General features: G+C 41.7%; 2 protein-coding genes across 8 annotated transcripts in view; both read right to left on the reverse strand.

Annotated features, from left to right (window-relative positions):
* Nucleotides 1-10081, reverse strand: part of LOC129777880 (latrophilin Cirl) — a 134088-nt gene extending 124007 nt beyond the window's left edge. For all 6 annotated transcript variants that reach the window (XR_008743312.1, XR_008743313.1, XR_008743311.1 and 3 more), the window contains exon 1: nucleotides 9418-10081. The gene's annotated coding sequence lies outside the window, so the exon portion shown is untranslated. The remainder of the gene's footprint in view (nucleotides 1-9417) is intronic.
* A 22474-nt stretch (nucleotides 10082-32555) lies between these two features.
* On the reverse strand, nucleotides 32556-54184 carry LOC129777651 (conserved oligomeric Golgi complex subunit 3). Of its 2 annotated transcripts, none has more exons than XM_055784050.1 (8): nucleotides 54069-54184; nucleotides 53835-54011; nucleotides 52964-53776; nucleotides 52738-52901; nucleotides 34168-34307; nucleotides 33407-34101; nucleotides 33000-33347; nucleotides 32556-32945 (listed from the first exon to the last, which is right to left on the reverse strand). In XM_055784050.1, exons 2-8 carry the CDS (start codon nucleotides 53994-53996, stop codon nucleotides 32610-32612), a joined length of 2658 nt encoding a protein of 885 aa, XP_055640025.1. In that variant the 5' UTR covers nucleotides 53997-54011; nucleotides 54069-54184; the 3' UTR covers nucleotides 32556-32609. The 2 variants fall into 2 exon arrangements, with proteins under 2 accessions (XP_055640025.1, XP_055640026.1); XM_055784051.1 differs by having other exon boundaries at nucleotides 53835-53998; nucleotides 54061-54129.
* Between the last annotated feature and the right edge of the window lie 6764 nt (nucleotides 54185-60948).

Here is a 60948-nt window from a genome sequence, read left to right on the forward strand (position 1 = left end):
CTCGAGTCAATCCAAGTTTCTCCGCACTTGAAGCATCAACTTTCTGAGCAGCACTTCGATATATCCATTAGCTGTAATTATTCCATTAATATAGGCCAAATTACATACTAAACTACAGCCAATACAACATTACACAATGTTGTTGCCACTCTCTCGGACGGCTATCTCGAACAAGTGATCAGATTCGAACAGGTAAAATTTGCCTACGTCAGGGAAGTGTTTAATCGTCTCGTATTTGATCGCTAAAATGTACTGTTACCCGACTTTAGAACGATCTAATTCTGATTTCTCTAGTTGTGATATTTTAACCATTGTTTATCTTTCCGTCGATTTCTTTTTAAGAAAGTAAGCACCACTGCTAGGAAGACGACCCCACGAAAAGTTACTCTAGCTATCAAAACCGTCAATACATAAATCGATTCAAAATCGATACGAGACGGAGAATCAACTATTTCAGCTGATTCCCAGGCCCAGTTCATTGGGGTCCCTAAATCACACAACACAGACACCGTGTACACAAAAAAATCCTCAATATCAATACATAACGGAAACGAATCGCCGATAGGGATCTCGAATTATAATTCAACGGGGAATTATATTAAACAGTGTTAATGAAGACGAGTAATGGTTCTCGAGTATGGAAATCTCAAGCGGAAGGTTTATTATAATTCTTATAGTTAATACTGGAAACTGCCAAAAATTGGACAATAAAGTTGAAGTAGCAAACGAACTATGTATCGGAATCTACCAGATGTGCAAGTTCAAATTGTCCGGTTGATGATTACACTGGAGTCGCTTTTTTTTTCCAAAATATATATTTTTATCAAGGCTCATATGGCGTTAGCCTGACGGGGCCGGAGTTCAATATTTTGACAGTTTTTCTTATTGTCTATGTTAGTAATATGTAACCGATTACTCGCGGTCGGCTCGAGGTTAGTAATACAAGTGTTCTCGTAATTGGGATGTTGCTGTCTCCAATGCTCTGTACGTGTGCCCGACACGGGATACTTCCTATTGGGATGCAGCTGACCATTAATCAGCAACGCCCCCCTAGTATGTACCCCATATCTAGCGTGGTGCGTCTTCTCGACTCGAGGAATCCAGGATAGAATGGTCACTAACCGGCGCAATCATCAGCTCGTGTAGAGTTGTCATGAGCGGTACAACCTTTGGCTCTTGTTGAATGATCAGTGGACTGCACAACCTTCGGCCCGTGCATCTGTAAAGAGTGTGTGTATGTATTGCCGCGACTAAGTAAAAGTTTATCGTTTGGATAGGAGGGATATGAAACGGGGACAAAACGAAGGAAACATCATTAAACGTTGACATCGGCGTTTCTGAGGAACAGGTATAGATGAAGCAGAAGATCAGGATCACGGCTACCCAAGATATCCCGGACGGGGATATCCGATTGTCTGCCTTGTGCCCTCAGTGCTCTAGAGAGCTGAGAGCGAGCAGCATGGAACCGGATACACGACCAGACAACATGCTCGATGTCGTGGTAGCCATCGCCACAATCACAAATATTGTTTGCTGCGAGCCCAATGCGATAAAGATGCGCGTTTAGGTTGTAGTGATTGGACATAAGCCGAGATATCACGCGAATGAAATCACGACCTACATTCAATCCCTTGAACCATGCACTCGTCGAGACCTTAGGGATAATCGTGTGTAACCAACGACCGAACTCATCACCACTCCACATGCGCTGCCAACTTACGAGCGTATACTGACGAGGAATGTGGAAAAATTCATTATAAGCAATTTGCCTTTCAAAAAGTGTGCCTTCTGAAGCGCCCACCTTAGCTAGCGAGTCCGCTTTCTCATTCCCCGGAATCGAGCAATGAGAGGGAACCCATGCTAAGGTAATCTTGAATAATTTTTCGACCAAAACACTCAATAGTTGTCTTATTCTTGTTAGGAAATAAGATGAGCGTTTATCAACTTTCATTGAGCGGATTGCCTTTATTGAGCTGAGACTGTCTGAAAAAATAAAATAGTGGTCGATGGGCAATGTTTCAATGATCCCTAATGCGTAATATATCGCACCCAGTTCAGCGACATACACGGAACAAGGATCTTTGAGTTTGAAAGAGGCACTGGAATTTTCATTGAAGATGCCGAAGCCAGTGGACCCGTTTATGTATGAACCGTCAGTTCATACATACATTTTATCAAATCCAACTTTCCCATATTTTTCCGAAAATATCAACGGAATAACATTGGAGCGTAGGTGATCTGGTATTCCATGGATTTTTTGTCGCATGGACAGATCAAAAATGACAGAGGAATTGCAAAAGTATGGGAAGCAAACTTGGTTGGAGATGCCTGGTGAAGGGTGCACGTCGTGGGTAAGGTACTCACGGTATAAAGACATAAAACTTGACTGAGGAGTCAGTTGGAGTAGATTTTCGAAGTTATCAATCACCAATGGATTCATGATCTTGCAACGGATGAGAAATCTGTAGGATAATTCTGTGAACCGGAGAGTAAGTAAAACTTCGAGACTCATCGTATGTGTCGAATGTAAACACCCCATGGCTATACGCAAGCAACGATATTGTATCCTCCCCAGCTTGAGAATATGAATCCTGGCAGCTGATCGGAAGCAAAAACTGCCATATTCTAACACTGACAATATCGTTGTTTTGTACAACTGAATGAGGTCTCCTGGATGGGCACCCTTTTTCGCTTTTTACGCGGGGGATATGTGCCGCGTAAAAGAAAACCGCGTAAATTCCGAAATCCGCGTAAATTCCAAAATCCGCGTAAAAATAAACCGGGTAAATTTCAAAATCAGAATAAAAATCTAACAAACAGTGAATCATTAATTAAAAATGCAACCCATGTTCTAACAATTGATTAACTTTTTTTTTTGTATGCTGTTATCATGATATCTGTATCTTCTTTTATTTCTCAGCTACTAATCAGTGATACAATACCAAGTTATTTCGTGAAAAGTCATACCAATAAGCACATTGAATTTGTTGGCGGATACGTGCTGCGTAAAAAAAAACCGCGTAAATTTCGAAATCCGCGTAAAAAAACCACGTAAATTCCGAAATCCGCGTAAAAATAAACCGCGTAAATTCCAAAAACCGCGTAAAAAAAGCCGCGTAAAATAAAACCGCGTAAAAAGCGACTTCAGTGTATATGTTTTCAGCATGGTTGTATGTGTTCCATGCATACTTTTCGGCGCAGTGCTCCGTACAGCGGTAGCACTTCAACGGAGGACACTGCCGTCTGAGCCATAAAAATATTACACATATTTCAACCAAAAATATTCCACCATGACAATTGAAAATTTTCGGAAAACTTTGAAGGAGAAAGGGAAAATTCGGAAAATTAAATTCCCATATGTTCTTCAATTACATAGTGACAAGTGTTGTTAGTCCATTTGATGTTTGCGCTAGCGAAATTGATCTTTGTTCGAAACTGGAAATGGAATTTAATGTGATGAAACGCACTCCTATATCTTCTTCTATCTACACCAAAAAAAAAACGATCGCCGGATGTGTTGATAAGAGCAGAACTCGAGGAAGAAATTGTCCGATTTAGGGCTGTCTTTATTCTATCATATTTTCTGTATAAAACATTTATTCCATGTAACGGAGAAACATGTTATTTGCAAGTGGTCGAAAAATCTTGAACGAGAATTATGTCTGAAAATAATCTGATATTATAATGATGAGTTTCGTTAGCAATACTAGGAATTATATAGTAAAAGGTAAATTTAACGGGGTCGAATAGAAGATCAATTTATGAACAGTTTTGCGATTGGACCCATGAACTATGAGAGTAAGAAAACGTGAATGTTTGAAGGTATTGATAACAAAAAACAAATTTTGGGCGGGACGAAGTTTACCGGGTCAGCTAGTTCATTATAAATGCTTTTATGATCAGCAGCACCAAGCGATACTGCGGCGTAAAAGTCGTCATGTACCTCAATGTTGCTTTGTTCAAATGTAAGAAATTTCACACACTGAAAAAACTGTATCAATCTGTACTTTTTGACGAAAATCTGTACTCTGTATCGTACAGAATCTGTACATTTCCAGATAAATCTGTACGTGTGGCAACACTGCTTGTATCCAGTTTAAAAAATACCTGTCGAGCAATTTTACAAGATATATAGTTTAGACAGGACAATTTGATCTCATATTTAATAGTTTCCAAAAAAAACCATCCCCAACGCATTATCATCGATCATCAAAATGAGCTATCGGTTCATCAGTTAGCTCTCTTGCTCTCAATCCAAAGCAGAACACTTTTCTGAATGGATAAGAATGGTGTATTCAACTATCTGGCCAATATTTGCTATCCGGCTGGATACCGAATATTAGAAAAATTCAATAATTTCTCATTAACACAAAGTAAATCATAAATTTTTAAATAAAACAAAACTGAATTAAATTTCAAATCAATTTTATCTCCTTCAAAATATGATCCATCTGAAGCACACACATGTGCCCAGTCCTCCATGCATCCCTGGCAGGGCGACGAAGGAATGACCTTTAGTTCTTTCGTCGCATTCTCTTTGATCTCCTCGATCGACTGAAATTTCTTTCCAGGAAGTGGCAACTTCAACGGGGCCATATCAGGTGAATACGGTAGTGAAATATAAACTCTAGCCTCACCAATTGGTGGTACTGCTTAGAGCTTAATGACCACCAAATGTAGGAATCGTGATTGCGAAAGATTTGAATTTTTTCACATAACTGTTGATTTCTTCAGCAATGGGATTTTTCCCCAACGCGACTCTGACTTTTATTTTCATTTGCCACTTAGTTGAAACAGTCCTAAAAGGTGTATTGAGCTTCGCGTGTAACGTTTGATTCAGATGCATCTCTTTTGATTCGTTGAACAGATGTTGAAGACGACGATGAGCTGCTACTCTCGGAAGATTCGTCGTGAGATATTATTATATAAACAAAAAAGGATTTTTGTCTGGCTATTTTCATCTCGAGAACTCCTGAATAATCTGGCTTAAAACTCGGGTTCAAAAATGTTACATTTAGGTAACTTGGATCTTCCCCTAAGTAGTCAGTGTTGAAAAAAAATTATCTTCGCTAAGTTCAAATGCATCGATTTTCAGGATAATTTGCATCGAAAACCTATATATTCCAAAACGAAAATCAAAATGACAGATCCAGACAACCAGTGAATATGAGCAAATGAACTTTTGTTCTCCAATATGTTTTGAAGATTATTTTTCCACCCAGTGTCATTTTCAGTTGTTGTTTACTTTTAACCTGAGACAGCCGTGTGCGGTTGATTTTTATTTATGCCGTTGTTATCTTCTCGCCAAACAAAATCATGCAAGATTTCTTGCAAAGTACGTTTCATCGAACTATGACGTTTTTGTTCTATAAAATCATATTCGTTACTCATGAATATTTGTTGATATTCTAAGACACTGGTCTAAATAGTTGAAATGACTTCCTAAATCAGGGAATAAATGTGCTCTCATGCAAGGTAGGTTCGATGTTCTATGTACAGTTTTATTTAAATACTTTTTTATGCAGCAACATGAGAAATTATCTTGGATATACAGGAGAAGTCAGAACTTGTAATGTTTGTTATTTCTTCAAACGGTTTCAGAAGCCTAACGCAATGCTCCATAAAGCACCACGTTTGTGTCCTTGAATTAGTGAGTATGTAGCCGCATACGATACTTTGTAGTGATGTATGTAAACCCTCTCTCAGATTATCATCCATAAAGATACTTCTAAGTTTTTTAATCTTAAATGAAAATAATTGTTTTTTGACGTAGGAAAAGACGTATGAAAGACGTATCATTTCTATACCGGGGTGTAAAATCAAAGTTTCGAAAACGAAAGCGTTACGCCGGAGACCGAGATTTTGAGCCTTAATAGCTCCTAAACAACCGAGCGAAATAGTACGATAAACACTTCGTTCGAAAGATAAAATGTCTACACGTTATATACTTGTTACTTTTTCATCCAAAAACTTGTTTCAATAGCCTTAAAATTTGGTTTATTGGAAATGGAATACAAATCATATCACAATACAAGCAACGTATTATGTATTATACAACTTTCGTGTCAATGTGAACTTTTGATGAATACTGTGCCTTCAACGTAACGCTCTCGTTTTCGAAGTCTCCCAAATATTCATTTATTCATTCATTCAGAATTGATTCAGATGCAACTAAAAACAAATGATCACTAAATCAACGATAGGCCTACGTCACCCTTGCGGTTCTACCACAGATATAACCCACTTCCTGTATTTTATCCAAAAAAATATATTTTTAATGAGGCTCATATGGCGTCAGCCTGACGGGGCCGAGAGTTCAATATTTCGACAATGTTTGCCTTGCAACTGTGTTAGTAATATGTAACCGATTACTCGCGGTTGGCTCGAGTTTAGTATGTATATGTTCTCATGATTAAGATGTTGCAGTCGGCAATGCTCTGTACGTGTGCCCGACACGGGATTCCTATTGGGATGCAACTGACCATTAATCAGCAACGCCCCCCTAATTTGTACCCTATATCTAGCGTGGTGCGCCTTTCTCGACTCGAGGAATCCAGGATAGAACGGTCACTAGCCGGCAGAATCATCAGCTCGTGTAGAGTTGCCATGAGCAGTACAATCCTCAGTTCTTGGTGAATGATGCACCAACCTTCGGCCCGTGTTTCTGTAAAGAGTATGTGTATGTATTGCCGCGACTAAGTTAAAGTTTATCGATCGGATAGGAGGGATATGATACAGGGATACAACGGAGGAAACATCATTTTACGTCGACATCGGCGTTTCTGAGGAACAGGTATAGATGGAGCAGAAGATCAGAATCACGGCTACCTAAGATATCCCAGACGGGGATATCCGATTGTCTGCCTTGTGCCCTCAATGCTCTGGAGAGCTGAGAGTGGGAATCATGGAACCGGATATACGACCAGACAACATGCTCGATGTCGTGGTAGCCATCGCCATCATATGCAATATTAACACTTTGACGGCCATGAGTGCCGTACTGCACTCAAAAATTATTCCGCTGGGGCCATGAGTGCAGCACTGCACACGCGAAATCTTCCAAAATTTCAAACGTGAGCGCTACAGCACACTTTTTACGTTTTTTTTTTTATTATTTTCGCTTATTTTTCGTCGGCCTATTTCCGCCACTTCAGTGCCATTCATCGACATCAGGGAGGCGACTCCACCTATTCCTACCTATCAAACTCAACAACTCATGAGCCGGGCCAACTTCTTTTACTTCCCCTCCGAAGGAAGACGTAACCAGAGATTTTTCGCGTCAGAAAAATCCCAACGACGCCAGCTGAGTTTGAACCCACGCCGATCGGATTGTGAGGCTATTACGCTAACCACAGAACCACTGGCGCTGTCCACTTTTTACGTTAAAACTAATGTGTTTTTCGTTTTCTACTGGCCTTAATACATAGAAGGACACTTCGATCTCATAGTTTGGCATAACTGCTTGTATTATTCTACCAATTACAATTTATCACTGCCCGAAATGCTCCGAAAAGTTTTTATGTCTGGATTATTTGAATAGAAGACATTTTACGAGTTTGAAATAATGTTATAAAAAATGTAATTTAGAAAAAGCAAATTTTATAATGATTTTCATCGATATTTTAGACGGCGCCAGTGGTTGTATGGTTAGCGTAACAGCCTCACAATCCGATCGGCCTGGGTTCAATCCCAGCTGGCGTCGTTGGGATTTTCTGAGGCGAAAAATCTCTGGTTACGTCTTCCTTCGGAGCGGAAGTAAAAAGAAGTTGGCCCGGCTCATGAGTTGTTGAGTCTGATAGGTAGGAACAGGTGGAGTCGCCTCCCTGATGTCGGTGATTGGCACTAAAGTGGCGGAAATAGGCCGACGAAAAATAAGCGAAGATAAAAAAAAAAAAAAAAATCGATATTTTACTCGTTTACCGGGTTTTTACTCTTATATGGCAGGCGGGGAACAAATTTTATACCAGATGGGTTCCTGCACCATCTAGTAGAAGAAAGAACTTATGGACCCTCCAGGTTTTTACGAACTTTTTGGCCAAAACACCATGGCCGTCAAAGTGTTAATTGATGTTCTTTGCTAATTTGAATTCCTAGTACCTATTTTTTCGATAATCATTCAAATTATTTCAATATATCCATAAAAATCTCACTATTGTAATACAAAATATTTATCAGAAATAATCAGAATCAGAAGTTTATTTCTTCCTAAAATGTAATCCTTTATTTGTTACATGCAGTTTCGTATTCACAAATAAAGAGCTGAATATCTGGCCCTCTGGCCTAGAACCATACCGGATATCCTGTATCCAGTATCCAGCCAATCTGCTATCCGTTTCAACACTAATTGTAAGTCACGAGGGTCTGGTATACGGATTGCGAGAAAAAAAAAATTCTTATGTATCTCGTTAAAATTATCAGAAGCTGAAATAAGGGACTAAAAAGAGGTTCAAACACGTAAAAAAGATATTCCAGCATAAAAACAATACAGAAATCATTAAACTATCCATCTAAAAAGTCGTGTACACCAGTGGCCAAAAAGTAAAAAAAACAAAAACAAAAATGACCAAAACAAAAGACAACGGGCCTACCACTCACTAACAAATTCCTGGAAGATCTATTGGTTTACTATGGAACTCGCTGTCGCTTGTAATCCGCACCGCACCGCGATAATTGGGGTTATACTGTATTTGTGAATTGAATGGACGACACGAAAGAACTTGAAGAACCGGTTAGCTGTCTATAAACAAAATATTTATCAAATTATTTATTATAAGGCGATACAATATTTTTATAGGAATGGAAACAAGAGTATCGAACCATGTAATTGTTTTATGTTGTAAATTATTTATAGTATTAGATATAAGCTGGTAGGACAGTTTCGAGAATCCAAACAATATTGCAGAAAGTGCTGTGAATTGTTGTGTCTGTAACTTTTTTTTCGGAAATGTTTATGTCAATAAAACAAAACTAAAAACAACAAGAATGAGAGGCAAATTACTGAACACTGAGAATGTAAGCTCTTATATTGAGAAAAAAATGTTTCGCCTATCTCCATCCGATTGCAGAGAGTAACATGACTTTTGTTAATGAAATAGAAATGTACCAGTAGAATTTTTCGTGTATATTGTGATCGAATATGCAGATAAACTGCAGACTATTTAAATGTTCGAACAGATGCCCTAATTAAATCTTATTGTATAGTGGAAATATTGACATCATGTCCAATAAAATATTCTGAGTCGGTACAGGAATCAACCAAGGACCCTATGCTCTAATCCTCCAAATTCAATCTGAATCATAACTTTACAGATAACTGTATTCGAAATGTTGTTACAGACGTATTATTTTTTTACAATTTAATCCTAAATCGCCAGAATATCAGTAGACGCTATTTGCTCAAGAAAAAAATATACAAACCTGTTTCGGTGTTGGCCAAACGTATCCACTCCTTTCAGGCCTTCCCGCATATAAAATCCTCAATACGTAAACTCAACAATCAATTTCCAGCGAATTCATTCCGACAGCAGGCAACACTTCTTATTGTAAAAGGACACACAACCGTGCCGTAATAACATGCACGCAAACATTCGCTTATTCGGTCGTTCCGATTGCACAAACACTTCAGCTTGTAATGGGAACTCGCGAGAGAATCATCGAAACGAGCTCCGGTTGCATACACATTACACACCATGGCCGGAGCGCAGCATAGCAGCCAGCATCGACTAAAGGGAGACACACACCGCACACAAGAAATAAAGGTGATGTGGTGAGCGACTTTTGCTTTTTATTCTTCTTCTTCGGCTTCCTCCCTACAACGGCGACGGCGACGACTTCGGGAATAATGGTCGCAAAGATTGAGACCGACCAAACAAAGGGTACACTTTTCAAAATCACTTTTCTAGCACTTGCGTATCACTAATCCGATTGATTTCGGGTGAAAGTGAGAAATGGCTTCCGAACGTACAAATTTCCGACGCACTCGATGGTGAAAGTTACACTTTCGGGCGGAATTTTTCGATTCGAAATTTACATCACGGCGGAGCACGAAATCGCGACCGTCAGCTCTGGCTAGTGGATGGCTTTAGTTTTGCCTGTTCTCTCCGCAACCGTTCGCTGGCCTAATCGGTCATACAGAAAGGTACGAGGGAACTCACTCTCCCCCACCGTTCCACTCACGCTCTTACCTGTGCACTGTCTTACAATGTTGAGTGGTGTCAAATCTACTGGAAGATACGATATGTGAGTGACGAGTGGGCAACGAAACCGCATTTGGCCCAAACATTCCTCTCCGACTCCCTGTGGGTGAACAACTTTGTGATTGAATATTATTTTGAATCGTATGAATATTTCTAATATAAATTTATAATTTTAATTCCAATCGTTGTGATAGGTCTATGACCATTTTCTCCATATCCAGTCGTCAAAATAGTTCTAAGCTTTTGTAACATAGCTCCTTAAAAATAAAAGTATTTCGCGGACTTTGAGCAAATATTTAAAAAATACTTATGAGAAAGTTATTTAATCGTTGTATAGCAAGAAGGGTGCACCCGTGGCCGAGTGGTTAGCGTCTCACATTATCATGCCGGGTGTGCGGGTTCGATTCCCGTTCTGGCCGGAGGATTTTTCGTCAAATAAATTTCCTCAGACTTGCACTGTGGTCACGCGTATTCTAGAGCTTGCCCCTCGGAATACATTCAAGGCGTGTTATTTGGCTTAAGAAATCTCAACTAAGTATTAATGAATGACGCTAGTTAATGCATATGTTGAGACGGCAAAAGTTCCACAGGGAACGTTAACGCCATACATAGACGCGTGTCACAGCCTGCAGACACGCTTTTGAAAGATACTAACATACAGAAATCTCGATTGTTTCTACTTTATGGAAAAGTTTTGCAGATAGTAGGGTGGCACAAAAATTAATACATAACTTAATACTATTACTAACGACGCAAGTAATACTACTGTAAATGATTTTGGTTTGTCAACTTTTTTGGTTGCTCTAGTTCAGCTCACCTGTGTCAAATTTGGTATTCAAATGTTTCCAAACATATGAATGAAATTGTCGTTTTTCATGATTTACAGTAGTTTTATAGATTTTTTTACGGATTCACATGTATTAAAGGTTTATAAAGTCCACCACACCACCACATGTATTAAAGGTTTATATGTCCATTGGTGTCAATGTACCTCTCATTTGAGCTAACTTTTAATCAACCACCAGATGATTATTTAGTACGTATTCAAACCTTTTCTGGATTATAATACTTACAAATATTGTAAACATCATGCTTGCACACCATTTGTATCAGATTTATATATTTAAATCATGTAATTAATGCATCTCGATGACCTCAATTCTGATCATGGTCTGTTCGATGCACTGATGTTGGTTTGTCTACATGATTACTATGGCAGCCGCAGTAAGAAATGCAACATCTACCTGAAAATTCAATGTTTTTCATTCAAAAATGGGGATTTCCAGAACCGGACAAACCATGATCATAATTTCTCTTTGAAGAAAATTGTTAACAAACTCAAAAATTCGGATGGTTTGAACACTTTTTGGTGTTATTGGCAACTAGAAACTTGGCGAACTGCTGCAGCCTTGTTCGACTACAACAGTCGCAGCGATATCATTCTTCGATATTTATTCATTTGTGTTCAATCTTTGATGATATCATACAGACTTATCTTAACCTATATTACATATTTGAGTCTACAAATGAAAAATTGTCTGGTAAATGTGCGAAATGTGCAGAAACAAAGAAGGAGGCATCTTGACGAACGAACGCGAGGTGCACGAAAGGCGGATTCAGCACCACGATGAATACCTAAACAGCGCACAGAGGAGACCAAAACAGCGTCGAAGAGGAGAAAACTACACCGGTGCAATGAACAACGAAGACGTAAAAGTAAGGAAGCTATTAACCAGCTGAAGAACCGCAAGACAGCTGGTAAGGATGGCCTCAAAGCCGAGCTCTTTTAGGAAAGTCCGAGAAAACTTATACAGTGTATGCACCGGCTGATAGTCAGGATCTGAGAAACAGAACAGCTACCGGAGGAGTGGAAAAAGGGGTGTAACGAGAACTCATTTTTCTTTTATTGTTTCCGTTTTAATTTTCTAAACTCGCAAGATGGAGCTTTAGATTATCCGCCATCATGCTAAAAGTGACCGTTGCCACAGTAGTCACACACCTGCCCAGTTCCATCCGTGGAGCTTGCTGATTGCCTGTGGCAGCGTTCTTTGTTATCATCCTTCATCTGATAAACGGAAATCTTTTTCTCTTCTCGATCTATTCCTCCAGCTTCATGTAACACCTCGTGGTGGATCTTTTTGCTGAATCCTGCACGGCCTCCTCGAGACTGCTTGAGAACATGCCACTCCGCTCTACGACGCCACATTTTCGTATGAATTGCGCCACTTGCCGTTTCAGTACTTTTGGCCCTTTCCAGCACCGTGTACAAAAGAAAATTACCGCACTAGCAAACCAATTACGTTAGAAAAAAACGTTTTCTTTTAATTTTCTGCTCTCAACAGAGAATCAAACACGTTGCCCAAAACGCTAAACCATGCTTCTATTTTTTTCTTATATGAACCCACTTCCGACATCCAACGCCAGCGAATTACACCACCAGAAATGTGATCCAATATCTCCGGGATGCTTTCGAAACCACACTATAATGAAATTATCCCGATACATACGACCGCACTTTTCCGTATTTGATTATTCGCGTCTTTGAGATTTTTTCCACAAGAAAGTGCCCCACGATCTAATGGTCGCCGATCTTGCAAGCAGCTAATTCTGACCAACAGTTGCGAAGCTCAGTTGTCTACCAAGGTTTTCTGCTAACGTTGCTTAAGTTACGACGACGGCGCGGAACATATGAGCGAATAATTTCGTTCAGGTTTTTGTGAAACGGGAGTACATTTGCTTTAATATACTGCATAGCTGCATAGCTAAGGAACCGAGCCTTAAGTTTTGTGAGCAATACAAAATAAATCTAGTTTCAAGAGCATGACGATTCATACTTATTTGGTTATTATTAACCAGAGTGCCCATTTCAACGCAAAAACGCCAAAGACCTCTCCAGTCGAATGCATCGCATTCACATTAACACATACACACACACACACACACACACACACACAAACACACACACACTAACAAGAAAAGCTTTCAGCAATCTTTAGAAATAAGAATTCATTCATTCATTGAGAATTGATTCAGATGCAATTTCAAACAAATGATTACAGAGCCAGCGGTAGTCCTACGTCTATCTTGCGGTTATTTCACAGATATAACCCAAGGCGCCTAGAAGTATATCCTAAGGTGGGCCAACTTGCTAAAACCAAGGCGCTTGTATAAATGTATGACTAATGTATGTATATATAGAGGCGCCTTGGCTAAAACCATTCTTCAGCCATCTTGGAAGTCTACTGTGTTTTGTTTGTAAACAAAACACAATACGCTAGTGCCGAAGCTCGCTCCTGATCAGTCTGTCTCTTTCACGTGTAACAGGATCACTGGACCACCTACAACCCGATACACATGCCCTTATGGCAACAAAATTCTAGCAAGTGCGTCACGCTGTGCAACCAAAATAAACATGCGAACCATGTCGTAAATTCAGGCCAAGGTTCCGATGGTTATTTATTGCATAATATGACGCGCTGACCATTAACTTCCTTTGTTTACTTTTGCACTTCTTCGCTAGCTTCGCTAGCGTGAATTTAATGACAAACACATGCTTGCGCAAATGCGCAAACGTTTCCTATTTATGCTTTCGATTCCGGTTGACATCTTTTCGGACACATGTGTTATGTGTTTTACTACAATTCGCCTGACCACGCATAATAATAGAATTTAGGTTGTAGCTAGTTGTAAGAAATAAACGAATTGAATAAAAGGGAGTCTGACCCAGTTGGGCGGACTCAGTATGAACGCGTACGTGAAAGTCTTTTCATATAACCGAAAGAGACTACTGGGTGTCCACATGGCGATCCTGCGACCTGCGACATGGCGACCGTGACAGGACTAGTGTGATCTGTGCGGTACTAAGGGTGAGCCGGAAAGTGTTGTTGTGCGACTGAACAGAAACCAATTAAGCAAATTAAGGTGCAAACAGTGATCTACAAATTTATTTCTCTCGAAAGAATAAAGTGAGTGATAGACGTTGGTCAAAGATTGTAGTGAAAGAAGAAGAAAATTCCGACAATGAATCGCTTGTTCCGGATTGATTGAACAATAAAGACATGCTGTCGAGCATATACAGCAAAGTGGAAAGCATGTTGAAGGAAAATGATTCCTGCACGGAGTCGGTTGGAGAAGCTCATTTGTTTGTGCCATCGTTGTCTGCTGAGAAGTTTGATTCACGATCGATGTTTACGTTGAACTGCAAGTGCTCTAATCCTTAAAGAGTCATCAACTGAACAAACCTATCCTTACATCAGAACCACCGAGCCGTCGGGGCCCAGCGCGAGACAAAAAGACAAAAAAATTATTTTAGCTGGTGCTGGTGAAAAAACAAAGAGAGTGATTTGTGATTTGTGAGTGCTGATAAATGAGACGCATGACAGAATCAGCGAATCGATATTGAAAGCAGCAAAACAGGTGCGCGAGGGCATGACGCTAAAACACACCACTGGGTAGCCTCAACGGTCAGCAAGGCATTCCCATTTAAAGAGGCGTTCCCGCAATACAGTGATTCCGTTGGTACTTGCAATCGTACTGGTACCACCTGCAGCAGTAGCGTTACTTCACCACAGCATCGCTAAGTGTTACCCCCTCGTCAACATAGAAGGAAATCAACTAAGTCAGACAGGAAGCAGCCATCACATGCAGAGGTGCCGGATGGAAAAGCAAGGCGGGTGAGCTCCTGAAATCATTATATATATAAGCAGTTCTTAATAAAAAAAAAAAAAAAAAACGCGTCACATTCCTCCTCCCGAAAGACAGCAACACATTGAACCCATCAAAGTACAGGCCGATAACGTGCCTATCGAGTCTGTACAAGATATTAAGCAGCATCATAACCGCCAAAGTTTCTGCCCACTGCGAACAACACCATATCATCGCAGAAGAGCAGAAAGGATGCAGAAAAAATACGCATGGCTGCAAAGACCAGGCCATCATCGACGCAACCATAGTCGGCCAGGCGGTTTATAATCAGCGGAACCTAAGCATGGCCTATATCGATTACAGGAAGGCTTATGACTCCATACCTCACTCGTTTCTCGTCCGGGTATTGGAGCTCTACAAAATTGATCCCGTCGTCGTTAGGTTCCTGCAGCATGCGATGAGGCAGTGGAGCACGTCTCTGCACCTTAGTGATGGGGAAAATGTGTTGCAGTCTAGAACGCTGCAGATAAAGAGGGGGATATTCCAAGGCGACTCTTTCAGCCCGCTTTGGTTTTGTCTGGCACTGAACCCCCTCAGTAGGACGCTCAATAGAAACGGTCATGGCTATAAAATAAGGTATGGCGACGGCGCCCACGAAGAAGTGACCCATACCTTTTACATGGACGATCTCAAGGTCTACGCTGATTCACGTCAGCGTCTAGGTGTAGCTATCCGGGTTGTCGAAGACATAAGCAGGGACATCTGTATGGAGTTCGGCCTCGACAAGTGTCGCTGTGTCCACCTGCTGAAAGGACAACTTACCGAATCCGGAGGCTACGAGGTCTATGACGGCGAGTTTATAAGAGACATGGTTCGTGGCGAATCCTATAAATATCTTGGATTCCGACAGCTCACCGGGATTCGCCACTCCGACATCAAGACGGAGCTGCGAGACAAGTTCTTGAGTCGAGTGAACTGTGTCCTGAGGACTTTCCTCAACGCGGGGAACAAGGTACGCGCGATCAACACATTCGCGGTTCCCCTGCTGACCTTCAGTTTTGGTGTAGTCAAATGGAGCAAAACTGACCTAGAGGACCTTGAGAGGAGGATGAGGAAAGCATTCAAAGAGGCCGGAATGCACCATCCTCAATCGGCACTGGAGAGAGTTTCACTACCACGCAAAGAAGGGGGACTTGGAATCGTCGACATTTCTGCACTGTGTGTTGCCCAGGTACGACAACTGCGCGAGTACTTCGCAGAACGCGCCAACCAAAACGCGCTATACCGGGCTGTCTGCGCCGCCGACAGAGGATACAGCGCTCTGCACTTGGCGCAAGCGGAGTACCAACTCAACTGCAATCTGCAGACAGTGGAGGAGAAGATTGCAGCTTGGAAGCAGAAGGCAGTGCATGGTGCCCACCCCCATCAACTGGATCGGCCACACGTCGACAAGGCCGCATCTAATCTGTGGCTAACGCGTGGTGAACTCTCTTCAGTAGTAGAAGCCGACATGATAGCCATCCAGGACAGGATAATGCCGACGAGAAACTGCAGGCGGTACGTCTGGCATCAAGACGTTGATGACATTTGCCGGATGTGCCATCAACCAGGTGAAAACATAGAACACATTATGGGAGGCTGTCCCGTTTTGGCCAACGCAGCCTACACCGAGCGCCACAACAACGTGGCCCGTATTGTTCATCGACAACTGGCGCTCCAATGTGCTCTACTGGAAGACAACGTACCAAACTACCGGTACCTGCCTGCACCTGTCCTGGAAAATGACCGTTTCAAGCTGTACTGGGATCGCACTGTTCTGACCGACCTCTCGATCCACCACAACCGGCCAGATATAATGGTTTACGACAAGAGCGACCGCAAAGTCACCATCATCGATGTCGCTATTCCACTGAACCAGAATCTGGAGGAGACCCACGGTCGCAAAATCTGCAAGTACCGACCATTGGCCGTGGAGCTCAAGGAACTGTGGGGGCTAAGGGAGGTCCCAAGAATTGTTCCAGTCGTTCTCTCTGGAACTGGAATTGTCCCGAAGACACTTCTGGAAGCGCTAAAGGTGTTGAATATGGAGAAGGAATTGGCCGGCATCCAAAAGTCGGTCATCCTTAGCACCTGCGCGATTGTCCGACAATTTCTCGGTCAGGACTGAAACAGCACGAGCATGCAGATACGTGCATTCCGCAGAGCCTAGTCCCCCTTTGGCATTCAGAAGCCCGGGGGCAGGTGAAAATTCTGGCTAGGTTCGCCTAGTTAAGAAGTGAGATAAGTCTGCCAAAAAAAAAAAAAAAAAAAAAAAAAAAAAAAAAAAAGGGGGGGGTTCTCAAATGGGGATCAACACTAGGGTAGGAGCCTACCTGTTGGTCTCAAATGTTCCTATCTCACGCCTCCACGAAGATCATATGACGACATTTTTAGATCGGGCGTGAACTGGAAACACACACCTGGTCTTGGCTCCGAGAACGGGTGTCGAAAGTGGCTAAGTGAGGGGGTGCGAGCGAGTCAGAGCGCTATATCTCTCCCGGGGAAGGCCTCCCGGGTCATGGAGGCCTTGCCAACCCGCTGTCTCCCGGGCAAAGGAGATACACCCAATAAAATGGAGCTACGATCACGAAGAATAATTAGAATGCGATCACCCGAGGAGGGTCCCCGAACTGGAGCTGGTCCTGGAACGGGCGTAAGAGCGAGCGGCCAGCGGCTGGAGGGCGAGGTGCAAGAGCGGGCCACCAGCCGGGTTCAACCCGAAGAGCTACCGCCACACGGAAACAGCAGCCATCGACATCACCCAAGAAACGCTGCGCCTACGAGACGTGTTACGACTGCCAGACGACAGTCGTCCACACTTGTGGGTACCACTAGGCGCCGGATCATGTGGACACACGAAATGAATGAATTCGTGATCCGCGCCTATTACATCTGCACTGCTTTGGAGACGGACATGAGCGGTCGCCCTCGAATACTAACAATGTTCGAGGAAGCGTATCCAGAGTTCGTCGGGAGGCTTGATCAGAACGCGATGAACGCGAGGCGTAGAGCGATAGTACGCAACAACATGCTCTCCCAAACGCAAATCGACGAGATCAAGCAACAGGTGCAGAGAGAAATAAGCTCCAGGAACAACAGAGCAAGCGATGTGTCGAGACGAAGTTCAGTACGGCTGAGCAATTCATTCGCGAGTGGGGCACGCGAATCAGCACCAGTGGAGGCCACAGTACAACAACCCCCTGAGCCGGAAGACCCACAGCCAGATCAACAACTACTACGCGATCTGGTCTTCCACTACGACGAGGCGATCTCACAGTTCCGCGACACAGACCCATTGTCGCGCCCCAGGATCCCGAAGTTGCAGCATTCCCGCAGGCTGACAAGTGCAGTAAAGCTCATGAACGAGCACGTTCTTCCGCTGCACTTGGTTGATGCTGAGAACATGGAGGAGCTGCAACTGAAAGTTTACTGTGCTGCTGTGGCGACCGCCAAAAGTTTAGGATACCGTATTAGGCCAAGAGGCGGACTGCTCCAACATCTCCGTGAAAGGCGTGAGCCTCCATGGCGAAGGAGATTGGAGCAACGGATCCTAAACAAGCGCGCCGCAATTGGAAGACTGATGGCGTACAAAAGAGGCAGCAGATCGGCGAAATTATGTCGCCAAGTTGCTGTGATCGTGCGGCCTACTGAACTTCGCCAGCTGGGAGCTCACCAGCTGACGGAAAAACTCGACACACTGGTACAGCAATTGAGCGTCCTAACTAAACGGCTGAAACGTTACTCTGACTCTGCAAAGCGCCAGGAACAAAATCGGATGTTCAGAGATAACGAAAAAGCGTTCTACGACCACATTAGCGACGAGAAGCCCGACTACCGCGAAGGTTTGCCAGATATTAGCGATGTGACGAACTTCTGGGCTGGTATTTGGGAGACCCCAGTAGAACATCGCGACGGGCAAATGTGGTTAAGACGGGAGGAGGAGAGTTGTGGTGAAATTGGAGAGATGCCAGCTATCATCGTCGGAGAGAACGATGTCCGCGAAGCCTCGCGGTACCTAAGGAACTGGGCAGCACCGGGCCCCGATGGTGTCCAGAACTTTTGGCACAAGAAGCTGACCGTCGCACATCCAAAGATAGCTGAGTGCTTCAACAAGGTGCTACGTGACCCACACAACCTTCCTGAATTCGCCACCCGTGGCGTCACCTTCCTCCTCCCGAAAGACAGCAACACATTGAACCCATCAAAGTACAGACCGATAACGTGCCTATCGAGTCTGTACAAAATACTGAGCAGCATAATTACCGCCAAAGTTTCTGCTCACTGCGAACAGCATCACATCATCGCAGAAGAGCAGAAAGGATGCAGGAAAAATACGCATGGCTGCAAAGACCAGGCCATCATCGACGCAGCCATAGTCGGCCAGGCGGTATATAACCAGCGGAACCTAAGTATGGCCTACATCGATTACAGGAAGGCTTATGACTCCATACCTCACTCGTTTCTCGTCCGGGTATTGGAGCTCTACAAAATTGATCCCGTCGTCGTTAGGTTCCTGCAGCATGCGATGAGGCAGTGGAGTACGTCTCTGCACCTCAGTGATGGGGAAAATGTGTTGCAGTCTAGAACGCTGCAGATAAAGAGGGGGATATTCCAAGGCGACTCTTTCAGCCCGCTTTGGTTTTGTCTGGCACTGAACCCCCTCAGTAGGACGCTCAATAGAAACGGTCATGGCTATAAAATAAGGTATGGCGACGGCGCTCACGAAGAAGTGACCCATACCTTCTACATGGATGATCTCAAGGTCTACGCTGATTCACGTCAGCGTCTAGGTGTAGCTATCCGGGTTGTCGAAGACATAAGCAGGGACATCTGCATGGAGTTCGGCCTTGACAAGTGCCGCTGTGTCCATCTGCTGAAAGGGCAGCTTACCGAATCCGGAGGTTACGAGGTCTATGACGGCGAGTTCATAAGAGACATGGTTCGTGGCGAATCCTATAAATATCTTGGATTCCGACAGCTCACCGGGATTCGCCACTCCGACATCAAGACGGAGCTGCGAGACAAGTTCTTGAGTCGAGTGAACTGTGTCCTGAGGACTTTCCTCAACGCGGGGAACAAGGTACGCGCGATCAACACATTCGCGGTTCCCCTGCTGACCTTCAGTTTTGGTGTAGTCAAATGGAGCAAAACTGGCCTAGAGGACCTTGAGAGGAGGATGAGGAAAGCATTTAAAGAGGCCGGAATGCACCATCCTCAATCGGCACTGGAGAGAGTTTCACTGCCACGCAAAGAAGGGGGACTTGGAATAGTCGACATATCTGCACTGTGTGTTGCCCAGGTACGACAACTGCGCGAGTACTTCGCAGAACGCGCCAACCAAAACGCGCTATACCGGGCTGTCTGCGCCGCCGACAGAGGATACAGCGCTCTGCACTTGGCGCAAGCGGAGTACCAACTCAACTGCAATCTGCAGACAGTGGAGGAGAAGATTGCAGCTTGGAAGCAGAAGGCAGTGCATGGTGCCCACCCCCATCAACTGGATCGGCCACACGTCGACAAGGCCGCATCTAATCTGTGGCTAACGCGTGGTGAACTCTCTTCAGTAGTAGAAGCCGACATGATAGCCATCCAGGACAGGATAATGCCGACGAGAAACTGCAGGCGGTACGTCTGGCATCAAGACGTTGATGACATTTGCCGGATGTGCCATCAACCAGGTGAAAACATAGAGCACATTATGGGAGGCTGTCCCGTTTTGGCCAACGCAGCCTACACCGAGCGCCACAACAACGTGGCCCGTATTGTTCATCGACAACTGGCGCTCCAATGTGCTCTACTGGAAGACAACGTACCAAACTACCGGTACCTGCCTGCACCTGTCCTGGAAAATGACCGTTTCAAGCTGTACTGGGATCGCACTGTTCTGACCAACCTCTCGATCCACCACAACCGTCCAGATATAATGGTTTACGACAAGAGCGACCGCAAAGTCACCATCATCGATGTCGCTATTCCACTGAACCAGAATCTGGAGGAGACCCACGGTCGCAAAATCTGCAAGTACCGACCATTGGCCGTGGAGCTCAAGGAACTGTGGGGGCTAAGGGAGGTCCCAAGAATTGTTCCAGTCGTTCTCTCTGGAACTGGAATTGTCCCGAAGACACTTCTGGAAGCGCTAAAGGTGTTGAACATGGAGAAGGAATTGGCCGGCATCCAAAAGTCGGTCATCCTTAGCACCTGCGCGATTGTCCGACAATTTCTCGGTCAGGACTGAAACAGCACGAGCATGCAGATACGTGCATTCCGCAGAGCCTAGTCCCCCTTTGGCATTCAGAAGCCCGGGGGCAGGTGAAAATTCTGGCTAGGTTCGCCTAGTTAAGAAGTGAGATAAGTCTGCCCCAAAAAAAAAAAAAAAACGAAACTTGATCTCAAACGGGTTCTCAAATGGGGATCAACATAGGGTAGGAGCCTGCCTGTTGGTCTCAAATGTTCCTATCTCACGCCTCCACGAAGATCATATGACGACATTTTTAGATCGGGCGTGAACTGGAAACACACACCTGGTCTTGGCTCCGAGAACGGGTGTCGAAAGTGGCTAAGTGAGGGGGTGCGAGCGAGTCAGAGCGCTATATCTCTCCCGGGGAAGGCCTCCCGGGTCATGGAGGCCTTGCCAACCCGCTGTCTCCCGGGCAAAGGAGATACACCCAATAACATGGAGCTACGATCACGAAGATTAATTAGAATGCGATCACCCGAGGAGGGTCCCCGAACTGGAGCTGGTCCTGGAACGGGCGTAAGAGCGAGCGGCCAGCGGCTGGAGGGCGATGTGCAAGAGCGGGCCACCAGCCGGGTTCAACCCGAAGAGCTACCGCCACACGGAAACAGCAGCCATCGACATCACCCAAGAAACGCTGCGCCTACGAGACGTGTTGCGACTGCCAGACGACAGTCGTCCACACTTGTGGGTACCACTAGGCGCCGGATCATGTGGACACACGAAATGAATGAATTCGTGATCCGCGCCTATTACATCTGCACTGCTTTGGAGACGGACATGAGCGGTCGCCCTCGAATACTAACAATGTTCGAGGAAGCGTATCCAGAGTTCGTCGGGAGGCTTGATCAGAACGCGATGAACGCGAGGCGTAGAGCGATAGTACGCAACAACATGCTCTCCCAAACGCAAATCGACGAGATCAAGCAGCAGGTGCAGAGAGAAATAAGCTCCAGGAACAACAGAGCAAGCGATGTGTCGAGACGAAGTTCAGTACGGCTGAGCAATTCATTCGCGAGTGGGGCACGCGAATCAGCACCAGTGGAGGCCACAGTACTACAACCCCCTGAGCCGGAAGACCCACAGCCAGATCAACAACTACTACGCGATCTGGTCTTCCACTACGACGAGGCGATCTCACAGTTCCGCGACACAGACCCATTGTCGCGCCCCAGGATCCCGAAGTTGCAGCATTCCCGCAGGCTGACAAGTGCAGTAAAGCTCATGAACGAGCACGTTCTTCCGCTGCACTTGGTTGATGCTGAGAACATGGAGGAGCTGCAACTGAAAGTTTACTGTGCTGCTGTGGCGACCGCCAAAAGTTTAGGATACCGTATTAGGCCAAGAGGCGGACTGCTCCAACATCTCCGTGAAAGGCGTGAGCCTCCATGGCGAAGGAGATTGGAGCAACGGATCCTAAACAAGCGCGCCGCAATTGGAAGACTGATGGCGTACAAAAGAGGCAACAGATCGGCGAAATTATGTCGCCAAGTTGCTGTGATCGTGCGGCCTACTGAACTTCGCCAGCTGGGAGCTCACCAGCTGACGGAAAAACTCGACACACTGGTACAGCAATTGAGCGTCCTAACTAAACGGCTGAAACGTTACTCTGACTCTGCAAAGCGCCAGGAACAAAATCGGATGTTCAGAGATAACGAAAAAGCGTTCTACGACCACATTAGCGACGAGAAGCCCGACTACCGCGAAGGTTTGCCAGATATTAGCGATGTGACGAACTTCTGGGCTGGTATTTGGGAGACCCCAGTACAACATCGCGACGGGCAAATGTGGTTAAGACGGGAGGAGGAGAGTTGTGGTGAAATTGGAGAGATGCCAGCTATCATCGTCGAAGAGAACGATGTCCGCGAAGCCTCGCGGTACCTGAGGAACTGGGCAGCACCGGGCCCCGATGGTGTTCAGAACTTCTGGCACAAGAAGCTGACCGTCGCACATCAAAAGATAGCTGAGTGCTTCAACAAGGTGCTACGTGACCCACACAACCTCCCTGAATTCGCCACCCGTGGCGTCACATTCCTCCTCCCGAAAGACAGCAACACATTGAACCCATCAAAGTACAGGCCGATAACGTGCCTATCGAGTCTGTACAAGATATTAAGCAGCATCATAACCGCCAAAGTTTCTGCCCACTGCGAACAACACCATATCATCGCAGAAGAGCAGAAAGGATGCAGGAAAAATACGCATGGCTGCAAAGACCAGGCCATCATCGACGCAGCCATAGTCGGCCAGGCGGTATATAACCAGCGGAACCTAAGTATGGCCTACATCGATTACAGGAAGGCTTATGACTCCATACCTCACTCGTTTCTCGTCCGGGTATTGGAGCTATACAAGATTGATCCCGTCGTCGTTAGGTTCCTGCAGCATGCGATGAGGCAGTGGAGCACGTCTCTGCACCTCAGTGATGGGGAAAATGTGTTGCAGTCTAGAACGCTGCAGATAAAGAGGGGGATATTCCAAGGCGACTCTTTCAGCCCGCTTTGGTTTTGTCTGGCACTGAACCCCCTCAGTAGGACGCTCAATAGAAACGGTCATGGCTATAAAATAAGGTATGGCGACGGCGCCCACGAAGAAGTGACCCATACCTTCTACATGGATGATCTCAAGGTCTACGCTGATTCACGTCAGCGTCTAGGTGTAGCTATCCGGGTTGTCGAAGACATAAGCAGGGACATCTGCATGGAGTTCGGCCTCGACAAGTGCCGCTGTGTCCATCTGCTGAAAGGGCAGCTTACCGAATCCGGAGGTTACGAGGTCTATGACGGCGAGTTCATAAGAGACATGGTTCGTGGCGAATCCTATAAATATCTTGGATTCCGACAGCTCACCGGGATTCGCCACTCCGACATCAAGACGGAGCTGCGAGACAAGTTCTTGAGTCGAGTGAACTGTGTCCTGAGGACTTTCCTCAACGCGGGGAACAAGGTACGCGCGATCAACACATTCGCGGTTCCCCTACTGACCTTCAGTTTTGGTGTAGTCAAATGGAGCAAAACTAACCTAGAGGACCTTGAGAGGAGGATGAGGAAAGCATTCAAAGAGGCCGGAATGCACCATCCTCAATCGGCACTGGAGAGAGTTTCACTGCCACGCAAAGAAGGGGGACTTGGAATAGTCGACATATCTGCACTGTGTGTTGCCCAGGTACGACAACTGCGCGAGTACTTCGCAGAACGCGCCAACCAAAACGCGCTATACCGGGCTGTCTGCGCCGCCGACAGAGGATACAGCGCTCTGCACTTGGCGCAAGCGGAGTACCAACTCAACTGCAATCTGCAGACAGTGGAGGAGAAGATTGCAGCTTGGAAGCAGAAGGCAGTGCATGGTGCCCACCCCCATCAACTGGACCGGCCACACGTCGACAAGGCCGCATCTAATCTGTGGCTAACGCGTGGTGAACTCTCTTCAGTAGTAGAAGCCGACATGATAGCCATCCAGGACAGGATAATGCCGACGAGAAACTGCAGGCGGTACGTCTGGCATCAAGACGTTGATGACATTTGCCGGATGTGCCATCAACCAGGTGAAAACATAGAGCACATTATGGGAGGCTGTCCCGTTTTGGCCAACGCAGCCTACACCGAGCGCCACAACAACGTGGCCCGTATTGTTCATCGACAACTGGCGCTCCAATGTGCTCTACTGGAAGACAACGTACCAAACTACCGGTACCTGCCTGCACCTGTCCTGGAAAATGACCGTTTCAAGCTGTACTGGGATCGCACTGTTCTGACCGACCTCTCGATCCACCACAACCGCCCAGATATAATGGTTTACGACAAGAGCGACCGCAAAGTCACCATCATCGATGTCGCTATTCCACTGAACCAGAATCTGGAGGAGACCCACGGTCGCAAAATCTGCAAGTACCGACCATTGGCCGTGGAGCTCAAGGAACTGTGGGGGCTAAGGGAGGTCCCAAGAATTGTTCCAGTCGTTCTCTCTGGAACTGGAATTGTCCCGAAGACACTTCTGGAAGCGCTAAAGGTGTTGAACATGGAGAAGGAATTGGCCGGCATCCAAAAGTCGGTCATCCTTAGCACCTGCGCGATTGTCCGACAATTTCTCGGTCAGGACTGAAACAGCACGAGCATGCAGATACGTGCATTCCGCAGAGCCTAGTCCCCCTTTGGCATTCAGAAGCCCGGGGGCAGGTGAAAATTCTGGCTAGGTTCGCCTAGTTAAGAAGTGAGATAAGTCTGCCAAACGAAACGAAAAAAATACATAGATAGTTGTTGCCCAATGTGTTTTGAGACCAGCATGGGTCTTTTTAGCTCTAAAACTGTAGCAAATACAGGAGACCCTCAGGTCCAAATATTGAACCACTTAGAAAATCATGGTCAAATGCACGAATACCAAGGAACAATCCTTTGTATTCTTCTAGGCGTAATTATCATAACAACGCTCATGAAACTTTTTAAAGCCTACAAAACATGGGTAACAGCTCAAGCTGTGGAGGCGACACGTAAAATGCAAGCGGCGTCCGACCTAGTATAAAACCAGATGGATCAAACTACAGCTAAGTTACATAAAAACGTCCAAAAACTACAAACAATCAACAAGACGATCCAACAAGAAATAGTAAAAAATCTTAGAAAAACTACATTGAGGGCTAAACTACAAGAAGCAGAGCAATTATATGCCGAAGTAAAACGAATTTTAAAACTAAATATAAATACTATTAAGGGATCGGACTGCACCCACTACATATCAACAGCTAAAGAAGCTATCCAAAATATTAGAGAAACTATAACTAGTAATAAACAGTATAAAAGACGTAGCCTAAAAGAGATTGGACTAGCGGTTTTATTTACAGTAGGATTGAACAAAATAAAATCAAAAATGGCAAACCTTCCAGAAACTATTAAACTCACTTCCTCCATAGTCCCTCAATTTGACGGAACAATCGACAAACTAAAATCATTTTTGGACGCACTGAACCTAGTAAAAACACTAGAAACAAATGACAATAAAACGACTATCATAACAGTTATTTTAACAAAACTCGAAGGAAGAGCTAGAAATGCCTTCCCCGACACACCATCTTCTTTGGAAGAAATCATTCAAACCCTTAAATCGACAATTAAATCCACACCCCCCGCTCAAATAATAGCAAAAATGACCGGTCTGAGACAAAATGGTAATATAGAAAATTTTTGCCAAGATCTCGAAATACTGGTCAACAAATTAGAAAATGCGTACATCGGAATTGAAGTTCCAACACAGGTTGCTAAATCATTGGCAACAAAGGAAGGAATAAAAAGCCTAGCTAACGGACTGAAAAACGAAAAAACCTCTCTAATCATCAGAGCGGGTACTTTCAACTCATTTTCAGATGCAACAACAAAAGCACTGGAAGAAAATTCCACAAGTTCGAACGTTAACATTCTCTCCTATTCGCAAATTAACAGAAACACAAATCGATACAATAACAATTTCAACCACCCTGCTAACAGGGGCAATTATCAGCGTTATCCATTTAATTCTACCAACAGAGGTAGAAACCAACACAGCTTTAATAATCAACAACGCAGAAACGCACAATTTTTCAACAACTCAACTTTTCCTCAAAGAAATAATAACAACCAGGGCCGACAGAACCAAGTTCGAGGTCAATTTACAAATAATAACACGCAGCGATATCACAACAACCAACACAATGCTAATTTTAACCGTCCGGTACAATACATCCGATTGACGGGAAACGAAGAAATTCCGACGGACGACCTCCAGTCCGAGCCGGTTATGTCATTGGAGGGAAACCAACAGTTAGGAAACCGATGTTAAACATTTACAAATGTGACGTAACTTGTTCAATGTTCGTCACCCTAAAAATGCAAATGACTAAAAGACCATGCACATTAATAATCGACACAGGTGCGGACATCTCTATAATCAAAGAAGACCCAATTAACGGAAAGCAAATAATAGACACCAACAATAAATGCATTATTAACGGAGTTACAGAAGGAAAAATAGAAACAATTGCAAGCACATGCACAAACATTATATTCAATGACATAGAAATTCCACATCAATTCCAAATCGTCAGCAATAAATTTCCAATAAAAGCTGATGGCATCTTAGGTAGAGACTTTCTAACCAAATTTGAATGTAACCTATGTCTGAAAACATGGCTAATGACATTCTTTTATGATAATACGCAGATAGAGATACCAATTCAAGATAACTGGGATAATAATTACGTTATCCCACCAAGATGTCAGTTAATAAAACAATTTTTCTTACCGAACATAGAAGAGGATACCGTCATAATAGCACAAGAAATTAAACCAGGCCTATTCTGCGCAAACTCAATAATCTCTAAAAATTCATCATATATTAATCTCATAAACACTAATACAAGTGAAACAACAATACCAACAGATTTCAAACCACTAGCAATACCTTTAAGCGAATACTCCATTAATCAACTTAACACAACAATAAATCAGGATTCTCCGAATAGAATTACCCAACTACTCAAAGAATTAAAACTGGAAAACACACCAGACAATGCGAAAACTAAACTTATCAAACTTTGTACAACTTATAACGACATTTTCGCTTTGGAAAAAGATACATTAACAACAAACAATTTCTACAAGCAAAAAATATGTTTAGAAGACAAAACTCCAGTATATATAAAAAATTACAGAACACCTGAAGCCCAAACAACAGAAATAAATAAACAAATTAATCACATGCTCGATAATAAAATAATTCAACATTCCATCTCACCATATAACTCACCAATATTACTGGTTCCCAAAAAATCTAACAACCAAGATAAGAAATGGCGATTGGTGGTTGATTTCCGCCAACTAAACAAAAAAATTACACCAGATAAATTTCCACTTCCAAGAATAGACGAAATCCTTGATAATTTAGGTAGAGCAAAATACTTTTCCACATTAGATTTAATGTCAGGTTTTCACCAAATAGAACTTGACGACAAATCAAAAAAATACACAGCATTTTCAACGTCTAACGGCCACTACGAATTCACTAGGTTACCTTTCGGCCTTAATATATCCCCAAACAGTTTCCAGAGAATGATGTCCATAGCTCTCAGCGGACTACCTCCCCAATGTGCATTTCTTTATATTGACGACATAATCGTTGTTGGATGTTCTGTAACTCATCACCTCAACAATTTAGAAAATGTATTTCAACAACTACAAAAGTATAACCTAAAATTAAATCCCCAAAAGTGCTTATTTTTTAGACCCGACGTGACATACCTAGGACACAATATTTCAGCTGTCGGCATACAGCCCGACCAAACAAAATTTTCAGCAATATTAAATTACCCCACACCTTCGACTCCCGATGAAGTCAGGCGTTTTGTAGCCTTCTGTAATTATTATCGAAGGTTTATACCGAATTTCGCAGAAATAGCACACCCATTGAACAAACTGCTAAGAAAAAACGTAAAATTTGACTGGACTCCCGAATGTCAAATAGCATTTAATAAATTAAAGAATGAACTCATTTCACCAACGTTACTTCAATTTCCTGATTTTACACGAGAATTCAAACTAATAACTGACGCCTCGCAAGTGGCATGTGGCGCAGTATTAACCCAAGAACAAGACGGAATAGAACTTCCAATAGCCTATGCGAGCAAAGCCTTCACGAAAGGTGAGGCAAATAAATCAACGATTGAACAGGAATTGACTGCAATTCACTGGGCAATAACGTATTTTAGACCCTATCTTTATGGTAGAAAATTCACTGTGAAGACAGATCATAGACCTTTAGTCTACCTATTTTCTATGAAAGACCCCTCATCAAAACTCACTAGAATGAGGCTGGATCTAGAGGAATTTAATTTCGACGTAGAATACTTACAAGGAAAACTAAATGTAACGGCTGATGCCCTATCAAGAATAAAAATTGACTCTGAAACACTGAAAACAGTGATGGCCATGCAAACTAGAGCCATGACTAGGAAAACACAAAGAATTGAAAATAACCCCGAAAAAGCGAATTTCACTGCACTCGACAACACCGAGTCTGATCAACTTAAAGTGTACGAGGCAGTCGAACCTAGAGAATGGGAGAGTCTACCCAAACTTCAATGCGGACGCGCATTTGAAAGTAATGAAATCACTTGTGAAAATGAAACTGAAATAATAAAATGCGCAATAACAAACAAAACAGGATATAGAGAAAAAATGTCGACATACACTGAAATTGCAAGCAATGACGAAAAATCCCTAGGAAACTTATTACAAAAAATTGAAAATATGACCAAGAAACTGAGAATAAGCGTGATAGCTCTAGCGTTATCGAGCGCAATATTCCAATTATGCAGCGTTCAACTCTTCAAGAAGACTTGTAACGACTCACTAAAAGACTTGCAAATAGTGCTCTACACACCCAAGCGTGTGATAGAAAGCAGTGAAGAAAAACTAAGTATCCTAAAAAATTTTCACAACACACCAATAGGCGGACACGTTGGTGCCAGCCGACTATACAAAAAACTCAGTAGACTCTATTCGTGGACAAAAATGAAACAAGAAATTTATGATTACGTCAGAAATTGCATACAGTGCAAACAGAACAAATACTTAACGATATCTAACGAAAATTATATACAAACCAAAACCCCTCAAAAACCCTTCGACCATATATCCATGGACACGATTGGCCCCTTCAATAAATCAAATTCCGGAAACAGATACGCCCTAACTATCCAATGTAACCTTTCCAAATATGTAATAATAAAACCAACCTCCGACAAACAAGCATCTACAATAGCAAGAGCTTTCGTCGAAAACTGCATCCTTGTTTACGGCACTCCTTCTGTTATCCAAACAGATCAAGGAACCGAATACAAGAATGAATTATTCGAGAACATATCTAGACTATTACAGATAAAACAAAATTTTTCGACACCCTATCACCCCCAATCCATAGGAGGACTAGAAAGGAATCACCGTTGTCTGAATGAATACGTAAGACAATTTGTCAACCCTACACAAAGTGATTGGGATGACTGGCTGCCTTACTACACATTCTGTTACAACACGACTCCTCACACAGACTTTTCCTACACACCTTTCGAACTCGTTTTTGGCAGAAACGCCATACTACCCTTCAATATCCAAAATCCTACACATATAGAACCAATATACAATCTCGAAGACTACCACAAAGAGCTACAGTTCAAACTAAAAGTTACAGCAAAGACTACTAAAGAGTTAATTGATAAAATAAAAAAGAAGCGTACAGATAAACAAAGTGAACTTGCCAAACCAATACAAATAAAAATAGGAGATTCAGTCCTGTTAACGAATGAGAACAGAAGAAAACTAGATAAAATATACCTTGGACCATTCCAAATAATATCAATTGAGCATCCCAATGTCACAATTGTAGACATTAAAACTAAAAACAAACAGACTATACATAAAAATCGCATAATAAAATGCAACTAATGAGCAACCCATCTCCATTAGGGGGAAGGGAATGCATAACTAAATTAAATTCCCAGACGATCACGAGTTTATAATATTACCTATTCAAATACCTATGTTGTATTGTATACTACAACAGTTTACCAAGTTAGTAATTAGTTAGTTAATTAACTCGAATACAAAAAAAAAATGTACATATTCCAAATATTAAACAAACATGTTTATACATACAAAAACCAGAATAATTGTAAGGTCAGACGAATTCTAGGCGAAATTTACTGAACACGAATGATTCCATTAGATTACATCATTCTCAAAAAGAGGGAAGGTGTAACAGGATCACTGGACCACCTACAACCCGATACACATGCCCTTATGGCAACAAAATTCTAGCAAGTGCGTCACGCTGTGCAACCAAAATAAACATGCGAACCATGTCGTAAATTCAGGCCAAGGTTCCGATGGTTATTTATTGCATAATATGACGCGCTGACCATTAACTTCCTTTGTTTACTTTTGCACTTCTTCGCTAGCTTCGCTAGCGTGAATTTAATGACAAACACATGCTTGCGCAAATGCGCAAACGTTTCCTATTTATGCTTTCGATTCCGGTTGACATCTTTTCGGACACATGTGTTATGTGTTTTACTACAATTCGCCTGACCACGCATAATAATAGAATTTAGGTTGTAGCTAGTTGTAAGAAATAAACGAATTGAATAAAAGGGAGTCTGACCCAGTTGGGCGGACTCAGTATGAACGCGTACGTGAAAGTCTTTTCATATAACCGAAAGAGACTACTGGGTGTCCACATGGCGATCCTGCGACCTGCGACACACGCTTCAAGCAAATAATTCCCCTTCTGCTTTCTTCCGTACTTCCGTTCTAGTTTTTTTATGATGGTACTACTGTCAGTGGCCTTAATACCAATTTTGATAGCGGTCTGTCATTTAGATTGTTTACAGGTAGTGATCCCCGATTTTTGAAATTAATCGTTATCAGCCCCAAATAATCGATTAATCGATTCATCGTCACACTGGGAGAAATAATTACTTAGACTACCATTTCTCGTTTGCTAAAAAACCATATGGAATCAAAGAAGTGTTCATTCCGCCTGAAAATCAATTATTATCGCGTTGGCGGCATTGAGCTTTGTTTACGAATTTAGGGGAGCGTCAAAGCTAATGATTGATTCTCAGGATAAAACTGCAGCGGTTTTTTTCTCTGGATTTGGATCGATTAATCGACGTAAATTATTCGTTCGCTTCGATTATTGGTTGTGCAGTAATCGTTCGATTAATAATCGATTTCTGTAAGAAGTATTCGATTAATCGATTAATCGAACGATCACTATTTACAATGTAATTAAGAACAAGTTAATTTTTTTTTTGCTCGAAGATTTTTTATATGAATAATTCTATTGCTCAAAAATATTATGCCGAAACTGAGAAAATGTTGCAGAATACATTTGGTGACTCAACTATGTCGAGAACGAGTGTATGAATGAAATAAAGCGTTCAAAGATGGCCGAGAAGGGATGGACCATTTGCCACGTCGTGGAAAAGTCACAGCACGACTAGTACCAAAAGAACACAATCTTCTTCAAAAAAAAAAAAAAACATCACAATGCTTGAAATGTTTGAAAGATCAAATTTTCATCCCTCGTTTACCGACGAACTTTTGTGGCATTTTCTATTTCAGCAACTCAAATTACCGCTTCATAGGACCCGTTTTGACAGCATTGAAGACATGGATTTTCTTCGGAAAAAGTTTTATTGCTTCAGAAGGGGCCTATGTTTAATGCGATAATATAAGTTTAAATGATCAATAAAGCATTTTTTTAAACACAAATTCGCGGTATCTATTTCACAGAATGTATGATAAATCCTGCGAATATGAAGAAATGATAGGTTATCCTAAATTGGACAATATATCGTATCCGCCTTGGTCAATAAATAGTTCTTAACAATAAGAAAAAGAACACATTGGAGTGGATAACAAAATATTTATTTTATAATTGCGTATGTCTGATAATAACAAGTTTTCATTTCAATTTTCGACTACGGTAGCTTCACTCGTGCCACCCTCCTCGGATGCTGAATCTATTTGCACAATTGTGTTGGCTTCACTGTCAAAACTTACTTTTTTCTCCACTTGAGGTTTAATCGGAGCTGCTCCTCCACTACTCATCGAAGAGGAACTAGTTTTACGTTGAGCATCCAGTGTTTTCCCGACAGCTTCACCAGAACCACTCAAATTAACATTGGAAAGCAATACTGATATCTGTTCGGCCGATGGGCAGCTTACGATTATTAGATCATCCTTGCTAAAGGAATTGGTCGTTAGGAGTTGTTCCAGCTTAACGAATGACCCAATTATATTGTTCTGTAATGTAAACGGTGTTTTAATTTAATGCATGAAAACCTGACAATATATTACCCTTATTGGCCGGAACAGAATGAACTCCGTGTCCTTGTTAGCCAAATAGAGCTGCATCGACCGCTGCAGCCCACCAAGTTTCGTTTTGATATTCCGTATACTTTCCTGAATGATGGAGCTGATTTGCTGCGGAGCGGCGAAAGGTGCCATTCTTAGTGCCAGACCTTGCTGCTGTTTCGCTCCATCTGAACCGGAAACGGTACTTTGCTTCAAATGGTTCTGGGCCGTGTCGATAAAGGTCAGAATGGGACCCACCAGCTGTCGAGTAGCGTCCCTGATGAATATTTCGCAAACGGTCTTTAACTGACGATCAACGTCTTTTCGCGAATCCAACAATTGTTCTCTAACCTGGAAATTAAAATAGTGTTTGGAAATCATTGAATCTCAAAGCAAGCATTTGTTCTAACCTGTGGAGTTCCATCAAGCAGAAACTCCAACAGCGCATTATTAGAGCCAAGCGCGAAAAGTTGCTTCCTCTTCTGTAGCAACTCGAAGGCAGCGGTTTTCACTTTGCTGAAATCCAAACTAGTTTCTTTAACAGTGAAATCCACCCGAAAGGGCGCAATTTGCTCTCGCAAAATAAGCAGATGCTTAATTTCAAACAGCGCCCCGTCGATACTGTTTTTCTTTTGACTAATCTGGGCGGCGGCACTGGAAACACTTTGAATGCAATACGTTAATGCCTGCTGGGACAGACTTTGAAAAATCACCCTATCGATACAGCGATATAACCGTGATAGACACACCAGTGTTCTGCGCACTGTGGGGTACCACATTCCGTGCAAGTCAGCCGGGGAATTGCCAGCTCGGGATTTAGCTACCAACTCGGCTTGCTGGTTGATACTTTCCACCTCTTGGGAAGCCAAGGAGGCCATTGAAACAATCGAACTGCGCGAGTCGGCCCGCCTCAGGAAGTTTTCTTGCAGCGAAAGCGCAATGCTCTCCATCATTTCCAGCTTCTCGGGGTAGGCAAGATCACCCGCCGAAGGACGATAGTTCAGGATGTCCGATTCCAAGTAGCTCTGCGCTCGGAAACCGATACGCTCCTGGACGTCCTGAAGCAACTGATAGACGATCTTCGCGAAAGCCTCGAGGGGTTCCGCTGCAAAACCAAAAATAAATAGTTTTTATTTAGCAATTGCAATACATGACAATATAAACCACTCACGATTGTAGTTCACATGCTCGTCTAGCATTTCCACTCGCAGAATACTGCAGATTTCGGCCAGTGTCTCGAGATGATCGATTCGAATGATAAATGGCCGCAACGTGTCGTACAGAATGGTACACAGTCCCTCCATATATGCTCTGCAACGATATTGATATTATTGAATAATCTCGTCTGAAATACATCGTTCAACGCTATTTGAAAACGCCTGATCAGTTTTCTAGGGAAGCCGATTTAATATATAATTCTACATAGCTTTCGTCGGACGAATACAAAAACTTGTTGAACCACAGAAATAAAATATATTGAGTTCAACGCAAATAATAAGTTATTATGATCATCCCATGCTTAGTGCCATTTTCCATTTCGTGGTCATAAGTAGTTGGTTTAGCAAATAAATTTTGTATTCTGCAGTTCATAAAATTAATTCACTGTTTCAATTGAATAATAGTAAAGCAGGCTTTGTGTTGCGTCGTATTACTGGAGTATTCAAATATATTCAAATAAGATATATCGTTTCTACGGTTCCTACAGTTTTGAATAACAATGAATGATATATAGTTTTGAAAAGAAAAAAAGTTAACAGCATTACGCAAAATACTTTTTTTTATATATTTCTTGAATAATTCACTGCAATTTGCAATTTCTTGCAATGGATAGGGTGTAAACAAGCCATTGTTTGTATTCATTTTCAAATTTATATCACTCCATTCGATAACAGAACCTGGTTTAACCTGGTTTAACTGGACTGCTTTTCAACTGGGCGTACGTGAACTGGTCTTTGAACCCAGTTAAAAAGCAGAATTTCGTAAACAATTGACGCCATTTTCAATTTGAAGATTTGCTGTGAGGGGCATTCGAATGTAATTTGAAATGTCATAAAAATTCACATTATTTTCGCATGACAAGAACATTGACCAACCTACAGAAAAATATTTTCCCCAAATTATATGTCATACCTGTTGTCGCACTCAATCCAAAAGTGAAAACCTTTTGTTTATCCAATTTCACGATCAACGCGAATCAAACAACTGATTGAATTTCCCCTCGATTTTTTTCAACGCATTTAACGTTTTACATCCCGGTCCAGTTAAAAAGTAAATATCGATCTTCCCTTCTCGACCAAGGTATCGGTCTTCCCTTCTCGATCAAGGTATCAAATGCATGTCATGCGGTTTGCATACCAGTCCAAAATCTTTAAGATTTCTCCGCGAAACCAATGGAATTTTTTCATCCATCGTTGATGTCTGGGGACGGGGGTGTCCACTCAAGCATCTGAATCTTTTTGGACTGGAAACAGCGCTTCGCAATCTTCGAGGCGTGATCATTGTTCGGTTGGAAAATATACCTTTTATATTCATTTTCCTGAGTGACGGCTTTAAGTTTCGACGTAGGATTCACCAGTCATCTTTCCATCGATTTAGACAAGATTGCCCACCCCATTCGAGGGTAAATGTTGTTGAGTAAATCTGGGGTGACATTGCGCATTTCGAAACGAGTGATTTTTGTTCGTTTCGACAAATTTTGCTCTAAATCTAGTACACCGAAAATATGAACTTGAAAAATATACGTAATACTAAAACCATTTCGATTTGAGTTCGAATTCTCTCGAAACGAGTTACTCGTTTCGAAATGCGCAATGCCTCCCCTGGATAGCAGACGCTCGGACTTCAGACAACGAGTTCGCAGACGTTTCTTCGTGTTTTTAACTCAAACTTATAGCGAATTCGTTTTCAAAACTGAGTCTGTGCCACACTGACTCTGTAATAAAAAAAAACGTTTCAGTTTCACGAATGCGGTGGTTTGTTGGTGTGCGTTATATAGTCTGATTTGTTCATATTTGCGACGACAAATGTACAGTGTCGACGTCTGGTGGTGATATTAGTGCTTGGGAGGTAAATGATTCTCTATCAGAACAGAAGGGCCAAGTGCAGTGTAAAAATATAAAAGTTTGAATGAAATTTTTTACTTCATATTGCTTGATTACCTAACACATACAGTCCATATAGTCCTACCGTCAGTGCTCTCACCATTCATTCAAATTTGAATGAACGAACCGTAAAACAGTTCAGCTGCTCTGAAACTCTCACACTAACACACCGAGCAACTGATGTTTGCGCTGAAGATGTCACGCGAGGGAAAATAGCGAGAACGAATGTTTCCATGCGTATGTGCTGAAGAACTTGTACTCATAACGTTAAACAGCTGTGAGAATTTTCGGAGAGAGTCTAGCAATACTCTCTTGTCCTCTGCACGTAGTCTGTAAGCTGTATATTTGGTTCGGTAGCACATGAGATTCACGGGCCGATTTGCCGTTGAATCATTCAGATTCAGAGATGGTTACCGAGTCTGAATGCAGATATTTTGACGTAGGACTACGTCTTTCATTTCTATACCGGGGTGTAAAATCAAAGTTTCGAAAACGAAAGCGTTACGCCGGAGACCGAGATTTTGAGTGTTAATAGCTCCTAAACAACTGAACGAAATGGTATGATAAACACTTCATTCGAAAGATAAAATGTCTACGCGTTCTATACTTGTTACTTTTTGATCCAAAAACTTGTTTCAATAGTCTTAAAATTGCTTTAAAAACAGGCTATTGAATCGGTATATAAGCGAGCGCTGCTCGGAAAACCACTCTCATTCCACTCCGACCGTCGACAGAGACGGACGTGTTTGGAGCTCCATTCTTTACCTGATTTTTAAAAAAGCTATTAATTTCTCCTTTCAGATTGTCTACCTGCGATTCATCAACTACCTGTCTGCCCTTGAGAACTACAACAATGGGGAAAACCCGGTCAACCGACCCAGGCATACCACATGGCACCAACAAACGACATCGATCGGACACCGGCAAGGAGCCAATATTAGAAAGGAACCGCTATGCTTTATTGGATGGCCATACCGAGGAGGAACCAACTACCAGGAAAGTAAATGTTGAGGAAAAGGTGAAAGTACCACCTTATTTTACAACATCGAGAGATATAGGAACTTTGAGGTCTGAACTGCTGGCGCTGAAATTGCAGCCAGTTTTTAAAATATGCAGCATCGGGATTAAAATCACTAGTCCCAACCTGGAGCAATATAAAATAATTGGATCATACCTGAAATCAAAAAAATCATGAGTTTTACACCGCCGTCTGAAAAACCATTTAAGGTGTACAATGGGACCGATACAAACCTCAACATCGGGATGTAACGCAATGTTCAAATTGCCTTGGTTTTGGACACGGAACAAGAAACTGTCACATGAAAACTCGCAGCCTTCCAGAGGAAGAACCTCGCAAGTGCGTTAACTGTGGCGAAAGTCACCAAGCCACCCGCCGTAGCTGCACAAAACGTGCGGATTTTAAACGTATCCGGAAGCAAGCTACTGATAAAACACAGAATAGGAAGAAGGTTCCAGAACTTACTGACAAGGAGTTCCCTCCAATGGTTTCTCGCACGATTCCTGTTCTTCCTCCTCTTCCACTTCCTACAGGTCGTCCCCAAACGGCCTCTTCTAGCGAAAAGCCAAAAAAGGAGCAACCGAGCTATAGTAAGGTTGCAGCTATTGGTTCATCACCTACACCAAAACATTCACCTCATTCCTCTTCTACTGAGGAGCTTTATAGCATGCAGGAACTTGCAACCCTGTTTCTTGAACTAGATCGACAGACTAGAAGTTGTTGGTTGCGAACAAGTGCAAGTCGGGGAGGAACAAGTGCAAGTCATGCTACACTTTTATTATAACCATGGATCGGTCATCTCTCAGGCTAATTAATTGGAATGCCTGCTCTCTCAAGAGTAAGGTCATCGAATTCACTGACTTCTTAGTGACAAACAGCATCGACGTAGCTATCATTACCGAGACGCATCTTTATCCGAATGTTAACCTTCGGGTTCCGAATTATCGTCTATTGAGAATGGATCGTACTAGTTCTGGTGGAGGAGGTGTTGCCCTAGCCATCAGAAATAACATCAGATATCGACTTTTGCCGTGCCTGAAACTCAACATCATCGAAGCTATAGGAGCGGAAATCACAACATCGATTGGGCCTATTATCGTGATTGCGGTCTACTATCCCAAGCAGACATCAATCAGAGATGGCTCGGCGTTGCTTCTTAAAAACGATATCATCAAGCTAACACGAAGGCAGTCGAAATACGTTATCGGCGGGGACATTAATGCTCGACATCAGTCCTGGGGAAACCAAAGGAGGAATCAAAATGGAGTGACTCTAAACGATGATCTACAGTGTTGGCACTACAGGATTCTTAGTCCAGCAACCCCCACTCGAATTTCTCGTTCTGAAGTACATTCCATCATTGATTTCTTCATTACCAACATGGATCGCCACATCGGTGATCCTATTGCCCTTAACGAGTTGAGTTCGGATCACTTCCCAGTGATGGTTGAATTGAAAGTGAATGTCGTTGTCAGGAGGCCACGATGTAGACGAGACTATCATCGTGCGAATTGGGTGGAATTCCAGCAGCTTATCGACAACAATATTGATCTCGATCAGCCTCTTGAATCTCCCGAAGATATCGAAACAACAGTCAGCTATATTCAAACTGCAGTTATTGAGGCTCGCCAAAACCACATCCCAGAAACGATTCAGGTGAGTGACTCTGTTCAAATTGATCCAATTACTAAACATTTGATTAGACTTCGGAACCTCTATCGAAAACAGTACCAACGTACTGGTATTCGAGAGAGGAAACGACAGTATAATCAGTTAACCAAGGTTATCCAGACCAGAATGATTGATCTCCGTAACAAAAAATTCGCAAAAGATATAAGTAAACTTCCGAATAACTCCAAGCCATTTTGGAGGCTCGCTAAAATTCTCAAGGCCAAGTCTAATTCTATTCCTCCTCTTCTACAACCTGACAATTCAGAACGATTGATAACACCTGCCGAAAAGGCTAATGCAATTGGCAACCATTTCGCTAGTTCACACAATTTTGGCCAGAATATTACAAGTCCATTTGAAGCTTCGGCGAATGATACTGTAAGAGCTATTGACAATATTCATTCTGTACCTCAAGAGAATGAAATTATCTCGACTGCAGAGGTTATCTCGGTTATACGCTCGTTGAAGAATATGAAGGCCCCCGGCTTCGATAGTATATTTAACATTGAGTTGAAACATCTTAGTAACAACTTATATGAAATTATGACTTCTGTCTTCAACAGATGTCTATCACTTGGCTACTTCCCCTCGAGTTGGAAGTTGGCAAAAGTGATCCCGATACTAAAACCCGGAAAAGATCCTTCTTCTTCAAAGAGCTATCGACCAATTAGCCTTCTCCCAGCATTTTCGAAAGTATTCGAAAAAATTATATTAACGCGCATTCTTGCTTTTGCAAATGAGCACAATATATTTTTGGATGAGCAGTTTGAATTCCGAAAAGGCCACTCTACCATTCACCAGCTTCGTAGAGTATACAACATAATCAAACGAAACAAGTCAGTTTCAAAATCATCTGCCATGGCACTTCTTGATGTTGAAAAAGCATTTGATAATGTTTGGCATAATGGTCTCATTTACAAGCTTCAGAACTTTGGTTTTCCTACATACTTGATAAAAATTATCTTTCTGATAGAGCGTTCAATGTTTCTATAAACAATATTTCATCGGAGAAATTCATTGTGAATGCAGGTGTTCCTCAAAGATCCATCTTGGGACCAATTCTTTTCAATATCTACACTTCAGATATTCCCGCACTCCCATCTGATGGGAAACTGTCACTATTTGCAGATGACACTGCCATCATTTACAAGGGCAGAAGTATCACAGAACTAAGATCTAAACTTCAAAGAGGGTTAGACGCTTTGTCTGGATATTTCAATAATTGGAAAATATGCATAAATGCCGCAAAGACACAAGTTATATTGTTTCCCCACAAGAACACTCCAAAGCTTGTTCCTCCTCAAAATATGACAGTCAGTCTTAATGGCAATAGTATTGAATGGTCTTCAGAAGTAGTGTATCTGGGTCTAACTTTCGATCGAAAGCTTACCTTCAGAGCACACATTGACAAAACAGACACAAGATGCAACATTTTAATCAGGTCATTGTATCCCCTGATCAATAGATACTCTCGATTATCTCTAACGAATAAACTTGCAGTATACAAACAAATAATATTTCCAGTTATCGCATATGCGATGCCCATTTGGGAGTGCTGTGCTCCAACTCACAAATTAAAACTTCAACGCATACAAAACAAAATTATTCGTATGATTCTAAACTCTCCACCCAGAACGCGAAATTCGGAGATACATCAGCTGGCCGGGATTAAAACCTTGGATGAAATTATCAATAACAATTGTATGAAATTTGAACAGAGTTGCGCTCTCTCAACACACGGAATAATACAAAATCTGTATGAGTATGCTACCTGACTTCATAGTCGTTACCTTTCAAGGTAACGGCTTTGGGTTTGGGTAGATATATTTATTTCCAGTTAGATAAGTAGTGTAAGTTGGGATAATGTAAATAATTTGGGGAGGGTATCTTATAAGTTAGATTTAGGTAAAAAAAAGGTAACAAAAAACTAGAAAAGTTTAGGCATGATTTTACAATAGGAATATGAAACAATCGAATAATGTGTATGATACAAATCATTACAAAACTTGACATTGCAACTTAAAGATGTAGAACCCTAGGTTGATCACTTGATATGTAGTACTTTATTATAATGTAAACCAAATTAAGAAATAAAAAGAATTTAAGTGAAAAAAAAAGAAAACCACTCAGTTCTAATTGAACAGCGATTGGAGCATGTTGTCGCTGTTGTGGAAGCTCTTTGTTTATCATGAAAGCGCTGATGAACGGTGTCACCAAGAGCCTGTTTGTGCACCTTAGGCCATACATGAATCCATCAGAAGGAGAGTGATGCCACAAACGGTTCCCCGGGAAGATCTCGAAGCAGCCGCTACACACACACACACATACACACACACATACACGCGCGGAATTCTTTCCGTTTGGATGCCATTCAGCATCGAGAAAGATCCGGAATATAATCTGCCAGTTCCTCTGGGAATTTAAAAATACATTCATGTGAAAGAGTTTATTTGAATGTTTTCTATCCATGTAACACTGTGACCAAATACATTTGGTTTTGTGATTTTTCAATCAATCGCAATTAACAGGATAGCTTCTGAAGATTATTCTTCCCCATCAGTAGGATATTTCCGTATCCAATATTGTATGCGCCCGCAATCGATTATTGCTCAGTCGCCGAAAGTTCCGAGCTCAGAGAGTTCATTCCCCTCTAGTTTGCCTTCCAAATTGCCATCGTAAACCACGCCTTCTCTCGATTCAATCACGCACAAAAAGCATACTTAAGCGATATTCTGGTGGTGAGACGCATTCATTTTTCGTGAGGACATCGACAAGACAACATCGTTGGTGAGGATGCTGGACGGCGAAGGATCGAGATCTGCCCTGAAACGCGAGCAGTTTGTTTGAAACTGTGAGGGAGCACAGAGAATCCGATTCTTCAGGAGAAGAGAAGGTGACAATCGAAGCAGCCGCTACACACACACATACACGCACGGAATTCTTTCCGTTTGGATGCCATTCAGCATCGAGAAAGATCCGGAAAATAATCTGCCAGTTCCTCTGGGAATTTAAAATTACATTCATGTGAAAGAGTTTATTTTGATGTTTTCTATCCATGTAACACTGTGAGCAAATATTTTTCAATCAAGTGCTATTAACAGGTGGTTATCGAATTAGCATTAACCACTGGTGGGCTTCCAGTATCGAGAAAAATGTGGAAATATCTAATCGTTACTGAAAATAATCTGCCAGTTCCTCTGGGAATTTAAAAATACATTCATGTGAAAGAGTTTATTTTAATGTTTTCTATCCATGTAACACTGTGACCAAATATGTTTCAATCAAGTGCTATTAACAGATGGTTATCGAGTTAGCATAAACCACTGGTGGGCTTCCAGTATCGAGGAAAATGTGGAAATATCTAATCGTTACTGAAAATAATCTGCCAGTTCCTCTGGGAATTTAAAATTACATTCATGTGAAAGAGTTTATTTGAATGTTTTCTATCCATGTAACACTGTGACCAAATACATTCGGTTTTGTGATTTTTTAATCAATCGCAATTAACAGGATAGCTTCTGAAGATTATTCTTCCCCATCAGTAGGATATTTTCGTATCCAATATTGGATGCATAAAACCTTGTACCTCCAACGTAACGCTCTCATTTTCGAAGTCCCCCAAATATTCATTTATTCATTCATTCAGAACGGATTCAGATTCAACTTCAAACAAAGGATCACTGAATCAACGATAGTCCTACATCACCATTGCGGTTATACCATAGATATAATCCACTTTCTGTTTTTTTTATTAATACTTGTAATTTCTATGCCAAATAACACGCCTTGAAAGCATTTTGAGTGACGAAAAATTTCTCCGACCAGAACGGGAATTCAGCCCGAACCCCCCGGCATGTTAGGTGTGACGCTAACCACTCGGCCTAGGGTTGGTTCCTCTGAGTATTGATTTTTTCTTTTAGTTGCCATTTTTATCAAGTTCCACTAAACGCATAGCCCAAACACGTGTGCAACGTTGAATTTTTTTTATAGAATAATAAGAAAGTAACACAAGCAATGCAATCTACTGACAGAGCACAAGTAAACTTGCTTTCCGCGATAAGAGAAAAATGCTTCCGTTCCATTATCTATTCGTGCACCACACATCATGCTTTCATGCACCACAGCCCGCTAAGAGAGCACAAGCGACTACATTCTGTTTACAGCTGAGAGTGGATGACGTCCACTAGAAGGTATTACACGAAGAGAAGAGAGAATGAGCATTGAATGTTCCCCCTCCACGTTTAGCATGCCATACTGCCATACAAATGGAACACAAAATTCTGCGAGTAATGCAGAATTTCTCATTGCACGTTGGGCAGTTCTGTTTGCAAACGAGGTTTTATTTTCATCGCATTTTGAAGGTGGTGATATATATTCCTACTTGTATTCAAATTGGAATCCCCTTCTAAACTTCTAGCAATAACCAGCCATTCCCTAGCGTTTCTTGTTAAGTATCTATTGTTAACGTTATTCAACATAAACTCATCGAGGTGTTGGTTGGGATCGCGGTATGCGTGTAGAATGTTTTTTATAAAAAGACATTTAGATTTGGTTTCTACTTCTTCCAATCCTAAACCACCCTTGAATGTTGGCAGGTATAATTCATTTTTCGCTACACTATACAGGTATCCTTTCCACATAAATTTATTGCACAAACTTTTTATCTCTGCAATATGTTTGTTCGCTGGTGGAAATATTTGAGCAATATACCATAATTTAGAGAGAATGTAAATATTCAAGATGAACACTTTTTGCATAAGATTAAGTTTTCTCTGTGCATGCAGGGAGATTATAAATTTCAAGTTAGACACTAAGTTGGTATAGTTGATTTCAACAGTTTGCTCAAATTTTTTATGCAAATCTATTCCTAAAATTTTTAAATCATCAACTTCTTTTATCATATGAGGCCCAGAACGACAGTTATTAAATCGTAAAAAATGCGATTTAGAGAAATTCATTTTCATTTTACCATAAATACTATAATAATGAACTATTTCTAGAACTCGATAAAATTCGTGATTGTTACGTATGAGAATGTTGATATCGTCTGCATAAGCAATTATTCTTACGAAATAATTTCCAATCAAACAGCCATCAATATTCGAATAAATCGTTCTAATCAGTGGCTCGATATAAATACAAAACAGAACCATACTCAAAGGGCAGCCTTGCCGTACCGACGAATTGATTGCGAAAGCGTCTGTTCGAAAACCATTGGATAAAACTCTAGAGTTAGCGTATTTATATAACCTTTTTAAACAATCAATAAACATAATTGGAAATTGGAATTTTTCTAGAATAGCCCACAAAAAATCGTGATCAACTCGATCAAAGGCTTTTTCCAGATCCATACTCAGAAGAATTCCTTTGAAATTACGTGTTTGTTGAGATTTTAACAGCGTATTCCGAAGAGTGCGCAGATTGTCAATACAGGATTGATCATCTAGGCAGGCTGATTGACCCGGGCCGATGAGATCACTCAGTAAGGGCTGTAACCTGACCCACAAAATTTTTGTGAACAGCTTATAGTCCGTATTGAGCATGCTGATCGGTCGCCGGTTATTCAAATCATGCTCATCACCCCTTTTAGGTATCAATGTTATTATTCCAGACGAAAAGGAACCAGGAGGATACACTCCAAGTCGAAGGTATGAATTGAATAAATCTAGCATTTCACCTTTTATCGTGTCGAAAAAAGTGCTGTAAAATTCATAACCCAAACCATCCGGTCCCGGAGAAGACCTTTTGGATACATGCTTAAGAACGTATTCCAATTCATTTACTTCAATTGGTCTAACTAAATCCTCTCTGTTTTCCAAAGAAAGTGTTTTAATAATGTTCTGTAAAACATGTTGGTGATCAGTTTCATCAGTCTGTTTACTAAAAATTTGCGAAAAATGATCGTAGATACTCTTTTTTAAAATTGTGACATCCGATGTTACTATGTCATTGATACGAAGACTGATCATTTTTGACCTAGTTGACCTTGAAAAGGTTGATGTAGCCTGATACAAACTGACTTTTTCGTCTTCCATAATGTTAGATTCTTTGATGGTATGAGTGTAGAAATCTAATTTATTCTTTTCAATTGACATCAACTTTGATTTTACTATTTTCATTTCATCCAAAACGTTTTCTCCTTCTGCTTGTTTTTGAAATAGTTCATTCAAACATTGATAGTAGAAACTTTTTTCTCTGCATATATGCTGATTTATATTACAGCTTTCTGTTTTGAAAAATCGTTTTACATTACATTTGAAGTCATTATTCCACCAAACGCTTAAACTTTGAAAAGAATTTCGATTTTTTAGGGAAGCATACATAGAAACAAATCTTGTTTTAATATCTTCCTCTTTTAAAAAATAACAATTTAGTTTCCAGTACCCTCTTCCTATACAACTGACACTCTTCACGTTGGAAGCATTCAATTTAATGATTACACTGTGATGATCCGAAAATGCTAGAGGAACTGTTTTAATGTTTTGAACTAAATTTATTAAGTTACTTGAACTGTAGAATCGATCCAAACGTGATTTTGATGTACCCCTAAAGAAAGTGAAACTAACATGATTTTTTAAAACATTTTTTTCCACATCTTTGAGACCAAGATTAGACGTCAGCTGTCTGAGACCATGGCAGATGTTACCAGAACCATTTGAATCGGAAGTTTCAAGAATACAATTGAAGTCACCTACTAGCACATTTTCTTTCCCATGTGCCAAGTGAACAATTATTTCCTCAGTGAACAGCTTATCCCTTTCTTTTCTAAAGTTGATTCCGGAATGGGCATAAATATTTATGTAATTTATTGAGTCAATACACACTGATGACAATCGACCGTTATCATTCAATAAAATATCAGAATATTCAATTTTGTTGCGCACTAAGATTCCTGTTCCTTTTCCGTCGTCACTAATCAAGGCGTTATACTATAGGTGGACCGCAATGTCAAAATTGCTGTTCGGCCATTGCTCGTGAAAAAACAAATTTGTTTACATAACAAATCATATCTTTTGGTGACAAATGCATTCGTTGGCAAAATAGCTGCTCGCGCTTTACTGTAGGCAGGTAATTTTCTGGATTTTTTCGTATAACAATTTCTCATAATTGCTTCTACTTTTTCAGATATCTACAATCAGCGGTCGAATTAAAAACAGTGCAGAAGGATGTTTTGAGTATATTTTACCTTCTAGCCGCGCAATCAATGCTTTTCTTTCCAAGCAAGCAGCGTTTTAATCGTACGTGGTTTTATTGAGCATTTAAAAAAAGGGTTTTGACGTAGGACTACGTCTAACCGGAAGATATAGGGGGTGAAATGGAAATCTAGGCACTGAACAAGTAGGAAAAAATGCAAGATTTGGAACGCTTATAACTCGAGTATTTCTCAATAGATCGGAAAGGTTTTTGCATCAATTGATAGGAAATATATCTACGCATCTATCATAACGAATAACATTTCATTTTTCTTGAGATAAATAATTGAATAATTGTGAAATATCAAGCATTGTCAAAATGCACTATGTGCCCATTTTTGATTGGTCCATTTTGTGCTCCTCAAATCGTACCGACCAAAACGGGCAACCAGAGCAGCAGCGAAATAGAATGAAGCACGATTGGAAAGGAAAAAGAAAAAATTAACGAAACATTGGTCGCAGTCTCACACATGCGTAACTCTCGAGCCAGCCAGTCAGCTTAAAAATCCCCGCTCCGCTGCCGTAACGATCATTCTCATTCAAACCGTACACCACATCGTTTCGCATCACATCACATTAACAAACCAACACAAGCAGCCATGTCTGGACATGGTAAAGGAGGAAAAGTGAAGGGAAAGCGTGTTGATCTGGAGTTCCCCGCAAGGGTAGCTAGGCCGAGCGCGTTAGTACCAGTGCACCAGTCCACCTAGCCGGCGTTATATAGTTTCGGCCGCCGAAGTGATCGAGTTAGCTGGCAAAGCTGCTCGCGACGATAAGAAAACCCGCATTCGGAACAGAACACATTCGGTTCGGTGGACATCAAGACAACAACAGGCAGTTGCAGCGAGTGGCGAGTGGCAAACGTAATCGCAAAATGGCATCAGGTAGCAGAAGAAAAAAGTTTGTTCTTTATACAAACTGCTTTGGTGGCAAATCCAGAACAAGGCGGCATCGAGGGCGTTCGAAATGGTTTTTTTCAAAACCACGAGTACTAAGTTTTCTAAATTGGAACCATTCCTTAAAACAAGGCGCTTTTCAGGGCCATTAAACCTTCCAAAAAAGAGTTTAGGAAATACAGTTCAATGCTTTCTAAAACAATATCCAAAATAATAATAAAACACAAATTGATTTTTTTATAATTTGTTTACCAGGATATGATGAGTATGTGAATTTGGCAGTTGTTCTGAGCTTATTGATTTTCACCAATTCTAAAATTGCTTCTAGATTGAAAGTACAGTAATTTACACTTATCTCGACATTTAGCTAATTGGACGGACCTGTAATGCGACATATTTAGTTGGACATTTTTGTTAACATAGAGTTCGGGGTCCAAATTATGACCCCACATTTAAAGTCGACACTGTACCACTGTCATCGCAAATGTTCAATTACAGGTGTGAAAGCTGTGGCGATTGGCAAATGCAATCGCTAAACATAAAGGTTTAGCCGAACAAGATGGGGATATCGAGAGATAACAAAACAATAAACTCTTTAGATTGAAGATAATTTTGTGATCCTGAAAAGGACCCTTTTTAGCCTGCATGTGAATCCAACGGGCGAACAAATCGTAATGAATGTATTTTTTTGCCATCGCTCTCTTTTAACGCTCATTCGTTCGTCTCGTTGGACTCGCCCCTCTGGCTGAGTCTGCCGATTTGTCTCTATCCTGTGAGTGTGTACCGCTAGAGTATAAAACACGCGGACCCCAAAAAAATATCTTATTTTCTTTCAAACCGTAAACCCGTGTGGTTGTACGGCATCGGCATCCTGGACGTAACAAAGGAGGACAAGTTAAGGGAAAGGCAAAGTCTCACTCGAACCGTGCAGGTCTCCAGTTCCCTGTTGGTCGCATTCACTGATTGCTCCGCAAGGGTAACTAGGCCGAACGGATTGGTGCCGGAGCACCAGTATACCTAACAGCAATTATAGAGTATATAGAGGCCGTCGGAGTGCTCGAGTTGGCTTGCAAAGCTGCTCACGACAATCAGAAAACCCGCATCAAAAACAAAGCAGCTTCGGTTCGGCGCTCATCAAGGCAACAATTAGTTTCAGTGAGTGGCAAAGTGTTTCTCCGGCACGTCGCATTAAATGTAATTTACTGAACAACATGTCACAAGCTGGATGGGAAGAAATTTTCCAACTGTGAAAGCTGTGGCGAGTGGCAAACGCAATAGCTAAACAGGAAGGTTTAACCGAACAAGATGGGAATATCGAGTGATAACAAAAACACAACACCAAAGGTTCTTTTCAGAACCATCAACATGTTCATAAAGAGTAAACAGTAAACTAATCCATTATTCAGTTAGATAGGTAGGTATTCACGTAGGAGAAGAAAATAAAACAATATATTTAAAATATATATTTAACAAAAGCTGTCCCCTTTGTATAGTCCTACGTCACTCCGGTTATGTCCCCGACATTACCCACCCGTCTTTTTTTTTTTATTTTATCAACAGGGAAAAAGCATGAAATAGAATCGTACGTGGTACGAATTTATCGGCACAATCTGATCAAGGACGGAGGCATCATCAAACGGAAACTACGCGAGAAACTTTTCGAAGAGATAAAACTGTGCCGCAACACTCGTGTCAAAATAGACGAGTTGGGCTGGATGCTGATGAACCACGATTTGATAACACGTAATGAGCCAATCCAACAGCATGCCAATGTTAATCGACCAAATCATTTTAAATTCAACATGGAGCGGTTGCGAAACCTACTGGAGCAGCACGAACCGAACAATCACGCTGGTGGGTCGGTTTGATATATTTATTCCGCTAAAGAATGATTATATTTGTTGATTTTTCAGAGTTGACTTCCGAAAAGCAAAACAAATTCCTGCGTATGCTGGATGCAATTTTACAAAACGACAAAGTTTTGAAGGAAATTAAAGAGATGGTAGTGGCGAATCGACTTCTATCGGAAATTCGTTATGTGACTGCGGTGGAACGTGTGCTGAAACACAATTTGGACTTTGCGCTGCTGCTTTGTATGCCGAGAGTATTTCCGCACTGCCGATGAGTATACCAGTCATTTCGAAAAATTGCACGGTGAGAAATTTCTTATTGTTGCGGCGGTGGATCGATTTCAGACTAGTCAAAAGTTCAACGTTCTACATCACTACAATGCCCTTAATCCGGTGACAAAATTCACGATTTGCAACGTATACCACACAGCCCTAATAAAAAAAAACAAGAAAAGACGGGTCTAATATTATACAATAAAGAACAAATCTACCACTTTCCACGAAATCCGGAGAACCACTATATCGGTTCGACATGGAATGGCTGATACATATAACGCAGAAAAAAGGTTTAACTTTGGAATTCAACATCCTATATTTCCTCGTACCATTAAGTTCATGGCGCATTTGATGTCGGTCATCGTAGCTGCTGCTATGGAAATGACGTGAGCATATACCTTGATTTTTATCTCCATCTCGGAGAAAAGTGTGGTAAACAATGTCCGGGTTATTTTTCGTTATGAGAACCTTGTTTCCACATCCTTTTACTGCACAATAATACGGCATCTGAAGTAAATAAAATATTCACAATATAATTTTGGCATGATATAGAACCGAGATGAACGATTATCTGTGGAGGAGTTGGACAACAGATTTCTTAGACTTATAGCACTTTTATCACACCCACAAGCTCATCAAATCATCACGGTCCCCCAAAAATATAGAATAATATATAATATAACTATCTTATTGCAGCTATAGTACACAATTTTTCACGAATATATATTTGTTTATTTCTTCCTTCAGTTGTTTTCCTCAGCGAGTTGATATGAAACCATAACCACACAACCAAACAAAAAGTAAATAATACAGAAAGCTACGTCTCGCTACTCGTCTCACGTATTGTCATGAAAGTGTCAAGAACGAAACACCTATAGTTTAGCATCTTGGTCACTAATATTAACGATCGCGACATGACTTTTTAAAAAGCAAAAGTTTTCAAAGGCCAATTCTTGAACGAAAACAATATCCAGATCATTCTTATATATAAAATTCCTCAGCAAGGATTTTTTAATATCCAAGTTGATGGCATTCAAATTAACCGTTGCTATATTGCGTATAAAATTCATTTTCCTAGTGTTCAAAGAGGGAATAAAAAATAAACATCATTCGACCCCTCAACAAAACAACCAAAACAGCACTCATTCCCAATCACATTCACACCAAGACGGGTCTATGAAAACAGCACGGAAGAAAGTAGAAGGGGAATTATTTGCTTGTAGCGTGAAAGAGACAGACTGATCACGAGCGAACTTTGGCAATAGCGTATTGTGTTTTGTTTACAAACAAAATACAGTAGACTTCCAAGATGGCTGAAGAGTGGTTTTAGCAAGTTGGCCCACCTTAGTATATACTTCTAGGCGCCTTGATTCACACAACACACTCACGCATTACAACCATTCGAAGCACTCATAGCCTCACTCACACACCACAGCAATACTCAAAAACTAAATCGCCAACCCTTCGAAAGAAAACATGATCGATAGCCACTTTACTAAACACTACGAATTACTTCCGTTCTCCACCATTCTTATCCCCCCCCACTTCATTATACTTCGTGATCTCGTTTTTATCTCCATCGCATCGAGGACGGTTGATGGTATCTCTGCCACTCGTTTCATTATGTTTCGCGAACGGCCGCGCTCCGATGTTTCCTCACAGCCTGAACTCTCACCTTCAGTGGATGTTTGTGTTGGTCGTTTCGGTGAGTGCTGGACACCATCTATCTCACTTGCTCTCACCTCGCTGCTTTGCTTCTTTCCATTTTTCGGTTTGTTCGCGATCGGTTCGCTTGATTCTCGCTCTCGTCTCTCCGTCTGCTCGATAGGTTTCGAAGAAATTCCTTCGCTTGTCAGTGGCAACGTAGTCATTTGTAGCGACAGGTTCAGTGAGGAATTAGTGCGTGCATTGCTTGTTGTTGCACCTGCCGCAATTCCACTGTATGATACCCGGTTTGCTGCCACCTTCACAGAGGTGATTTTTGGGCAATCAGCTTTGGCGTGCCCTTCCAGAAGAAGCATTTGTTTTTCAGACCGTCGTAGTACAAACGAACCTTGTAGTGTGCGATGTAAAGGTTAGCCGGTATTTCCTTTGCAATCTCCATGTGTACACCGCGTACCCCGCTGAAAACATTGTATCCATAATCAGCAGGGTAACGTTCCCGAACATGTTGCCGAATTGCACCAAATTGACCAAGTACAGCTGCAATTTCTTTGTCTTCGGTTTCCGGTGGTAAATTGAAAATCCTCACATATCTGAATAATCTACTAGCCACTTCCAGTTTTACCAATATGCTTTGTCCATCGTTGTACTCGAACTTGTATTCTTCCTTTGTTTCGCTCATACATTGATTGAAAGCAACCTCATCCAGAAACTTTATGTAGAAACATCGATCGTTCTCATCCTTATATATCGAATGAACACTTTCTGCTGGTATTCTGAGGATCCTTGCAGTGAACCGAAACACGCCTAGATGCGCTGGTGGTTTGGCTGTATTTCCAAAAACAATTTTCAACGTATTTTTTCGCGTTTTGTCCATGTCTCACTATTCATTAAGAGGATTCCGTTCTTTGTTTAGTAAAGACAGACGATTTGTCGTTTGGAGCACCGATAACAAAGCGTGTTGACAACGTCCTAGCCTAAACTCGACAGAACTACTCGAGAATTAATTAAGCAAATCAAACCAAATTAGACGTATGGACGTTTTAGGGTGCAATAAATGTTTCTATGGTGGTTAGATACTCCACCCCCCTCTCTAAGGGGGGGCTGCCATACAAATGAAACACAAATTTCTGCATAACTCGAAAACTAATCAAGCAAATGGAGCCAAATTTGACATGTGAAGATTTTAGGGCACGAAACGTTTATATGGTGAATAGACACTCCTTCGCCCTCTCTAAGGGGTGAAGAGATGATGGTTAGACTATCCACCCCCCTCTCGAAGGGGGGGGGGGGGTGGGTTGCTGCCATACAAATGAAACACAAATTTCTGCATTACTCGAGAATTAATTAAGCAAATCAAACCAAATTAGGCATATGGACGTTTTAGGGTGCAATAAATGTTTCTATGGTGGTTAGACACTCCACCCCCCTCTCTAAGGGGGGGCTGCCATACAAATGAAACACAAATTTCTGCATAACTCGAAAACTAATCAAGCAAATGGAGCCAAATTTGACATGTGAAGATTTTAGGGCACGAAACGTTTATATGGTGAATAGACACTCCTTCGCCCTCTCTAAGGGGTGAAGAGGGGAGGGGTCTGTCTTTATTCTATTATATTTTCTGTATCTAAACATTTATTCCATGTAACGGAGAAACATGTTATTTGCAAATGGTTGAAAAATCTTGAACGAGAATTGTGTCTGAAAATAATCTGATATTATAATGATGAGTTTTGGTAGAAGTACTAGGAATTACTAAGAAAAGGTAAATTCAACGGGGTCGATTAGAAGATCAATCAGTTCTGCGATTGGACTCATGAACTTGCACTTAGTAAGAAAACGTGAATGTTTGAATAACAAAAAACAAATTTTGGGCGGGACGAAGTTAGCCGGGTCACTAGCTAGTAGCTAGTTAATAATATGAAATATGCTTTTTTCTGTGAGGCATTTATACTCATGTTTTCCCTGCGCCACAATTGCAATATGTCTAGCTGAATTCACAGATTTAATTTTTTTTTTACTAAAATTTATATTAATCTGATCGTCAATTAGTTCACCTTATTCGATTACTCACGTGAGCTGCACGCTTGGCTTGGTGAAGAATTGATAAAACAACCGATGCTCATCCTGACAAACGTGCACCATGAAAGCACACGCCGATCGAACCAATGCACAGTGATCATCTTTATGCTTCTTGCTGAGGTCCCGAATCGCTTGTTCGACGTCGGAACTCACAATCTAAAATTGGACCAGACTTAGCCAATAGCCCATTATGAAGCTCATAAAACTCTGTACATTACCGTAGCTCGCTGTGCCAAAAAATGCTGATGTAATGTGGCTAGCAGTTGCTCATATTCCACACTGCGATCCAGGCGACTCTCGATTGTGGCCGTTATTCGTTTGACTTTAGGGGCTGAAGCCTGAAATTTCCCATAAAATAATGCGAACGCCGCATCCGAACCCTGCCCAACCGGTTCCTTAGAGCCAACCGTCCGCGGTAACATAATTTGCGCGGTCGCATTCGCCAATATATTGATAACGTAGTTCGTCATCATTTGAGTCGCCTTCGATAGACAGTTGCGATATTTAGTTGTGTATGCAGTGGCTTCACTGAAGCTAGGATTAACGCGCATATATTCCAAACAATCGTCGATTGTGTTCAAAATATCAACGAACGTATCGTTCGAAACGGAAAAGGTCGGATTTTGCAACCGCTGGAATATACTTTCCGCTTGGGTGAAGTACTTCAATCGCTTCCGAATATCCTTCCCGATCTCGTTCAATTTGTTCTGATCCTGAAGAAGATTTTCGCTAGCCTGATGCAACGAGGATGTTTTCTCCGACACAAAATTGTACTCGTTGGTGAGCTTCTTTAGTGCGTCCAACAACGAATCTATCTCCTCGAGCAGTTTGTCGCACTCGATCGACCGCGCTTCCAGTTGGTCGTAGTAATCCAGATAAACATCATCGAAATGTCTCAAGATTTCACCGTCTACTGCATTATACCATGACAAAAAATCTTGGGTGGAGTCAATTGTACTCGTCGAGTTTTTGAAGTCATCAAGCGATGATTTCACTTCAAATCCCACTTCATTAAACTCAAGACTGGTTTTCTGAAAATAATAGTTTTGAATAAAACACAAATCAGGACATAACAAAGCAGCAACTAACCATTGTTGTTGCACCAAGAGTTTCTGCTAGTTGGTTAATAAACTCATTTTGAGTCGAACTCAGCGGCGCCAAAGGGTTGTCCTTCTGTTCCCATTGCAGCAGCCTCGCCTGAATTTTGCGCAAATTGGCATTCTCGTTCTTCAATGTAGCAACGTCATCCATAGCTATGATATGGATCTACCAATAAAGTGATTTTAGAAAATGATAGATTTAAAAAAATACGTACCCGTTTACCAAAATAAGCCACGAAACCCGGTATGTTTTTGTTTATAATATTCTACCGTAATGTTTTCTTGACATTCAGTCCATTCAATAACAAAAAGGGCCAAGGATGACAGGTAGCTTTTCCATATACAGTAAGTTACATTTAATGCGACACTTTGCTAATTGGATAGACTTGTAATGCGACACGTTTAATTGGACATTTTTACCTCTTATTGGACATTTTTGTAAACATCGAGTTCGGGGTCCAAATTATGGCCCTACATTGAAAGTCATCTACTAAATACTAAATTTTAATAAAAATTAATAATTGTGTGCAAAATTTATCTTCCAAACGGTTGGAAAATGAGTTTTCCTTATGCAGTGAAAAAAACTTTGCCGTAGCTTAAGCTGAGTTTATCTTATAAGTGTTTTTCTGTGACCTTGTTTCATGCATTATCAGGAGCCATCAGTCGGAGAAAATGAAACCTGCTACGTGGCTGTGGAGTTTGCGGATGTGTTCGATTATGCTGCGGGTGGAAGCCGTTTAGTCGTCGAAGGCGAACGAGTATTCAAAGCTGGACATCTTTTAATAGTTTAAGTTCACGATGAAGGCTTCAGTATTTTCTCGTCCTGCCTCCAGTCAACATCTCCAGGCTCGGAACCTCATACAATAAAAATTCGTAAAAAATCTCCTTCTCCAAATGGTTGTTTTCGTGTTCCTGTAAAGCTGACAAAGGGAAGTGCAAACACGTCATGGCTGTTTTGTATCATTTGCTTAAGTATGTTTTATTTTATTTCTTTATTATTGCACATTTTGCACCATGTTGGACTGTTTCACACTTTTTCAAAAGTGCGAAAATATGAATGTGAATACTTGGAGAGTAGAAGTTCGACACGGTGAAATGGAGGCTACAAATACGGGAGGTTTTTGTAGGTTCTATCTTTAGCCGTAGTCGTTGGATCCAGTCTAGATACCGCGATTTGTCCGTTTTCGGAGGGAAGGCATGAAAAGAAATTCCGGGCGATATCTCTGCTTACATCCGGGGACGACACAAACAATACGGCTTTTGAATTTTGCAGATTGTTCGGAGTCAGCTTCAAGCAAATTTCGTCCGACTTGCATGTTCTCCGGGCAATTTGCGCAGCTTTTGACGATTATATTTAACACGTTCTAAGGAAAATATTTTGAAAAATTTTAGAGCACTGCTTGAATAGAAGCCAGATCTTTGTATTTTAGGTATTTTATGAACACTAAACGGATATTTTTATATCAAATTTCATTAATTCGGTTTACCTCTCTCGCAGGTAGATTGACAGAGGATGTACTTCAACGGCTGTTTTTCGCTACTAAATGACAATAAATTTTGGTTCGGAGCATCGAAACAGCTAAGAAAAACTATTTTTCAACAATTTCCACTAATTGTAAGATAAACACGGTACAAGTTTTCGAGAAATCAGTATATTAATTACAGAGAAAATATGCAACGGTTTGTTTACATATTTTTCGCTCACACGCGAAACTTTCATAGGTGGCGACACCGTACCTTCGATGACGCGAATTGGCGATCTAACGCAAAACGTGAACGATCGGTGAGACATCTGGATTCTGTTTTTGAACTAAGAAAATGATGATAAGGTAACCTAAAATTGAAAAACAAATCACATATGTTTTACTTCCGGACTTTCCAAGGTAGTTCTCACCTGAGAGAGAGGAGCCAGCTGAATGACAGATAGTTTGTTTTCTTCTTATTCTTTTTGCGCTTTCTCATCAAGAAAATTCAAATCGGACAATTTCAATCAAGCAAGTTGTTGTCATTCATCTATGAGAAAAGTGTTCAAACTTGACGTGAATCTTTGTTTGTGAGTACATTTGTGCGTTTTTATCCTCGATTTGGTTTTTGACGTAGGACTACGTCTAACAGGAATATATGGGGGGAAAACGAAAATTTGAACACTGATCATGTGGGATACAATGAAAGATGTACTAGGTCAGCCCACATCATGGCTTCCAGCAGCATCGGCCCACTCAAACAAGTTTCTTTTACTTCTGACTATTTCGATATAGATGTCCTGAAGAATTATTTCGATGATTTCTAAAACAATATCCGAAATAATAAGCAAACAAATTTTTATGATTCCTTTGCCGGATGAGATCTTGCGTGAATTTATGGGTGTTTTCGGCTCATTTGTGACTTTTTCCGATCGTTCATTTAGTTTTCGCGAATTCATTCATGGTTCCCGGATTAAAAGTCAAGCTGGGCGTGAAGAAGGCATTTTCCAGCGGCGAGAGCCGTTTTCTTCGATTGAAAACAAAAGGTGTTTCGAATGTTTCGTTTTGCGGCGGTTGCTATCACTACGCTGTCAAAACATTACCGGTTCGGTTCGGATTACTGTAGCTGTTCAGCGAAAGGTGGTGCAGACACAAATTTGTGGATTATTAATTTGGAAACGATGTTTTTCACAGAATTTGAGATGAAGTTTTGCTCTTGGCACCAAACAATCAACATGCTAATGTTGAAGGTGAAGGTTTACTCGGATGTTTTATTGCTTCACTGCTTTGATAATAGTTTGCGCATTTAGTTTGTCTACATTACATCTGCACTGTATATAAATATGAAACAATGAATTACGTATTTTGAGCTTGTTTTTCTGAAGTGAAATAACTTTACCTAAATTCGAACAAATGAAAATAAACCAATATTTATATTTTTTTATCTCGAACCGCCCGAACAGATAGTGAAGGTGAACCAATCAGTCTCGTCCACAAAACTAAAGGGTGTGATATAATTAGCTTCACCATATCAATCTTGATCAGCGATAACATGATCCATTCGCTATACAATCATAATTGAGTGGATTTCCAAGCTGGCACCTGCTTATACAGATTTTTGTGATTTCAATAGCTTGCTTTCAAAGCAATTTTTGAGCTATTGAAACTAGTTTTTGGATCAATAACTAACAAACATTAGACATTCTATCTTTCGAAAGAAGCGGTTAACATACCATTTCTATCAACTAACAATGCTCGAAATCCTGTTTCTCTAATGTAACGCTCTCGTTCTTAAAGCTTTGAACTTACACCCCAGTATAGAAATGAAAGATGTAGTCCGACGTCAAAATCATTTTCACATAAAATTTCTTGCAATAAAATGTTATGTTAAAATTTTCTACATATTTCAATACTTCCCCTTGGTTCACCGTGACTGGTTCGCGCTGACATAAGGGCCATCACAACAAACGCGAGCTGGCTCCTCTCTCTCAGGTTCTCACCAAGGCGCGTAGAAGTATATCCTAAGGTGGGCCAACTTGCTAAAACCACTCTTCAGCCATCTTGGAAGTCTACTGTGTTTTGTTTGTAAACAAAACACAATACGCTTGTGCCCAAGCTCGCTCGTGATCAGTCTGTCTCTTTCACGCTTCAAGGAAAAAAAATCCCCTTCTGCTTTCTTCCGTACTTTTTTATATACCGCTCCCCTAACCAACTTAGTGACGAAACGGCCTCACCTAGTACCATAGACCCGTCTTGGTTCTCACATGCAAGAACCATGCATTTTTCTACTTGTTTTGATGGTGCTCTCGAATTTCCGTCTTTGATTCAACCATTGTCAATATTTATACAATTTTCACTACTGAAAGAGATAAGAAAATAACATGTTAGATATCAAAATGAAAAAATGAAAAATGAAAATGAAAATGAAAGGAAAAGTATTGCGAGCCGATTACACTTGAAGAAAAAGGTGCTTACTTTGCGGCATGAGAGTGGAACCAGTTTGCAGGAGCATTTTTTAGTTTTCGATCGAGTTGTGCGTGAATATAAAGCGACAGGCGCGGTGATTGACAACATCGATATAGTTTGTCATCTACTGTTGACGCTGGGACCCAAGTTTGCAACGGTTGTTACTGCGTTGGAAACGATGCCGGAGGAGAATTTGACATTAGAGTTTGTCAAATGCAGACTGCTTGATGAGGAGATCAAGTATAAGGGAACAGATCACGGTTTGAGTGCCCCCAAGCGTGAGCCAGCTGCTTTTGTCGGTAAGTCGACAGGCACGAAAAATAAATGGAAGTGTTTCGTGTGTCAGAAGATTGGTCACAAAGCGACAGAGTGCCCTGATCGCGAGAAAAAGAAAATCGACAAGAAGAAACCAAGTGCGAACGTAACGGAAGAAAGTGGTGGATTGTGTTTTGCTGCCGGAACTGATTATGACGGAATTAAAATAAAGTGGTTAGCAGATTCTGGTGCTTCGGAACATATGACAACTGATAAGAACATCTTCGAAACGTTAGTACCCTTGCAGGAACCGATTGAGATTGCGGTTGCGTTGAGTGGAAAGTCGGCTGTAACGAAATTTCATGGTAATGTTAAAATGATCGCCGCGAGTGGAAATGTGAAACGCCAGTGCACGTTGGAAAACGTACTGTACGCCCCAGACCTACGGTGTAATCTGTTTTCGATCCGTAAGGTGGATATGGCGGGCATGGAAGTAGTTTTCAAGAACGGTGGTGTTAAAGTTTTGAAAAATGGTGAAGTAGTCACGTGTGGTCAGCGTCATGGATTACAGTATGAGATGGATTTCTACGCAAAGAAAGGTGATGCTTCGTTAATGTATTCATGTGGGAAGATTCAGAAGTGCAATGAACTGTGCATAAGCGTTTCGGGCACTTATGTGAGAAGAATCTTGAAAACATAATGAAGAAGAAAATGGTGAATGGTATTGACAACAGTGACAGTAGTGATAAAAACGAAATATACTGTGAATCTTGCATTGAGGCAAAGCAGACTAGGAAGCCGTTTTCTGAAAGCTTGAAGAAGAAATCTTCTCGAGTACTGGAGCTGATTCACACAGATGTATGTGGACCAGTAACACCGGTGAGTCACGATGGCAGCCGTTATTATGTGAGTTTTATCGACGACTGGAGTAGATTTACGATGATTTACCGGATGCAATCTAAGGATCAAGTGTTAAATTGTTTCAAGCTCTACGAAGCAATGGTAACAGCTAAATTTGAGCGGAAGATCTCGCGTATACGTTGCGACAACGGTGGTGAGTACCGAAATGAACTTTTTGAGCGTTTTTGTCGCAAGAAGGGAATCCAGATGGAGTGTACCGTGCCCTACACGCCGGAACAGAACGGCGTCAGCGAGCGGAACCGCACGTTGGTGGAGAAGGCGCGGGCGATGCTTATCGGTTCCAAGGTGGACAAGAAATTCTGGTGCGAAGCTGTGGAGACTGCTGCATATTTAATAAACAGAAGTCCAGCGAGTGCTCTTCAAGACGGAAAGACTCCTTCTGAGATGTGGGAGGGTCGCAGACCGAATGTATCCGGATTGCGTATCTGGGGTAGTCCTGCATACTGCCATGTACCAAAAGAAAACCGTAGAAAGCTCGACAGCAAAGCGTGGAAAGGGATTTTCCTCGGCTACCATTGTAATGGCTATCGTATCTGGGATCCGAAATGGAGAAAGGTGGTAGTGCTGCGTGATGTGATCATTGACGAAACAGGTACTCTTGATAAGTCGGAAGGATGCAAGAAGTCACCAGAATTAGTGAGAATCAGACAAGATGAGATTAACACGGATGATGATAACAGTGAGGTTGAAAATTCCGAAGATAGTGACTCTGAAGATTTTCACAACAAGTTAGATCAGTCGATTGATCAGTACGAGGATTGCGAAGAAGCAAGAGGAAGTTCCGATTCAACAGGGTCATCCGGAGGTCGCGTGGAGGAATCACGAGAGGCTGATCGTAGTGTCCGTAAACGAGATCCGCCAGGGTGGCATAAGGACTACGATATGAATTGTGCTTACGCTTTGAGCGCAATGAATTTTGTAGAGAACTTTCCGAATACGTTAAACGAAATGAAAGAGCGCGATGACTGGTCGCAGTGGAAGACTGCAGTCGAAGAAGAGATGGAATCTCACAAGAAGAATGGCACGTGGTCGTTATGTAAATTGCCAAAAGGGAGAAAACCAGTATCTTGCAAGTGGGTTTTTCGAATCAAGCGCGGCGAAGATGGTGATGTTGATCGCTATAAGGCTAGGTTGGTGGCACGAGGGTTCACCCAGCGATTCGGATACGATTATACAGATACGTATGCTCCGGTGACGAGACTGGATACAGTTCGTGCAGTTCTTGCAGTTGCGAACCAGGAACGCTTGGAGGTCCACCAGATGGACGTTAAAACAGCGTTTTTCAATGGGAGTCTTCGTGAAGAAATTTACATGACTTTGCCAGAATGCTTGATTGGAGAGCCGGACGTTGTCTGTCGGCTGAAGCGTTGTATGGCTTGAAGCAAGCATCTAGAGCCTGGAACGAGAGATTTCACGAGCTAGTGATTAAGTTGAGATTTCTGCGTAGCGAAAACGATAGTTGTCTATACATGCGAGGAGAAGGTGACTCGAAGTTGTTTCTATTACTATACGTTGACGATATTCTCATTGTTGGCCGGAGTTTGATAGAAATTGTACAGCTGAAGAAGCGTCTTGCAGCTACGTTCGAGATGTCTGACCTAGGGCAAGTCGGAAGCTTTCTTGGTATGCGCATCGAGAGAGATGTTCAGAATCGAGTTTTGCGGATTACTCAGCGTGCGTATCTGAAGAGCCTTCTTCGTAGGTTCGGCATGGAAGATTGTAAGCCAATGGAATGCCGACTAAAATTGAAGAAAGGCATCGAGACAGAGAGGACAACTCAACCATACAGAGAGTTGGTAGGATGTTTGTCGTACGTTGCACAAAGCTCACGACCGGATTTGTGTGCGGCGGTGAATATGTTTAGCCAATATCAAAGTTGCCCAACCAATGAGCACTGGAATTACTTAAAGCGAATCTTACGTTATGTGAAGGGAACGCTGGACGTCGGGGCTTGGAGTTTCGAGGAAGCGAGCGAGCCGAGGCGCTCGTAGTATATTC

The sequence above is a fragment of the Toxorhynchites rutilus genome, chromosome 3 (assembly GCF_029784135.1).
Source record: "Toxorhynchites rutilus septentrionalis strain SRP chromosome 3, ASM2978413v1, whole genome shotgun sequence".
NCBI classification, from domain to species: Eukaryota; Metazoa; Arthropoda; class Insecta; order Diptera; family Culicidae; genus Toxorhynchites; species Toxorhynchites rutilus.

Bases quoted from the DNA above. Each gene is read 5' to 3' on its own strand.
- LOC129777651 (XM_055784050.1), bottom strand. From the start codon at position 53,996: ATGGATGACGTTGCTACATTGAAGAACGAGAATGCCAATTTGCGCAAA. The intron at 34,308-52,737 runs GTGAGTAATCGA...ATATCGTTGCAG, and splicing joins AAGCCAAGCGTGCAGCTCAC to AGCATATATGGAGGGACTGT. The intron at 33,348-33,406 runs GTTAGAACAAAT...TTTAATTTCCAG, and splicing joins TGCTTGATGGAACTCCACAG to GTTAGAGAACAATTGTTGGA.